The sequence below is a fragment of the Oncorhynchus gorbuscha genome, linkage group LG14, assembly GCF_021184085.1.
Source record: "Oncorhynchus gorbuscha isolate QuinsamMale2020 ecotype Even-year linkage group LG14, OgorEven_v1.0, whole genome shotgun sequence".
Taxonomy (NCBI): domain Eukaryota; kingdom Metazoa; phylum Chordata; class Actinopteri; order Salmoniformes; family Salmonidae; genus Oncorhynchus; species Oncorhynchus gorbuscha.
Window position 1 is genome coordinate 49,357,297 of NC_060186.1, and position 69,480 is coordinate 49,426,776.

Genomic DNA, 69,480 nt, shown 5'->3' on the forward strand with positions numbered 1-69,480 from the left:
TCCCAGGACGCGAAGGGGAGGAACTATGACTTTAATGGAGTGGGGTCCACGTCCCGAGCCGGAACCGCCACCATGGACAGACGCCCCCCCGGACCCTCCCTATGGTTGTGAGGTGCGTCCGGGAGTTCGCACCTTAGGGGGGGGGGTTCTGTCACGCCTTGGTCTTAGTATTTTGTGTTTTCCTTAATTATTTGTTCAGGCCAGGGTGTGACATGGGTTTATTGTGTTGTATTATTGAGGGGTGTGTCTCGTTTAGGCTTGGCTGCCTGAGGCGGTTCTCAATCAGAGTCAGGAGATTCTTGTTGTCTCTGATGGGGAACCGTATTTAGGTAGCCTGGGTTTCACTTTGTATTTCGTGGGTGATTGTTCCTGTCTCTGTGTAGTGTTCACCAGATAGGCTGTAATTAGGTTTCACGTTCCGTTTGTTGTTTTGTATTTGTATAAGTTATGTTCATGTATCGCGATTCATTTATTAAAGACATGAGTAACCACCACGCTGCATTTCTGTCCGACTCTCTTTCTACAAACGAAGAACGCTGTTACACAGCAAGCTGGAGAGGTCACAGTCAAACTTAGATGCATAATGTACCGGGCTGAAGTGAGCTCTACCGGGGCAGTCCCGTTAGTTCTCTTATATACTGCTTACACAGACAAGTTATATTTGCATGATTTAGCTTATTCATCATTCATAATGAATTCCTCATTGAATTCATGCATGTGACCACAACATTTTCCATCAAACGTATTTCTGTTTTTTATTTGTAATACATTTGCAAAAAAAATGTCTACTTGTTTTCACATTGTCATTATGGGGTATTGTGTATACATTGATGAGGATTTTTAAAATCCATTTAAAATAAGGCTATAACATAACAAAATGTGGGAAAAGGGAAGGGGTCTTAATATTTTCCGAATGCATTGTGTATATACAGTTGAAGTCGGAAGTTTACAAACACTTATGTTGGAGTCATTCAAACTTGTTTTTCAACCACTCCACAAATTTCTTGTTAACAAACTATAGTTTTGGTAAGTCGGTTAGGACATCTACTTCGTGCATGATACAAGTAATTTCTACAACAATTGTTTACAGACAGATTATTTCACTTATAATTCACTGTATCACAATTCCAGCGGGTCAGAAGTTTATATACACTTTGTTGACTGTGCCTTTAAACAGCTTGGAAAATTCCAGAAAATGATATCATGGCTTCTGATAGGCTAATTGACATCATTTCATTTGAGTCAATTGGAGGTGTACCTGTGGATGTATTTCAAGGCCTACCTTCAAACTCAGGGCCTCTTTCCTTGACATCATGTGCATATCAAAAGAAATCAACTAAGACCTCAGATTTTCTTTTTGTAGACCTCGATAAGTCTGGTTCATGCTTGGGAGCAATTTCCAAACGCCTGAAGGTACCACGTTCATCTGTACAAACAATAGTACGCAAGTATAAACACATTGGGACCACGCAGCATCATCCCGCTCAGGAAGGAGACACCTTCTGTCTCCTAGAAATGAACGTACTTTGATGCGAAAAGTGCAAATCAATCCCAGAACAACAGCAAAGGACCTTGCGAAGATGCTCGAGGAAACGGGTACAACAGTATTTATATCCAAAGTAAAATGAGTCCTATATCAACATAGCCTAAAAGGCCGCTCAGCAAGGAAGAAGCCACTGCTCCAAAACCGCCATAAAAAATCCAGACTACGGTTTGCAACTGCACATGGGGACAAAGATCATACATTTAGGAGAAATGTCCTCTGGTCTGACGAAACAGAAATAGAACTGTTTGGCCATAATGACCATCGTTATATATGGTGGAAAAAGGTGTAGGCTTGCAAGCCGAAGAACTCTATCCTAACCGTGAAGCACGGGGGTGGCAGCATCATGTTGTGGGGGTGCATTGCTGCAGGAGGGACTGGTGCACTTCACAAAATAGATGGTGTAGTATCTGGGATCTACATCTGTTTATATTAGTTACTGTGCTGTTACTAAGCAGTAATGCATTAGGCAGTGTTACGTTACTACACTTAATAGGAAATGCACATGCGCACTGGAATGCCGCGAATTGTAGAGCATGAGGGTTTTTTGACTAAACGACAACTAACTGTACTCCCGTCTCCTGCCTGGTCATTTCTCCACAACACAAATATTACAGTGGCGACGAGGTGATTAAACTACATAAACGGACATTGCTTGAAGGGAAGAATGTTGCGTGAGTAATGAAACTCAAAATAATTATGTAATTCGTCAGTTATTTTTTATTTTCCTTCGCCAGTAGAGAAGACTAAGCACTGCTAGCACTGCTAGTACAGTATTCAGGAGCTGCCAAGTAGCAAGACTATTGGAGTCCAGAATAGCGACACTGCTCTCTGGTGGTTAAATAAAAGAAACTGTCATTGAACCCATTGAAATTAGGCGATCTCAGTGGAGAGATATTGTCAAGGAAAAATAAAAGGAAGAAGGGACGTAACACGGCGTGTACATTAATACAAATGAGTGCAGTGAATGAAGTAATTGCAGAAACTTCTGAAGTGAAGAAGTAGATGAATATTCAGAAAATTAAGGAATATAAGGAAACTGAACAATTAACTGTGAAAATGGCAACCATTGGTCGAGTACCAGAGTTTGAGGCTACAAAAGAGGATTTTGATTCCTATTTGGAGCGTTTTGTGCGTTGGCTGGCTGCAAATGAAATCAAAGATGGAAATAAAGCAGACGTATTTCTCAGTGTTTTGGGTCCAACTGAGTATGGATTGCTGAAAGGTCTCCTTGAACCAATGAAAGCAGTGGAGTTGAACTATGCAGAACTGACTGAAACTCTTTCAAGGTATTTCAAGCCTAAGCCAATTCTCATTGCAGAACGTTTCAGATTTGACCAACGTCACCAGAGTCAAGGGGAAACCGTGGATGACTACATCCTTGCTTTGAAAAGGCTGGCAAGTACATGTGAGTTTGCACGATTTCTTGATGATGCTCTCTGAGACAAGTTTGTATGTGGTCTCACAGGTGAAGCATATCACAGAAGGCTCCTGTCAGAGAAGGACCTGACCTTTAAGAAAGCCGGTGATATAGCACTTGGACTTGAGCTTGCCCACAGGGATACTATTGAGCTATCGGGACATGCAGAACATCAGAAAGGTGTTCACAAGGTCAATGATGCACGTGGTGAAAAAAGCTCACAAAAGTCACACTTTTTTCAGTCCCGTCCTCAAGGTTACACAAAAACAAAGCAGCCCACATCTCAAAGGTCTAAGCCAAGTTGCTACAGATGTGGGGGAGATAATCATCAGCACAGTGAATGTCGATTCCAAAAGGAAAAGTGCCACAATTGTGGAAAGTTTGGACATTTACAGAGAGTGTGTAAAGCCTCAAAACGCATGGCAAGAGCGCACAAAGTGTCAGACGCAGCACAAGACGGGGAAGGTACAACTGAAACAGTATTGGAACTGTTCACAGTGTACACGGCTCAACAACTAAAAGATGGAATCTATCTCAACATGGAGTTAGTGGGAAAACCAATAAAAATGCAGCTGGACACCGGAGCGTCTGTATCTCTGGTTCCAGAGAGACTCTACAAAGACAAACTGAAAGAGTGCCCTCTTCAGCCCGCGTCCATCCGCCTTTCTTCACACACTGGTGACACTATTCCTGTGTTAGGGCAGATCCAGGTACCAGTCCGGTATGAGGGGAAGGAGTGGACGCTACCGCTTGTCATTGTTGAAGGAGACAATCAGCCTTGCTAGGCAGAAACTGGCTACAAAAGATCAAGTTGAACTGGGGAGAAATCTTCAGTCTGAGAAATGACAAACCAGTGAGTCAGGCTACACTCACTAACATGCTGGAGAAGCACAAAGAACATTTCAAAGATGGCTACGGTGAAATACAAGACTTCACAGCAAAAGTCAGAGTGCAAGGAACCAAGCCTATCTTTCACAAACCACGTCCAGTTCCCTATGCTCTTAAGGAAGCCGTAGAGAAAGAACTGGACCGCCTACAGAAGAATAACATAATAACGAAAGTAGCGAGGAGCGACTGGGCCGCTCCGATTGTTGTAGTCCCAAAGAAAGACAAGACCGTCAGAATGTGCGGTGACTACAAGGTCACAGTAAATCGCTGCATACTACCAGAGGAATATCCACTACCAAAAGCTGAAGATCTGTTTGCCACTCTAGCTGGTGGGTAGGTTTTCAGTAAGCTGGACCTGGCATTCGCTTATCATCAACTGAAGCTGGATCCGGAGTCAGAACAGTATCTGACCATCAATACACACAAGGGGCTATTCAGATTCAATCGCTTGGCCTATGGAATCTTGACAGTTCCAGCGATATTCCAACAAACAATGGATCAGATCTTGGACAGTATAGACCATGTTGTGTGCTTCATGGACGACATCCTCGTGTCAGCACCAACCATTGGAGAGCACCTTGTAGTGCTGGACAAAGTGATGTCAAGACTGGAGAAATACGGAGTGAGAATGAAATGCAGCAAGTGTGAGTTCCTCCATGACTCAGTGGAGTATCTCGGATACAAGATTGATGCACAAGGCCTGCACCTAACCAACAGCAAGGTGGAAGCAATCGTAAACGCACCAGCACCCACAAATATCTCAGAGCTGAGGTCATTTTTGGGGCTCCTGAACTATTACGGAAAGTTTGTGGCAAACTTGTCCACATTGTTGCATCCGCTTCACCAACTGCTGCAGGCCGATACAAAGTGGAATTGGTCCCCACAATGCGTAGAAGCATTCAAGACTTGCAAACAGCGTCTGCTAAAGAGCAAGTGGCTTGCCCACTATAACACAGAGATGAAGCTGAGACTCGCGTGTGATGCATCTCCATACGGAGTAGGAGCCGTCATCTCACATGTTCTACCGTCAGGTGAAGAACACCCTATTGCATTTGCATCAAGGACTCTCTCACCAAGTGAGAAAAATTATGCTCAAATTGAGAAGGAAGCCCTGAGCATAATATTCGGAGTGAAGAAGTTCACAAATACCTCTACGGAAGGAAGTTCCAACTACTGACAGATCACAAGCCTCTGTTGGCCATCCTTGGACCAAAATCAGCTATACCAATCCTTGCTGCACTTCGAATACAACGTTGGGCTCTGATATTGTTAGCCTACGACTACGAGATTGAGTACAGACGATCCAGTGATCACGCAAATGCTGATGCACTATCAAGACTACCATGCAATAGTGACTCCGACAGTGAAGATGATAGAGCAGTCTTCCAGATCTCTCTCATTGATGAACTGCCCATATCTGCTTCTGACATAGCAGAGGAAACAAGGAAAGACCCAGTGCTTTCCAAAGTCTTGGACTTAACATTAGGCGGTTGGCCAACCTTCATAAATGACAATAACCTTCGTCCATTCATCGACAAGAAAGACCTGTTGTCCACTGATCAAGGGTGTGTTCTGTGGGGATCAAGCGTGGTGGTACCTCACAAATTCCAGAGGAGACTGCTATCTGACCTGCATGAGGGACATCCAGGGATCACTCGAATGAAAGCACTCGCTCGCAGTTATCTGTGGTGGCCTGGACTGGATCAGGACATTCAACAGCATGTAGGCCACTGCTCACCTTGTGAAGCTGTTCGCAACAAGCCTGCTGCTGCACCTCTTCATCCATGGTCCTGGGCTGCTCACCTTGTGAAGCTGTTCGCAACAAGCCTGCTGCTGCGCCTCTTCATCCATGGTCCTGGGCTGCTCACCTTGTGAAGCTGTTCACAACAAGCCTGCTGCTGCGCCTCTTCATCCATGGTCCTGGGCTGCTCACCTTGTGAAGCTGTTCACAACAAGCCTGATGCTGCGCCTCTTCATCCATGGTCCTGGGCTGCTACACCTTGTGAAGCTGTACACAACAAGCCTGCTGCTGCACCTCTTCATCCATGGTCCTGGGCTGCTGCACCTCTTCAACCATGGTCCTGGGCTGCTGCACCTCTTCATCCATGGTCCTGGGCTGCTGCACCTCTTCATCCATGGTCCTGGGCTGCTGCACCTCCTCATCCATGGTCCTGGGCTGCTACACCTCTTCATCCATGGTCCTGGGCTGCTGCACCTCTTCATAGATGGTCCTGGGCTGCTGCACCTCTTCATCCATGGTCCTGGGCTGCTGCACCTCTTCATCCATGGTCCTGGGCTGCTGCACCTCCTCATCCATGGTCCTGGGCTGCTGCACCTCTTCATCCATGGTCCTGGGCTGCTGCACCTCTTCATCCATGGTCCTGGGCTGCTGCACCTCTTCATCCATGGTCCTGGGCTGCTGCACCTCTTCATCCATGGTCCTGGGCTGCTGCACCTCCTCATCCATGGTCCTGGGCTGCTGCACCTCTTCATCCATGGTCCTGGGCTGCTGTACCTCTTCATCCATGGTCCTGGGCTGCTGCACCTCTTCATCCATGGTCCTGGGCTGCTGCACCTCTTCATCCATGGTCCTGGGCTGCTGCACCTCTTCATCCATGGTCCTGGGCTGCTGCACCTCCTCATCCATGGTCCTGGGCTGCTGCACCTCTTCATCCATGGTCCTGGGCTGCTGTACCTCTTCATCCATGGTCCTGGGCTGCTGCACCTCTTCATCCATGGTCCTGGGCTGCTGCACCTCCTCATCCATGGTCCTGGGCTGCTGCACCTCTTCATCCATGGTCCTGGGCTGCTGTACCTCTTCATCCATGGTCCTGGGCTGCTGCACCTCTTCAACCATGGTCCTGGGCTGCTGCACCTCTTCATCCATGGTCCTGGGCTGCTGCACCTCTTCATCCATGGTCCTGGGCTGCTGCACCTCCTCATCCATGGTCCTGGGCTGCTGTACCTCTTCATCCATGGTCCTGGGCTGCTGCACCTCTTCATAGATGGTCCTGGGCTGCTGCACCTCTTCATCCATGGTCCTGGGCTGCTGCACTTCTTCATCCATGGTCCTGGGCTGCTGCACCTCCTCATCCATGGTCCTGGGCTGCTGCACCTCTTCATCCATGGTCCTGGGCTGCTGCACCTCTTCATCCATGGTCCTGGGCTGCTGCACCTCTTCATCCATGGTCCTGGGCTGCTGCACCTCTTCATCCATGGTCCTGGGCTGCTGCACCTCTTCATCCATGGTCCTGGGCTGCTGCACCTCCTCATCCATGGTCCTGGGCTGCTGCACCTCTTCATCCATGGTCCTGGGCTGCTGTACCTCTTCATCCATGGTCCTGGGCTGCTGCACCTCTCCATCCATGGTCCTGGGCTGCTGCACCTCTTCATCCATGGTCCTGGGCTGCTGCACCTCTTCATCCATGGTCCTGGGCTGCTGCACCTCCTCATCCATGGTCCTGGGCTGCTGCACCTCTTCATCCATGGTCCTGGGCTGCTGTACCTCTTCATCCATGGTCCTGGGCTGCTGCACTTCTTCATCCATGGTCCTGGGCTGCTGCACCTCTTCATCCATGGTCCTGGGCTGCTACACCTCTTCATCCATGGTCCTGGGCTGCTACACCTCTTCATCCATGGTCCTGGGCTGCTACACCTCTTCATCCATGGTCCTGGGCTGCTGCACCTCTTCATCCATGGTCCTGGGCTGCTACACCACTTCATCCATGGTCCTGGGCTGCTGCACCTCTTCATCCATGGTCCTGGGCTGCTGCACCTCTTCATCCATGGTCCTGGGCGGCTGCACCTCTTCATTCATGGTCCTGGGCTGCTGCACCTCTTCATCCATGGTCCTGGGCTGCTACACCTTGGGAACGCATCCATGTGGATTACGCCGAGATTGACAAGCAACATATCCTTGTTGTCGTCGATGTCCATTCCAAGTGGATAGAAGTGTTCCCTACTCAACTGACCACAGCTGAGAAGACCATCATTCTTCTCAGACACCTGTTTGCATCCTTTGGACTAGTCAAGAAGCTCGTATCGGACAATGCCCCCCCGTTCACATCAAACGATTTTGAAATGTTTCTCAAGAACAACGGAGTAAGGCACATCCTGTCACCACCTTACCATCCGGCATCAAATGGAGCAGCGGAGAGAGCCGTGCAAACCTTTAAGAAGGCCTGGACTAGACTCGAAGTTTAGTCTGTGCCCATCCACCAAAGGCTTCCCCGGTTCCTGTTTACTTACCGTAACACCGCACACACAGTAACGGAATGTACACCAGCTGAACTGTTTCTGAAACGCCAACCACGTACCCGCCTGACATTGTTGAAACCAGACTTGTCAAGCACTGTGGCAAAGCACCAGCTGCAGCAGAAGAAAGCTCATGACAGACACTCAAAGACTGTCAGAGAATTCAAAGAGGAAGAGAGGGTGATGGTACGTGATTTCAGACACCCCAAGCGCCTGTGGAACTCAGGTGTGATCTTGCAACGCAGAGGACCTTTGACTTACCAAGTCCAAATTGGTCATCGCCAGGTCAACATTCATGTGGATCATCTGCTACGGTCCAGAGACTTGCCGAGAGAACAAGAACAATAACGACCCCCAGGACTATTCTCCTGACTGTGGACGTACGGGAGAGACAGAGCCTGCACCTCAAAAGCTTGACCTGTGAGTTGAGCTGGTTAAGGAGGTAACGGACAGTAAAACAAACACTTTAATATGTCCTAGATAAAAGGAAAGAAAAAGGACATTACCTGGGTTAGTTATTAGGACACAAACTCCATCTTCGGGGCAGAATAATCCCCTGGATTTGTGCTGGGCTCTGAAAAGTCTGCTTCAACCCAGTAGTTGCAAAATGTTTAAGAATGCATTGTTCAGATATTGCATTAGTAGTTACCTAACATATTTACCTTGTTCTCTGGGAGTTAAACACTATGGGGGAGGAGTGTAGTATCTGGGATCTACATCTGTTTATATTAGTTACTTTGCTGTTACTAAGCAGTAATGCATTACGGCAGTGTTACGTTACTACACTTAATAGGAAATGCACATGCACACTGGAATGCCGCGAACTGTAGAGCACGAGGGGTTTTTGACTAAACGACAACTAACTGTACTCCCGTCTCCTGCCTGGTCATTTCTCCACAACACAAATATTACAGATGGCATCATGAGTCAGGAAAATTATGTGGATATATTGAAGCAACATCTCAAGACATCAGTCAGGAAGTTAAAGTTTGGTCGCAAATGAGTCTTCCAAATGGACAATGACCCCAAGCACACTTCCAAAAGTTGTGGCAAAATGGCTTAAGGACAACAAAGTCAAGGTATTGGAGTGGCCATCATAAACCCTGACCTCAATCCTATAGAACATTTGTGGGCAGAACTGAAAATGCATGTGAAAACAAGGAGGCCTACAAACCTGACTCAGTTACACCAGGTCTGTCAGGAGGAATGGAACAAAATTCACCCAACTTCTTGTGGGAAGCTTGTGGAAGGCTACACAAAATATTTGACCCAAGTTAAACAATTTAAAGGCAATGCTACCAAATACTAATTCACTGTAATTTAAACTTCTGACCCACTGCGAATATAATGAAATTGTCACGTTCTTACCTTAGTTATTTTATTATGTCTTTGTTTTAGTATGGTCAGGGCGTGAGTTGGGTGGGTTGTCTATGTTCCTTTTTCTATGTTTTGGGATTTCTGTGTTTGGCCTGGTATGGTTCTCAATCAGCGGCAGCTGTTTATCGTTGACCCTGATTGAGAACCATATTTAGGTAGCCTGGTTTCACTTTTGAGTTATGGGTGATTATTTTCCATGTTTGTGTTTGTGCCACACGGGACCGTTTTGTTTGTTATTTTGTATTTTTGTAGTGTTCAGTTTTGTCTTATTAAAATGGACACTTACCACGCTGCAAATTGGTCCGATCTCTCTTACTCCTCATCAGAGGAAGACGACGAACGTTACAGAAATAAATAAAAGCAGAAATAAATAATTCTCTCTACTATTATTCCGACATTTCACATTCTTAAAATGAAGTGGTGATCCTAACTGACCAAAGACAGTGAGTTTTTACCGCGATTAAATGTTAGGAATTGTGAAAAACTGAGTTTAAATGTATTTGGCTAAGGTGTAAGGGGCGGCAGCGTAGCCTGGTGGTTAGAGTGTTGGGCTAGTAACCGGAAGGTTGCGAGTTCAAACCCCCGAGCTGACAAGGTACAAATCTGTTGTTCTGCCCCTGAACAGGCAGTTAACACACTGTTCCCAGGCCGTAATTGAAAATAAGAATATGTTCTTAACTGACTTGCCTGGTTAAATAAAATTAAAATTAAAATGTAAATTTCTGACTTCCACTGTATACAAAAGTATGTGGACACCCCTTCAAATGAGTGGATTTGGCTATTTCAACCACACACGTTGCTGACAGGTATTAAATTGAGCACACCATCATTTAATCTCCATAGACAAACATTGGCAGTAGAATGGCCTTACTGAAAAACCCAGTGACTTTCAACGTGGCACTGTCATAGGATGCCACCTTTCCAATAATGATTGCTAGTTATAGCATCAATTCTTAGTTTCACAGTGTTCTCTGACTAAGGTATTAATGTGAGTTTCTGTGCCTCTGCCTCCACAACACAGACACCAGAGAAGAAGTAGATACTTCTCAAATAATGACATGCCTCCTTTGTGTAATACAGTCCATTTGGTGAGCCAGCAGCAGTGCCATTCGTTGATGTATAAGTGCTGTTAGTATTTCATGAGATATTGTCAAGATGGTCAACTAATGATGTTAAATCTACATCAAGATATAACAGAGAGAACATGCTGCCGACAAACAGGGCCCAGTAGATGACTATTTTGATGTTCCTCTTCATCCAGATGTAGGGTGCTCACTGGGCAGGGACGATCCGGGTGAAGTAGATCAAATTCAGACAAGTCGAGATTGACATGTTGGTGGGTGATGAGTTCACCATCATCAGAACACCAGCAAAGCAGAGCTCTGAATGTTCATTTGATGAATAATCAGCACAAGTATTCCTTTGCAATGAGTGAGACCAGAAAAACGGTGTTGTAGGAAACCAAGGCTCCTTGGAGTATATTCCAAGGCCATTTGAGAGGGATTCAAATGTCTCCTTCAGCACTATTGAGAACGGCTCAACTAAAACAAGAATTCTGAAAGGATCTTGTATAACTCTGAGTTTTTGTTTTTGTATATCTACTGTAGGTGGGACAGTATATAGGCCTTAATATTGGTATGTGAACCTCATCACGCTCTTATGAACATACTGCAGAGTTTTATATCGTATGTTCTGCACATGTTATTTTTGTGCTCTTGAATACAAATGAATGTGAACAAATGAAAACGTATCAGTACTGAATCACCTGGAATGAGTTATCCATCTCATTAATCTTTTTCTCTGCAAAACTGACAGGTGCTCAACTGAAGAAGATGGTTTGTCTGTCCGTATTTATTTGGACAGTGAAGCTACATTTTTTAAAACATTTCGCTCTATACTACATCATTTTGGATTTAAGATTGTTTCATCTGAGGTTACAGTACAGAATGTCACAATTTATTTGAGGGTATTTTTTTATACACATCTGTTTTACCATTTTGGTCCCATATTTTGGTCCCATATTCCTAGCATGCAATGACGACGACGAGATGGCCTACAGGGAGGAGGTGAGGGCCCTCGGAGTGTGGTGTCAGGAAAATAACCTCACACTGAACGTCAACAAAACTAAGGAGATGATTGTGGACTTCAGGAAACAGCAGAGGGAACACCCCCCTATCCACATTGATGGAACAGTAGTGGAGAGGGTACTAAGTTTTTAAGTTCCTCCAAACTGAATTGGTCCACCCACACAGACAGCATCGTGAAGAAGGCGCAGCAGCGCCTCTTCAACCTCAGGAGGCTGAAGAAATTCGGCTTGTCACCAAAAGCACTCACAAACTTCTACAGATGCACAATCGAGACCATCCTGTCAGGCTGTATCACCGCCTGGTACGGCAACTGCTCCGCCCACAAACGTAAGGCTCTCCAGAGGGTAGTGAGGTCTACACAACGCATCACCGGGGGCAAACTCCCTGCCCTCCAGGACACCTACACCTACCACCACCTACACCTACCTCCACCACCCGATGTCACAGGAAGGCCATAAAGATCATCAAGGACAACATCCACCCGAGCCACTGCCTGTTCACCCCGCTATCATCCAGAAGGCGAGGTCAGTACAGGTGCATCAAAGCTGGGACCGAGAGACTGAAAAACAGCTTCTATCTCAAGGCCATCAGACTGTTAAACAGCCACCACTAACATTGAGTGGCTGCTGCCAACACACTGACTCAACTCCAGCCACTTTAATAATGGGAAATGATGTGAAATATATCACTAGCCACTTTAAACAATGCTACCTAATATAATGTTTACATACCCTACATTATTCATCTCATATGTATATGTATATACTGTACTCTATCATCTACTGCATCTTTATGTAATACATGTATCACTAGCCACTTTAACTTTGCCACTTTGTTTACATACTCATCTCATATGTATATACTGCACTCAATACCATCTACTGTATCTTGCCTATGCCGCTCTGTACCATCACCCATTCATATATCTTTATGTACATATTCTTTATCCCCTTACACTTGTGTCTATAAGGTAGCAGTTTTGGAATTGTTAGCTAGATTATTTGTTGGTTATTACTGCATTGTCGGAACTAGAAGCACAAGCATTTCGCTACACTCGCATTAACATCTGCTAACCATGTGTATGTGACAAATAAAATTTGATTTGATACTTCAAGCTTGTGGCTCTAGAAACTTGTTGGCTGCATTTGCAGTTTGTTTTGGTTGTTTGATTGTGTTTTACTCCAATATGAACTGAATGATGAATATTGTATTGTGTCATTTTGGGAGTCACTTTTATTGTAAATAAGAAGCGATGTTTCTGAACACTTCTACATTGTGTATGCTACCATGATTATGGATAATCAGGAATGAATTTTGTATAACGATGAGTGAAAACATTAGAGTAACTAAGATCATAACCCCCCCAAAACATGCTAACCTCCCCTTTTTTTATTGGTAATTGTGAGAGGTAAGCGTGTTTTGGGGTTATGATCTTTGAGAATCTGTGACTTTCTCTCTCATCGTTATTCACGATTAATTCATTATTATCTGTAATCATGATAGCAACCACATTAATGTAGAAGTGTTCAGAAACAGGACTATTTCTAGCTTTTTTGGGCCCCTAAGCATTTCCTGGTTGCTAAAATTCTAATAGTTCACCTAATTTCAGTTTATGGGGCAAAACAAGCAGTGAAATATATTTTCCATAACCAAAAATATTGTATTTTCAGCTGTTTGAAGCAGGTGTACAAAACCAAAAGGAAAAGAAGCAAAAACAAAACTTAAAGGGAAGCAGCGAAGTAGCGCGCACAGAACAGATGTACTGCTTCGTAGACTTGCTTTCAATGCGAAAGACAGATCTATAAATCACATTTCTATGTGAATTTCGTAGGGTCGCCTCAAAAAGTTACATATTGTAGCTTTAAATTAGTGTATTTTTGTACAAAAATAATACAAGAAGATTTTAGTTGAAACATGGATAATTGGTGGAGTACTGTGGATACTACTAAACCTTGTAAACCTCCAAGGCCCATGTTGCCCAGGGTTAAGAACGTGCATTGTAGATTCATATTATTACATTGTATTGTACTATACCCTCTAAATATTATTATTCCAATCTGTTGTTTTTTAATATTCCTTTAAAAAAATTTTTTTTACGGGACCGCGTTGATAACGCCTGCCCCTAGAGATCTGGATTGCGTGACCGGTCAGTCATTTTGCCATGATTACTTCAATGTTTAGATAGCTGGGTAGACTACCTTACCTAAGGGGGGCCCCTAACCGACTGCTTGTCTCTTATTCCTAGAAACGGCACTGTTCAGAAACTATTCTATTGTTATTTACGATAAAAGTGACTCCAAAATGACACACAACATTATTTACCATTCATTTCTATCGGGCAACACATTTACATTTTGACCCATTCAATTACTGGGAATTTATACATATTGAGTGTGCGACTCTCTTTGTTTTTCTAGTTTATTTACCGTTAGTCAGCACCTCTACACTAAATCATTTTCTCTGGGTGTGCGCCAGCTCACGCTTTTTATTACACACCATTATCTGAAACACGACCAAAACAAACTGCAAAAGCACCAGACAAGTTTGTAGAGCCACAAGCTTGATGCAGTCATTGTGTGCTAGGAATATGGGACCAAATACTACATTTTTGACAAAATGTAACAGACTATAAATTAATTTGACCGAATACTTATGACACCTTCAAATTCAAGGGACCACAGATGTAGGATATTTTGCTACAGCAGGAAAAAGATTCAGCAGCAACAAGAAATGTGGATTATAATGAATGGACACTTTGTATGGGCTGATATTTTATTTGCCATAACAAAAAATCTAAGTGGAAATTAGAAACTTTAGAAGCCTTTTTAAAACTCGAATACACTACAATTTTGCATTTCCTTCTATGCAGGAACATTCTCAGAAAGAAAGTGTGATCAAATTAAAAACGTACTCATTAAATGCATTCACTTCTAAACAGTAAAACAGTAAAACAGATGTGTATAAAAAATACCGTAAAATAAAATGTGACAATCTGAACTGTCACTTCATATGAAATATTTGATCTGAAATGTTGGAGTATAGAGCTAAATTCAACTGGATTGTACTTTTTTAAACCTACACACCTGTGTCTGATATTGTTGAATAAAGGACTGAGAGCAAGGCACATATGTGTCACACTTCTTTGTCAGTATTAGATTTGGCCATATTTATTCTGAAAACAATTGCATTATTGAAGAGTCAGGTTGAAATATTTTACCAGAAATGATCATTCTAAACGCCCTCCTGAACCAACTGTAGAAGAATGCATACACCATGGGATTAATTGTTGAATTCAAATAGCCAATCCATACAAATGTTACAAACAAAACGGGTGGTGTAGAGTAACTAATAAAAGGATCAATGCAGTTGACGACAAAAAAGGGTGTCCAGAATGATAGAAATACCCCCATAATGACAGCAAGTGTTTTGGTGGCCTTCCTCTGTGATTTGCCTACTGAGTTCTGATTGGTTGTACCCTGAATTGAGCGTGCCTGTCTCTGTGCTATAAGGAAAATCTTTAGGTAGATGCTAAGCATCCCTACTCCTGGGATGTAGAATGAGAGAACCAAAGACGCAGTACTCGATGCTTTGTTTTGAAAGAAAATACATTCTCCCTCACAGGCAACATTATAGTTATGGTTATTATAGTAAAATTCCTCCATGCCCCAAGTACTGAGCTCCAAAAATATCATACCAAACACTACTATAGCAGAACCAGTCCAGATGACCAGCATCATAATCAGAACAACATGAACAGTTATTTTAGTTCTATAAAGGAGAGGGCGACACACTGCATAATACCTATCAATAGAAATAAAACACAAGTTAAGAATGGATGCAGTGCACAACATGACATCAGTGCTGGTGTAGATTTTACAGAATAAATCTCCAAAATACCAGCAGCTTTCCAGTGAATATACCATGCTGGGAGGCATCACTAAAACCCCCAAGAGAAGGTCTGACACAGCCAGAGAGAGGATGAGGTAGTTGGTTGGGGTGTGGAGCTGTTTGAAGTGAATGATGGGGATGATTACAAGAAGGTTGCCACACACTGTGAGAACAGACATTGAGCCAAGTAAGAGATAAAGTAATACTCGTATTGTTGGAGGAAAGATTGATCTTTTGCAAGACCCATTCACTGATTCAAAACATTGAAATATATTCTCAACAATATCAGCCTTGCTGAGACTGATTCCTGGTTCCATTGTCATTGTTGAAAGAATCTGGAAAAAATGTAATGAAATGATTGTCACATTAGTTAGTAATATACATTTTAAACAATTACATTTTGGAAATTACATTATGCATGGTTTAATACAAAAACATGAAATGCTGTATTCTTCACCACAGTATACTGTCACTTAGTAAAATCTATTAAATTACTGTTGCTTATTCATTGGAAATATTTTCACAAACACCCAAAGGGACATGCTTTTTCCATTTCTAAAGGTGTGACATTCAATGTAAATGTTTCCAATTCAGCAAGTATGATTTGTTTTCATGGTGCTTCATCATAACTTACCTCTCAGCCATGCAGATGATGCATCACATGTGAATCCCTTTTCTCTGGTCACAATGTGATACAAAAATCTGAACTTGAATCTCATGCTTTTGTACCTATAGTCTATTAACATAATGGTGATTACAATATCCTTTTGACCAATCAGACATTTCTACATTCAACTCTACAGGGCACTCAAACTGATGATGTCATATGGTTGTCATCACTCCCCTCAACACCATTGTGGATAATTGTAAAACCTTGACAAGTATCATGCCATTTTATAATGGACTCAATTTCAGAATTTTAAGTCAAACATTGTTACACAAAAAGAAAGGCAAATATAGAGAGCAGTAGAATATGCAAAATATATTTCTTAAATGCTTCTATTCAGTTTACTGGGGGAGGTCGGGTAATGTAATTATGTGCACAAGCACTTATCACCACATCTGTAATTTTAGTCCCGTCTTAATCTGTAATGCTAGAAATTTTTACTTGGCAGGAGAGTAAACATTTCAGACAGAATAACCTACTGTTTTTTGGGGGGAGAAACTCCAAGGTCCTCTGATAACACTAGTCCCTTGCAAATCGACATCCCTGTGTTTTGAGAGAAATGTTTGTGGTTTTAGCAAGAAAACATGAACTGATTCGATAAATTGAACGAAGTACTGCGCATAAGATATATGAAGGGCCTACATGTATCAACTTGCGCAGTGAATGCTTCTGTTCATGTTTTGTGCGTGTGAATTGACAAATGCATCAGTAAAACACATTTCCCCTATTTAATGTGACCCTTGCTGTTAATAGATTGCAAAGCAGCATACAACTGACCTAAACGTTTGGGGGGGAGGCATTTAAAATGTAAAATATGCTAACGATTATGATCACACTTCCTCAATTCAAATATTATGGCGACACTATACCAAAGATGGTTGCGAAACGTGGGAACCAAACTCAAGTTATCATTGTTGCCCTGTTGTCGCCTAGCCCTAAACTTGTTGAAATACATTATCTACACGCGTAAAAAGAAACCTGCAGGCTTCCGTCATAACTATCAGTTTGAAAAAAGGTAAGAATGACAGGGGGGTAGTTTGGAAAACACTAATCCGGTCCGAATCATTCTCTGGAAGAACAGAAATTCTGGTTAATAATTACATAACCAATGTTCTCTAGTAATACTAGTCCCGTGCAAATAGGGTTTAAAAACACACTATTCAGTGCGTGCATGTCATTGCTTAGGTAAAACAAATAAAAATACAGCCACTAAGCCACATACATTTATTGACATTAATCCAACAAAGACTATTTTCTGGGAAGTAAATTACCTGGCACATCAGTCTGCCCCTCCAAAAAGGTTCCTTGTGTTTTCAATGTGACAATAAGATGAAGACGTTTTTGGAACCAATAATAAAACACTGCATAGATGATTGGATTTGCAGTAGAATGAAAGTAACGCAGACAGATAAACACTTCAAATAGAATGGCAGGTGTGCTAATGTTTGTATGTATCAACTATGACAGTAACAAAGATAGGCAGCCAGCAAAAGATGAAAACACCCACCACAATGCCTAATATTTTAGCTGCTTTTCGCTCTGACCGTTGAGACACCATGCCTCTACCTCCCTCAAAGGATTTAAAAAAATCTTTCTTCAGTCTTTCTTACATGTTATTTTGCAACCAAACGTGTTCTGGTATACAAACTCCCCATAATAGAGCATGGGGAAAAATGTGTCTATGGAGCCCCACAGTGTATTAAAGAAAATATTCAGACTTCCCAGGCTGTATATGGGTGCAAGGAATGTATCCAGGTCACTTACATTTGTCTTTTAAGATAGTAGGCCATAGGAGTACAATGCAAAATGGCCCAACTGGCAAATACCATGAGCCATTCAATTGGTATAGTAATCTTGGTGGAATGGCGAAGTAGATTGTACACAGCCTCATATCGATCTATGGCTATAAACACCAGGTGAAACATTTCAACAGATGGTGCCAGAGACATTATAAACATGTGAGTTAGCATGTGGAGCTGATGTATGTGAGCAAAGGATGCATGGTGCAGGAGGCATTAGATTCTGGATAACATAACAGCTTGAGATCCCACTAAGCACGGACCAACAGCAAAGTCCTTTGTTTTGGTGCAGTAAGGACCGGCCTTGATTTCAATGTCCCAAGAAAGTTATGTTTGGTTCAGATTTGGTCCGGACCGGCCTATTGTTTTGTTCTGATGTTTTGTTCCAGTTTGGATCCCAGTAAGTGTAGCTGCTGCCTTTGCATACTTAAAGGCCGTGTTTCCACTTTAGCGGAGACTGCACTCACGGTAAACGCTGCATATGTCGGCTCAATCACCTTTACATATCAGCAATACTATTTGGCCCAAACATAGACGTCTATGATTGGTTCAGATTTTGGTCCGGTACAAATACGACCAAATCTAAACCGATCATAGGTCCTCTAAATTTGAATGAATTGGTGCCGATAGTGAAAGGCTGATTGAGGACATTTTTGCTGAAGAATGTGTTTATTTTCTATAATTGTATTTTGCTTTTAGTGTATTGATATTGATGTGTATGTTGATGTGTACAGTGCCTTCAGAAAGTATCCAGACCACTTGACTTGTTCCACAATTTGTTAAGTTACAGCCTTATTCTGAAACAATTATCCATCTACACAAAATACCCCATAATGACAAAGCGAAGACAGGTTTTCAGAATTTTTGAAAAAACTGAAAAAACGTATTTACATAAGCATTCAGACCCTTTGTTATGAGACTCGAAATTGAGCTCAAGAGCATCCTGTTTGCATTGATCACCCTTGTTTCTACAACTTGATTGGAGCCCATCTGTGGTCAATTCAACTGACTGGGCATTATTTGGAAAGCCACACAACAGTCTATATAAAGTCCCACAGTTGACAGTGCATGTCAGAGCAAAAACCAAGCCATGAGGTCGAAGGAATTGTCCGTAGTGCTCAGAGACAGGATTGTGTCGAGGGACAGATCTGGGGAAGGGAACCAAAAGAATTCTCCAGCATTGAAGTTCCCCAAGACCACAGTGGCCTCCATCATTCCTAAATTAAAGAAGTTTGGAGCAACCAAGACTCTTACTAGAGCTGGCCGCCCGGCCAAACTGAGCAATCGGAGGAGAAGGGCCTTGGTCAGGGAGTTGACCAAGATCTCAATGGTCACTCTGACAAAGCTCCAGAGTTCCTCTGTGAACATGGGAGAACCTCACCATCCCCAAGCGGTCGATCAGTTCGTCCGCCCGGGGCATGGGGTAGGCATCGAACTTACTGACCTCATTCAGCAGGGGAAATGTGAAGCCCCAAGAAGAAGAAAAAATGCTGCCATTAGGCGATGGCCGGTCCCCCGAACCAAGAGGCAGGTGAAGTCATTCCTGGGGTTAGCAGGATACTACAGTCAGTTTGTACCTAACTTTGCTGCAATAGCTTCTCCCCTCGCAGACTTAACGAAAGCATGACTACCCCAGATGGTGCGATGGACGGAGCACACAGAGGCGGCATCTCAGGCCCTGAAGGATGCTCTATGTTCGCACCCGGTACTCGTCACCCCGGACTTCTAAAAAATTCTCCTGGTCCAGACAGACGCATCTGACACAGTGTCCGTTTTGTGCAAGAGCAGGAAGGCGAGGAGCACCCAATCATGTTTGTCAGTAGGAAGCTCCTCCGGATGTAGAAGAAGTACTCAATTGTCGAGGAGTGCCTCGCCGTGCAGTGGGTACTGGACACCCTCAAGTATTACCTCCTCGGAAGTTCGCCCTGATCACTGACCATGCCCCTCTTGCGTGGATGGCAAGAGGTAAGGACACAAATGGCTGTGTTACCCGCTGGTTCCTGGCCTTACAACGATTCTCTCTCTCTCTGTCATCCACAGTTCGGGGGCCTAGCACGGCAATGCGGATGCCCTCTCCAGAATGGATGCAAACCTAGCCCTGAGCATGCCTCCCTACCAGTCAGGGCTAAGGGGGTATATCCCAGCAGGTCTACCCGAGGAGGTCTACCCCGGGGGATGGTAATAGAGGGAGGTACGTGATGTGACATTGGCTCCCTCTGCTGGGAGTACGTGAGCTGGGCACCCTGACACGGATAGCTCCAAGTGGAGGAAATATAAAAGGAGCACTGTGGCACACCGCGCGAGAGAACTGAGAGAGACATACACAGAGCAGAAGCGGAGAAGGACTGAGCCAAACCTATGTGATTTTCTTTATGTTTATTCTATGTCCTAGTAAAGTTGTTTTTGTTGACTAAAACCTCCCTGTCTCTGTTTTAAACTCTGCAGGCTCAACCCAACACCCCACGGTTGGGTGCCGTGGGGTCGAACATTCGGAGATTACCATGGAGGAGCTGGTGGCTCAGTTCATCCTAAGCCAGCAGAAGCAACAGGCTCTCCAGGAGCAAGAGCTGGAGGAGCAGCACCAACAAAACCGCAGACTGTTAGCAGAGGTAGCCCAGTTGAAGGTTGGGAGGGCTCGGGAGTCTGGCCCGAATCAGTTCCTGGTTCAGTTCAGGAAGGAAGATTTGTGCACCTTCGAGAGGATGGCACAGAGGAAAGGATGGCCCAAGTGGGCCAGCCTGTTGGCACCCAACTTATCTGGGAAGGCCCAGAAGGCCTAACTTGATTTGAACGCTGACCAGGCCGCGAATTATGGGGGACTCAAATGGGAGATTCTGAGCGGTTATGGATTCAGCCTCACACACCGTGCACAACTGGTCCACAACTGGGCCTTTGACCCCACCCTTTTTCCCCTTGCTCAGATGAGCGACCTGGTGCGCCTGACTAAGGGCTGGCTACTGACTGACGTACCATCCCTCCCGATGATTGACAAGCTCGTCCTGGATCAGTACCTTCGGGCGCTGCCATACGAGATGAAGAAGACGGTGATCATGCAGAACCAACAGAGCCTGGAGGAATTGCTGACCGCTGTGGCAATTCCCCAGAAGACCCAGGACCTGCTGAGAGGGGCCCGAGTGGAGAGAGGAGATGCGGTGAGGAGGAGGAACAACACAAAGAGAGGAGAGGGGCTGAAGGGGGCCTGGACAGAACCAGCCAAGGCTGTGTAGCAGGAGGGTGACCCAAACCGAGCTGTCCTGGGAGGAGGCCATGCCCTACACATCCCCCAGCTCTGGGGACTGAGTACTTATGTAAATGTGATATTTCCGTTTTTTATTTGTAATAAATTTGCAAAAATGTACTGCGCTGTTCAAAGTTGTGAAACATAGCCCAGACGCCTATGATTTGTTCAGATTTTCTCTCCTCCAAATTAGCACTTGTTTGGGGGCGGTACTCATTAGAATAATACCCAGCGTGCTTAGCATGTGTTTGTTTTTATATTTCGATTTTTCGTCATTCCGCAGACGCTGTTATCCAGAGTGACTTACTGTCAGTGCATTCAACAAAGGTAGATAAACAACAACATATCACCATTCATAGCAAGAAATAAATATTTCTTTAACTGTTATTGAGAAGGTTATTGTACACTAAACAAAAATATAAACGCAACAATTTCAAAGATGACAATTTTAAAGAGTTTCAGCTCATATAAGGAAACCTGTCTGGGACTACAGATATGCATCGGTCACAGGTACCTTTAAAAAAAGGTATGGAAAACAAGTCAGTATCTGATGTGTCCACAGCGTGACACATCTCCTGATCGGGCTGTTGATTGTGACCTGTGGAATGTTGTCCCACTCGTCTTCAATGGCTGTGTGAAGTTGCTGGATATTGGCGGGAACTGGAACATGTTGTTGTACACGTCGATTCAGAGTATCCCAAACATGCTCATTGGGTGACATGTCTGGTCAGTATGTAGGACATTGAAGAACTGGGACATTTTCAGTTTCCAGGAATTATGTACAGATCCTTGCGACATGGGGCTGTGAATTATCATGCTGAAACATGAGGTGAATGGAATGACAATGGGCCTCAGGATCTTGTCACGGTATCTCTGTGCATTACAATTTCCATCAATAAAATGCAGTTGTGTTCGTTGTACCATAACCCCACCCCACTCTGTTCACAACGTTGACATCAGCAAACCACTCACCCACACGAACCATACACTGCCATCAGCTCGATACAGTTGAAACTGGGATTCATCCGTGATGAAGTCGGTTAAGACACTGAACTGCAGTCAGGTCAAAACCCTCGGTGAGGACGACGAGCATGCAGATGAGCTTCCCTGAGGCGGTTTCTGACAGTTTGGCAGAAGTTCTTTGGTCGTGCATACCCAGAGTTTCACCAGCTGTCCGAGTGGCTGGTCTCAGACAATCCTGCAGGTGAAGAAGCCAGATGTGGAGGTCCTGGGCTGGCGTGGTTACACGTGGCCTGCGGTTGCGAGGCTGGTTGGATGTACTGCCAAATTCTCTAAAATGATGTTGGAGGCGGCTTATGGAGGAAAAATGTACATTCATTTCTCTGGCAACAGCTCTGGTGAACATTCCTGCAGCCAGCTTTCCAATTGCACATTCGCTCAAAACTTGAGACATCTGTGGCACTTTGTTGTGTGACAAAACTGCACATTTTAGAGTGGCCTTTTTTGTCCCCAGCCCAAGGTGCACCTGTGTAATGATCATGCTATTTAATCAGCCTCTTAATATGCCACACCTTTCTGCCAAGATAGTGAGCATTTCCCCTTAGGTGGATGGACTAACAGGGTAAACAAGTTTGTTTGCAAAATTTTAGCAACATAAGTGTTTTGTGTGCATGGAACATTTATGGGATCTTTTATTTCAGTTCTGACATCTGAAATAGCAATCAATTTCGGGAGCAATTCAATCCATAACACTGAAGATCTGCTCTGTAGAGCGATTTTAAATTGATTGAGCCGACATGCGCAGCATTGACCGTGTATGCAGTCTCCAACACCGCGGGAACATTGTCTTTACATTTCTATCGCACTGTACTGCAGCTCTTCAGCACTACGGATTGAATCAAGCCCTCAATTCTTCAACAATCAATGGGTATACTGTCTCCTTAATAGAAATAACAATTGAGCAATTGGACATCTACAGACTGTGTGCCTTTATGGAGAGTTTTGGAGTGCGATGTGAGTTGTACATCCGTGAGTCTACAGCACCTTAATCAGGTCCTCCTACAAACCCCTGCTTTACCGGTCCTGTGAAGTAATGGTCTGTAACTCTATCTGTTTGTACACTAACTACAATAATGTCTTGCCATGCTGCTTATGCATTCCCTACAGTAGCTGTCTGACAAATGCATTGACATTGTTTGAGATACTGACTTCTGGAAGTAATCAAATGAACCATGACAAACGTCTTTTAATGTTCAGACACAAACAATCTAAAACTGTAATACTTCCCTGTGTATTTTGAGAATGTAACTGTTAACTGTAATGATGACTATAAACATTGGTAAAATGACTGCAGTATGTCCTAATTAGATTACAATTACATTATTTCGTAGAGACCTGATTAAAAACCACACTAGTACAGAAGAGGTCGGTCACTTTGTGTAGTGAGTCTGTGACCTCAATGACCTGTGCTTTGAGGTGCCCATGGCAACCACTTCGTGGCATCAGATGAGCATGTTGAGAGGTCTCCATAGTAATGATTCTGTTAAAGGTGGACAAATGGAGGATCCACAGGGCTATGTTAACACCTTTTAATGATGATTCCATTCCCACAGGTGTCTCGCCACTCAGAAGGTGTTGATAAACAATAGGGGTGATGTCATGTTTGGCAGTTGGTTCTCATTTTGATCCCATTCCCAAAGGTGTCTCGCCACTCAGAAGGTGTTGATAAACAATAGGGGTGATGTCATGTTTGACAGTTTGTACTCATTTTGATTAGGCTCTCTGATCATGCAACTTTAGAGAGGTAATCTGGGATTCGAAAAACAACAGAGGCGACCCCGCCATTTGTTTTGGTCAACAGCTAAGGAATGTGGCTAGAGAAATGTAACCACTATTCAATTCATAGACAAGCTTTAAATGCAAGGACAGACCATAAATAAATAAAAATAAATGTGCCTCATTTGTAAAAGAGAAAGCATAATTATCACATTATAGTATCCCTTCTTTCTTTTCTCTCCAAAACTCTTGAACGTGCCGTCCTTGGCCAGCTCTCCCGCTATCTCTCTCTGAATGACCTTCTTGATCCAAATCAGTCAGGTTTCAAGACTAGTCATTCAACTGAGACTGCTCTCCTCTGTATCACGGAGGCGCTCCGCACTGCTAAAGCTAACTCTCTCTCCTCTGCTCTCATCCTTCTAGATCTATCGGCTGCCTTCGATACTGTGAACCATCAGATCCTCCTCTCCACCCTCTCCGAGTTGGGCATCTCCGGCGCGGCTCACGCTTAGATTGCGTCCTACCTGACAGGTCGCTCCTACCAGGTGGCGTGGCGAGAATCTGTCTCCTCACCACGCGCTCTCACCACTGGTGTCCCCCAGGGCTCTGTTCTAGGCCCTCTCCTATTCTCGCTATACACCAAGTCACTTGGCTCTGTCATAACCTCACATGGTCTCTCCTATCATTGCTATGCAGACGACACACAACTAATCTTCTCCTTTCCCCCTTCTGACGACCAGGTGGCGAATCGCATCTCTGCATGTCTGGCAGACATATCAGTGTGGATGACGGATCACCACCTCAAGCTGACAACTCCATTGTGTCCTCCTCCCAGAGCGCTAACAACCTTGGTGTGATCCTGGACAACACCCTGTCGTTCTCAACCAACATCAAGGCGGTGGCCCGTTCCTGTAGGTTCATGCTCTACAACATCCGCAGAGTACGACCCTGCCTCACACAGGAAGCGGCACAGGTCCTAATCCAGGCACTTGTCATCTCCCGTCTGGATTACTGCAACTCGCTGTTGGCTGGGCTCCCTGCCTGTGCCATTAAACCCCTTCAACTCATCCAGAACGCCGCAGCCCGTCTGGTGTTCAACCTTCCCAAGTTCTCTCACGTCACCCCGCTCCTCCGTTCTCTCCACTGGCTTCCAGTTGAAGCTCGCATCCGCTACAAGACCATGGTGCTTGCCTACGGAGCTGTAAGGGGAACGGCACCTCAGTACCTCCAGGCTCTGATCAGGCCCTACACCCAAACAAGGGCACTGCGTTCATCCACCTCTGGCCTGCTCGCCTTCCTACCACTGAGGAAGTACAGCTCCCGCTCAGCCCAGTCAAAACTGTTCGCTGCTCTGGCCCCCCAATGGTGGAACAAACTCCCTCACGACGCCAGGACAGCGGAGTCAATCACCACCTTCCGGAGACACCTGAAACCCCACCTCTTTAAGGAATACCTAGGATAGGATAAGTATTCCCCCCCCCCCCTTTAAGATTTAGATGCACTATTGTAAAGTGACTGTACCACTGGATGTCATAAGGTGAATGCACCAATTTGTAAGTCGCTCTGGATAAGAGCGTCTGCTAAATGACTTAAATGTAAATGTAAATGTACATTCTGGACAGTTTCACAGAGACAGATGAAATATATCCAGGAGTAGGTATAGTTCTGGTTTATAAAACAAGAACTAAAAAGGTGAAGGTGAAAGATTCCAGGTGTAGAAATCAGAGATCCACAGCACATAGCGGGATTCAGCGGGTGAGCAGAGCAGGATTCAAATGTCTCCTTACAGCACCACTGAGGACACCTCAACTAAAAAGAATATTTATTTTTTAATGTTTTTATTTCAACTTTATTTAACCAGGTAGGCTAGTTGAGAACAAGTTCTCATTTGCAACCCCGACCTGGCCAAGATAAAGCAAAGCAGTGTGACACAGACAACAACAGAGTTACACATGGGAGTAAACAATAAACAAGCCAATAACAAAATAAACAAGTCAATGACACAGTAGAGAAAAGAAAGTCTATATACATTGTGTGCAAAAGGCATGAGGAGGTAGGCAATAAATACGCCATAGGAGCGAATAATTACATTTTTTAGCAGATTATCACTGGAGTGATAAATGAGCAGATGATGATGTGCAAGTAGAGATACTAGTGTGCAAAAGAGCAGAAAAGTAAATCAAATAAAAACAGTAGGGGCCTCCCGGGTGGCGCAGTGGTCTAGGGCACTGTGCCACCAGAGACTCTGGGTTCGCGCCCATGCTCTGTCGCAGCCGGCCGCGACCGGGAGGTCGGTGGGGCGACGCACAATTGGCCTAGAGTCGTCCGGGTTAGGGAGGGTTTGACCGGTAGGGATATCCTTGTCTCATCGCGCACTAGCGACTCCTGTGGCAGGCTGGGCACAGTGCATGCTAACCAGGTCGCCAGGTGCACGGTGTTTCCTACGACACATTGGTGAGGCTGGCTTCCGGGTTGGATGCGCACTGTGTTAAGAAGCAGTGCGGCTTGGTTGGGTTGTGTTTCGGAGGACGCATGGCTTTCGACATTCGTCTCTCCTGAGCCCGCACGGGAGTTGTAGCGATGAGACAAGATAGTAACTACTAACAATTGGATACCACGAATTGGTAACAAAACGGATGGCACTGTGATAGACTGGATCCAGTTTGCTGAGTAGAGTGTTGGAAGCTATTTTGTAGATGACATCGCCGAAGTCGAGGATTGGTAGGATAGTCAGTTTTACGAGGGTAAGTTTGGCAGCGTGAGTGAAGGAGGCTTTGTTGCGAAATAGAAAGCTGATTCTAGATTTGATTTTGGATTGGAAATGTTTAATATGATTTTGGAAGGAGAGTTTACAGTCTAGCCAGACACCTAGGTATTTATAGTTGTCCACATATTCTAGGTCGGAACCGTCCAGAGTCTGCCGATAAGAATACAGTAATTGACAGAGTCGAAAGCTATGGCCAGGTCGAAGAAGACTGCTACTGTCTTTTATCGATGGCAGTTATGATATCGTTTAGTACCTGAGAGCGTGGCAGAGGTGCACCCATGACCGGCTCGGAAGCCGGATTTCACAACGAAGAAGGTACGGTGGGATTCGAAATGGTCAGTGATCTGTTTATTAACTTGGCTTTCGAAAGACTTTAAATAGTCAGGGCAGGATGGATATAGGTCTGTAACAGTTTGGGTCTAGGGTGTCACCCCCTTTGAAGAGGAGGATGACCGCGGCAGCTTTCCAATCTTTAGGGATCTCAGACGATACGAAAGAGAGGTTGAACAGACTGGTAATAGGGGTTGCAACAATGGTGGCAGATAGTTTTAGAAAGAGAGGGTCCAGATTGTCTAGCCCAGCTGATTTGTACGGGTCCAGGTTTTGCTGCTGTCTGGATTTGGGTGAAGGAGAAGCTGGGGAGGCTCGGGCGAGTAGCTGCGGGGGAGGCGGAGCTGTTGACCGAGGTTGGAGTAGCCAGGAGGAAGCCATGGCCAGCCGTTGAGAAATGCTTATTGAAATGTTCAATTATCATGGATTTATCAGTGGTGACCGTGTTACCTAGCCTCAGTGCAGTGGGCAGCTGGGAGGAGGTGCTCTTGTTCTCCATGGACGTTACAGTGTCCCATAACCTTTTGGAGTTAGAGCTGTACCTGGTGGGTTCCTTGATGATTTGTATGAGGTTGAGGGCATCTAGCTTAGATTATAGGACTGCCGGGGTGTTAAGCATATCCCAGTTTAGGTCACCTAACAGAACGAACTCCGAAGCTAGATGGGGGCGATCATTCTGAAAGGATCTTGTTACTCACAGATTGTTTTTGGTGGTTTACAGTATCTGGGTGCGACTGTCCCTTACAGAAAAACATATGATTTCACGTGGAAAATCACATGATTTCACATGACATTTCACATGCGAAATCATGTGAATATATATATTTTTTTTACATCTTCACATGTGATCACGTGTAGTTTCATGTTATCACATGTTGCTTTACATGTTGTCACATGTTATCACATTAAATAAGATCACATTAAAACATCGCACTTCTGACTCTGAAGCTAAGCAGGGTTGGTCTCTGGATGGGGAAACCAGATACTGCTGGAAATGAGTTGGAGGGCCAGTAGGATGTAGTCTTTCCTCTGGTCTAAAAAGAAATATCCCAATGTCCCGGGGCAGTGATTTGGGACTTTGCACTGTGTAGGGGGACATTAAATGGGTGTCTTGACTCTCTGTGGACACTAAAGATCCCGTGTGTAACCATTTTTGTTGGTGGAAGGAGAGGAGGACCAATGTGCAGCGTGGTACGTACCCATACTACTTTTAATTAAGGATGAATACACAAACCAAAACGATAAACAAACAGTTCTGACAGGTGCAACAAACACTAACCAGAAAATAACGCCCCCACAACCCATAGTGGGAAAATAGGCTACCTAAGTATGGTTCTCAATCAGAGACAATAATTGACAGCTGCCTCTGATTGGGAACCATAACAGGCCAAAACCAGAAATACAAAACATAGAAAAAAAACATAGAATGCCCACCCCAACTCACGCTCTGACCAAACTAAAATAAAGACATAAAAAAGGAACTAAGGTCAGGACGTGACACCGTGGCACATATCGTAATAGTACGGGTGTCAACCCCGATGCCCTGGCTAAATTCCCAATCTGGCCCTCATACCATCATGGCCACCTAATCATCCCCAGCTTCCAATTGGCTCATTCATCCCCTCACTCCCCTGTAACTATTCCCCAGGTCGTTGCTGTAAATGAGAATGTGTTTTACATGGTAAAATAAGCGTAAAATACATCAAAATAAAAAATGGCATGCAGCGTATAAAGCCTTCATAAACACCACATAAATATGTCACAAATCATCTATAACCGTATGTAATGTCTATAAAGGGTTCATAAATGTGGCGTAACTGTGTGACATAACCACCCATGTTAAATGTGATATAACCCACTATGTCAAATATGACAAACATGTGTTTTATAAAGGGTGGCATAAGCATCGCTTTATAAGTCATATTAAATTGTGTTCACAACAATGCTTAAACCACATCAGGGGACCAATTTTGAGGTCTGGGAAAAATCAAAGAAACTTTCATTTTGGAGTGTAGTTGCCCTTTATTGCCTCTTTATTTCACAGGGCAGGGCATGCCCTTGCAGTTTTTTTTTGGTTACTAGTGTTTTTGTGGCACAATAAGTGCACGTGATGAGTTCGCAAAACAAATGCCCACCTCTGGTGCCACTGGACAGCATAAAACGAGTAAGTTAAAGAAGTTAAAAATGTTTTTTTAAAGGATCCGCCCCCTTTCCCCCCCAAGGGATCCACCCCTTTTTCTCGACTATAATGACATACCAAAATCTAACTGGCTGTACCTCAGGCCCTGAAGCAAGGATATGCATATTCTTGGTACCATTTGAAAGGGAAATGTGAAAGGAATATAACACAATATAACACAAAACCGTTCTTTTGTATTTTCTTTTGTATCATCATCTTTGAAATGCAAGAAAAAGGCCACCATGTATTTTTCCATCCCTGGTGCAAATTAAAATTTTGTAACAGTGTATATGTGAATTCTCAGACTGATCCAATGAACCATTGCATCTCTGTTAAAATTTTTGTATCAAGACTGCCCAAATGTGCCTAATTTGTTTATTGATAACTTTTCATTTAAAAAATGGTGCACTCTTCTCAAACAATAGCATGGTATTCTTTCACCGTAATAGCTACTGTAAGTTGGACAGAGCAGTTAGATTAAGAAGAATTTAAGATTTCTGCCAATATCATATGTATATGTCCTGGGAAGTGTTCTTGTTACTTACAATCTCATGCTAATTGCATTAGCCTACGTTAGCCTAGCCGTCCCGTGGAAGGGACACCGATCCCGGAGAAGTTTTTAAATGTATTTATTGTAATTTAAATGAGTTTGTAGCAGTTAAGTGTTGAGTTAAAATACATAGCCGTTGTACCTAAATCGTTATTTCAAATAATTTCAGTGACTTCACAGCAGTTGCTTGCTACATTATCTAGCTAACAAAATGTATGTAGCTAGTAGGTTCAGCTAAATAAAAATCCCCCAAGATACACTGACCAAGGAATACAATAGTACGAATCAAATGGAGTTTCCAATCTCCCCTTTACAGAAATGCCCTTATCCAGATGGTGTGACAAAGGCATTTCCTGACAGACCTGCTCATTTTCTTTGTTGTTACTTTTAAGGTTGGAACCAACATATAGTACCTCCAGCAGGCAAAGAGTCAAGAACCATTCATCCGCCAGCTCAGAAACAAGCTACACTCTTCACATCCCTGTGTAATGTTTCAATGTAATTGCATTGCTGAACCTTTTTAAACTGAATGTATTTGTATTGTTTTAAAAATGTAAAAATAAAAGGACGTATGCTAGTCATTAGCTATAATTCCCTAAGTGTTAATAAGGGGTATATCAGCCTTCATATTGGTACGTGAACCTCATTACGATCTTACGGACAGACTGCAGAGTTCTGTACTTGTTCTTTATGTGCTCTTGAATAAAAATGTATGTTGAAAAGAATTATAAAAATACAATATGAAATCATACGGGAATGAGTTGTCCATTTTGATAATATTTTTCTCTGCAAAACTGGCAGGTGCTCTAGTGAAGAAGTAATAAAAATGGAATGTGGGAAAACAAATAGATACAGTAAAGGCCTTGTACATGCCTGGAGTATTTAAAATGCATTCAAATGTGCCATTTCACGTTGCCATCCTTCCTGAGATGACTGGGCTTCAGAGGCTAAATGTTCCATAACTTGTTTGCATCTCAGATACAGGTGGAAAACACAGGGCCAAGTAAACAAAAAAGGAAAGAATCAATGTATATAGCATACAGTATGACTTATTTGTTATCACATTACAACCTACATTATGTGCCAGATTCACAATTCCAGATTAATATGAATAGTACCAGTCAAAAGTTTGGACACACCTACTCATTCCAGGGTTTTTCTTTCTTTTTTCTTTCTTATCAAAACTATGAAATCACACAAGGAATAATTTAGTAACCAAAAAGTGTTCCAAATCAAAATATAGCCACATCAGGCAAAGGGTGGAATCTCAAATATGAAAAATATTTTGATTTGTCTAGCACTTTTTTGGTTATTATATGATTCCATATGTGGTATTTCATAGTTTTGATGTCTTCCTGTCACGCCTTGGTCATTGTATCTTGTGTTTTTGTTATATGTTTGGGTAGGCCAGGGGGTGACATGGGTTTATATGTTGTATTTCGTATTGGGGTTTGTATTAATTGGGAGTGTGTATTATTAGGGGTGTGTCTAGTTAGGTTTGGCTGCCTGAGGCGATTCCTAATTGGAGTCAGCTGATTCTAGTTGTCTCGGATTGGGAACCGTATTTAGGTAGCTTGAGTGAGCGTTGTATTTCGTGGGTGATTGTACCTGTCTTAGTGTTATAGTCACCAGATAGGCTGTATTAGTTTCACTCGTTTGTTGTTTTTTGTATTTTCAGTTATTTCATGTACCGCATTATTCTTCATTAAAAGTCATGAGTAACCTACACGCTGCATTTCGGTCTGACTCTCTACAAACAGCAGAAGAACAACATTACAGAATCACCCACCACCATTCTCAGACCGAGCAGCGTGTTAACTGGCAGGACCAGGTGGACGTTATGGACAACAGAAGCAAGGAGTATACTACGTGGGAAGAAATCGACAGGTGGGCGGCCGACCCAGAGCGAGTGCAGGAGCCCGCCTGGGATTCCCTACAGCAATGCGAAGAGGGCTACAGGCGAATCGAATCAACGAAAAAGACACGCCGTAAAAACGGAGAGGCGCTGGTTTAAACAGGCAGCGACAGCTGGAGCAGCAAAGGGAGGATGAATTATTTGGAGAATGGACATGGGAAGACGTGTTGGATGGTAAAGGTTGTTTCACTTGGGAGGAGATATTGGCCGGAAGAGATCGCCTCCCATGGGAACAGGTGGAGGCACTAAGGAGAGCAGAGGCAGCGGGAGATAGGAGCCGATGATACGAGGGAACACGGTTGGCAAGGAAACCGGAAAAACAGCCCCCCCAAATTTTTTTGGGGGGGAGCTAGAAGGGAGAATAGTTATGCCAGGTAGGAGACCTGCGCATACTCCTTGTGCTCACCGTTGGGCTAGAGAGACCGGGCAGGCACCGTGTTATGCTATGGAGCGCACAGTGTTTTCAGTGAGGGAGCATAGCCCGGTGAGGCACATACCAGCTCTTCCTATTGGCCGGGCTAGAGTGGGCATCGAGCCAGGTAAGCTTGGGCAGGCTCGGTGCTCAAGAGCTCCAGTGCGCCTGCACGGTCCGGTCTATCCAGAGCCACCTCTACACACCAGTCCTCCGGTAGCAGCTCCCCGCACCAGGCTTCCTGTGCGTGTCCTCGCACCAGTACCACCAGTTCCAGCACCACGCACCAGGCCTCCAGTGCGCCTCGCCTGTTCAGCGCAGCCAGTGCTTTTCTCCTCTCCTGCGCATTCGGAGTCTCCCACCTGTTTAGCGCAGCCAGAGCCTTTCTCCTCTCCTGCGCTGCCGGAGTCTCCTGTCTGTCCAGCGCCACCAGTGCTCCCAGTCGGTCCAGTGTGTCCAGTGCGCATCGCCTGTTCAGCACAGCCAGTGCTTTTCTCCCCTCCTGTGCTATCGGAGTCTCCAGCCTGTTTAGCGCAGCCAGAGCCTTTCTCCTCTCCTGCGCTGCCGGAGTCTCCTGTCTGTACAGCGCCACCAGTGCTACCAGTCGGCCCAGCGCGTCCAGTGCGCCTCGCCTGTTCAGCGCAGCCAGAGCTTTTCTCCTCTCCTGCACTGTTGGAGTCTCCCGCCTGTTCAGCGCAGCCACAGTCTTTCTCCTCTCCTGCGCTGCCGGAGTCTCCTGTCTGCCCAGCCCCGCCAGTCGGCCCAGCGTCACCAGTCTGCCAGGATCCGCCTGAAGTGCCAGTCTGCCAGGATCCGCCAGAAGTGCCAGTCTGCCAAGATCTTCTAGATCGGCCAGACAACCGGAATCATCCAGTTCTACCAGCCAGCCAGGATTTACCGGAGCCTACTACCTGCCTGAGCTTCCTCTCAGTACTGAGCTTCCTCTTAGTACTAGGCTTCCTCTTAGTACTAGGCTTCCTCTCTGTACTGGGCTGCCTCTCAGTACTAGGCTTCCTCTCTGTACTGGGCTGCCTCTCAGTACCGGGCTTCCCCTCAGTACCGGGCTGCTTCGGTCCCGGGCTGCTCCTCTGTCCCGGGCTGCCCCTCTGTCCTGAGCTGCCCTGCTGTCCTGAGTTGCCCCTCTGTCCTGAGTTGCCCCTCTGTCCCGAGTTGCCCCTCTGTCCCGAGTTGCCCCTCTGTCCCGAGTTGCCCCTCTGTCCCGAGTTGCCCCTCTGTCCCGAGTTGCCCCTCTGTCCCGAGCTGCCCCTCTGTCCCGAGTTGCCCCTCTGTCCCGAGTTGCCCCTCTGTCCTGAGTTGCCCCTCTGTCCCGAGTTGCCCCTCTGTCCTGAGTTGCCCCTCTGTCCCGAGTTGCCCCTCTGTCCCGAGCTGCCCCTCTGTCCCGAGCTGCCCCTCTGTCCCGAGCTGCCCCTCAGTTATGTGGGGATCAGGGTGAGGACTATTAGGCCATGGTCGGCGGAGAAGGTGGATTATCCTAGGACGCGAAGGGGAGGAACTAGGACATTTATGGAGTGGGGTCCACGTCCCGAGCCAGAACCGCCACCATGGACAGACGCCCAGCCGGACCCTCCCTATGCTCTTGAGGTGCGTCCCGGAGTCCGCACCTTAGGGGGGGGGGGGTTCTGTCACGCCTTGGTCATTGTATCTTGTGTTTTTGTTATATGTTTGGGTAGGCCAGGGGGTGACATGGGTTTATATGTTGTATTTCGTATTGGGGTTTGTATTAATTGGGAGTGTGTATTATTAGGGGTGTGTCTAGTTAGGTTTGGCTGCCTGAGGCGATTCCTAATTGGAGTCAGCTGATTCTAGTTGTCTCGGATTGGGAACCGTATTTAGGTAGCTTGAGTGCGCGTTGTATTTTGTGGGTGATTGTACCTGTCTTAGTGTTAGTCACCAGATAGGCTGTATTAGTTTCACTCGTTTGTTGTTTTTTGTATTTTCAGTTATTTCATGTACCGCATTATTCTTCATTAAAAGTCATGAGTAACCTACACGCTGCATTTCGGTCTGACTCTCTACAAACAGCAGACGAACAACATTACACTTCCCTATTCTACAATGTAGAAAATAGTAAAAATAAAGAAAAACTCTTGAATGAATAGGTGTGCCCAAACTTTTGACTGGTACTGTATATTGTGTGCATACTGTTGGTCAGTTGTTATGAGATTGTCACGCCCTGAACTTAGTTATCTTTGTTTTATTAATTATTTTGTTTAGGTCAGGGTGTGACGAGGGTGATATGTGTTTTTGGTCCTGTCTAGGGTTTTAGTATGTTTATGGGTTTTTCCAGTCTAGGTGTTTTTATGTCTATGGTTGCCTAGATTGGTTCTCAATCAGACGCAGCTGTTTATCGTTGTCTCTGATTGGGGACCATATTTAGGTAGCCATATGCCTGGGATAGTTTGTGGGTTATTGTGTACGTATTAGTTGCCTGTGTCAGCACCAGTGGTTTATAGCTGCGCGTTAGTTAGTTTGTTTGCGTGTGCTTCCTTTAATAAAGTGGAATGTATTCTCATCACGCTGCTCCTTGGTCTCCTTGTTACAACGAACGAGAGAGGAAAATTAAGGGATATACAGTATCATGTGAAGTATAAATTACGATCTTCAAAAAATAGTATCACAGAAAACATTACACATTATCAACAAAAATCATCTTTATTTCAATAATATCACCTAAGTGCAAACATATTTTCACCATGTCATTTAGACAACAACATTCAGCTGGAGTTACAAAACAATTCATACAAAACTGAAAGGATACGATATCCACAGAGATCCTATAACAATGTAGTGTGTGTGTATAAGATATGGGAGAGGAGAGACTACCTCCTACTAGATTACATGGATTGATTTCATGTTTTGGGGCCAACTGGATTATACTTGTTTTTTAAACCTACACACCTGTGTCTGATATGGTTTAATAAAGGACTGAGAACAAAGGCACATGTCACACTTCTTTATCAGTATTGATTTTAGACATACAATGAGCTCCAAAAGTATTGGGACAAATTCACTTATGTGTATTATAGTAGTTAACAGTTATGTTTTTGGTCTCATATTCATGGCACACAATGACTACATCCAGCTTGTGACTCTACAAAGTTGTTGGATGCATTTGCATTTTTTTTCTCGGTTTGTGTTTCACATTAGATTAGAATGGTACATAATGTATTGTCTCATTTTGGAGTCATGTTTTATTGTAAATAATAACATAATATGTTTCTCAACACTTATTTTGTGGTTATATTATATAATATGTTTCTAAACACTTATTTTGTGGTTATAGTTTACTCCCTTTTCTCCCCAATTACGATCTTGTCTCATCGCTGCAACTCCCCAATGGGCTCGGGAGGCGAAGGTTGACATGACCTGCCAAACCGTGCTTCTTAACACCCGTCCACTTAACCTAGAAGCCAGCTGCACCAGTGTGTTGCAGAAAACACCCTTCAACTGATGACCAGAGTCAGTCACTAGAGCTTGATAAGCCAAGTAAAGTTCCCCCCTGGGCAAACCCTCCCCTAACCCGGGGGGAGGTGTGTGCCGTCCTATGGGTCCCCCGGTTGTAACAGCCTGGGATCGAACCCGGGTCTGCAGTGACGCCTCAAACACTGTGATGCCTCAAGCACTGTGATGCAGTGCCTTAGACCGCTGTGCCACTCAGGAGGCCCGTTTCGAAACACTTCTACATTAATGCTATCATGATTACGGATAATCCTGAATGAATTGTGAATAATGATGAGTGAGAAAGTTAAACGCACAAATATCATACCCTCAAGACATACTAACCTCGCACCATTACAATAACGGGAGGTTAGCATGTGTTGGGTGTATGATAGTTGTGTGGGATCCCTCTGTAACTTTCTCACTCATAATTTAAAGTAAAAGTGACACCAATATTACACAATACATTATTTACCATTAATTTCTATTAATATAATTTGTAGAGTCCCAAGCTGGATGTAGTCATTGTTGCGTGCAATGAATATGGGAACAAAAACCTACCTTTTTACTACTCTAATCCACACAAAGGTGAATTCGCTCAAATACTTTTGTTTTAGTAAAATGGGGGATTATGTACAAAAGAGCTGTAATTTCTAAACAATTCACCCAATATGGATCAAAATATCCTCAAATGAAATCACAATTCAAATCCAAAGTGCTGGATTACAGAGCCAAAACAACAAAACTGTCTCAATACTTTTGGAGCTCACTGTACTTATTCTAAAAACAATTGTATTTCTGAAGAGTCAGGTTGAAATATTTGACCAGAAATTATAATTCTAAATGCCCTCCTGAACCAACTGTAAAAGAATGCATACACCATGGGATTAATAGCTGAATTAAAATAGCCAATCCATACAAGTGTTTCAAACAAAACTGGTGGGGTAGAGTAATTAATAAAAGGATCAATGCTGTTGATGACAAAAAAGGGTGTCCAGAATGATAGAAATACACCCATAATGATAGCAAGTGTTTTGGTGGCCTTCCTCTGTGATTTGCCTACTGAGTTCTGATTGGTTGTACCCTGAATTGAGCGTGCCTGTCTCTGTGCTACTAGGAAAATCTTTAGGTAGATGCTAAGCATCCCTACTCCTGGGATGTAGAATGAGAGAACCAAAGACGCAGTACTCGATGCTTTGTTTTGAAAGAAAATACATTCTCCCTCACAGGCAACATTATTATAGTAAACATCCTCCATGCCCCAGATACTGAGCTCCAAAAATACTATACCAAACACTACTATAGCAGAACCAGTCCAGACGACCAGCATCATAATCAGAACAAGTTTCAGAAGTTTCGCATTGTAGCCCAATTTACCTTTAAAGGCCAGTTCCATTCAGGGCATTATCAGGATTTACCTTTACATTTTAAGAGTGTGTGTGTGTGTGTGTGTGTGTGTGTGTGTGTGTGTGTGTGTGTGTGTGTGTGTGTGTGTGTGTGTGTGTGTGTGTGTGTGTGTGTGTGTGTGTGTGTGTGTGTGTGTGTGTGTGTGTGTGTGTGTGTGTACAGTTGAAGTCAGAAGTTTACATACACCTTAGACAAATACATTTAATCTCAGGTTTTCACAATTCCTGACATTTAATCCTAGTAAAAATTCCCTGTTTTTGGTTAGTTAGGATCACCACTTCATTTTAAGAATGTGAAATGTCAGAAAAATAGTAGAGAATTATTTATTTCAGCTTTTATTTCTTTCATCACATTCTCTGTGGGTCAGAAGTTTACATACACTCAATTAGTATTTGGTAGCATTGCCTTTAATAGGAACCCATTTTCAGATCCTACCGCTTCCACACGATGTCGCCAGTCTTTGGAATATGGTTGAGGTTATTCCTTTGTGCATTGAATAAGTAGGCCAACTCGGGAACTGGGGACACATTTGTGAGTTGCGCAAGACGTGAACAGCAATGCTGGTTTGGTTTCGTTCCTGTAGTGAATACAGATTGCCCCATCTACAATTTGATCGATTATTAACGTTTTAAAATACCTAACGTTGTATTACAAAAGTAGGTTGAAATATTTTGGCAAAGTTTATAGACAACTTTTGGAAATGTTTGTAGTGACGTTGTGTTTTGGTAAGCTGTTTTTTTCTGGATCAAACGCGCTTTATAAATGGACATTTTCGATATATATGGACAGAATTAATCGAACAAAAGAACCAATTGTGATGTTTATGGGACATATTGGAGTGCCAACAAAAGAAGCTCGTCAAAGTTAATGCATATTTTATATTTTATTTCAGCGTTTTGTGCAGCGCCTGCTACGCTAGCTCCTTTGTTTACTGCTGGTGCATATGGGTGCATGCTATCAGATAATAGCTTCTTATGCTTTCACCAAAAAGCAATTTAAAAATCTGATGTTGGCTGGATTCATAACGAGTGTAGCTTTAACTGAGTATCTTACATGGGTGATTTAATGAAAGTTTGAATTTTATAGCATTTTATTTGAATCTGGCGCTCTGCATTTCCCCTGGCAACTGGCCAGTTGAGACGCTAGCATCACCCATATCCATAAGAGGTTTTTAAGTTGGAGTCATTAAAACTCGTTTTTCAACCACTCCACAAATTTCTTGTTAACAAACTATAGTTTTGGCAAGTCAGTTAGGACATTTTTCCAACAATTGTTTACAGACCGATACCTGTGGATGTATTTCAAGGCCTACCTTCAAACTCAGTGACGATTTGCTTGACATCATGGGAAAATCAAAAGAAATCAGCCAAGACCCCAGAAAAAAAATTGTAGACCTCCACAAGTCTCCTTCATCTTTGGGAGTAATTTCCAAACACCTGAAGGTACCACGTTCATCTGTACAAACAATAGTACGCAAGTATAAACACCATGGGGTCACGCAGCCATCATACCGCTCAGGAAGGAGACGCGTTCTGTCTCCTGGAGATGAACGTACTTTAGTGTGAAAAGTGCAAATAAATCCCAGAACAACAGCAAAGGACCTTGTGAAGATGCTGGAGGAAACTGGTACAGAAGTATCTATATCCAGAGTAAAACAAGTCCTATATCGACATAACCTGAAAGGCATCTCAGCAAGGAAGAAGCCACTGTTCCAAAACCGCCATTAAAAAGCCAGCCTATGGATTGTAACTGCAGATGGGGACAAAGATCGTACTTTTTGGAAAAATGTCCTCTGGTCCGATGACACAAAAATTGAACCTTTTGGCCATAATGACCATCGTTATGTTTGAAGGAAGAATGGGGAGGCTCATAAGCCGAAGAACACCATCTGAACTGTGAAGCACGGGGGTGGCAGTATCACGTTGTGGGTGTGCTTTGTTGCAGGAGGGACTGGTGCACTTCACAAAAGAGTTGGCATCATGTGTCAGGAAAATTATGTGGATATATTGGATCTTCCAAATGGACAAAACACCAAGCATACTTCCAAAGTTGTGGCAAAATGGCTTAAGGACAACAAAGTCAAGGTATTGGAGTGGCCATCACAAAGCTCTGACCCCAATCCCATGGAACATTTGTGGGCAGAACTGAAAAAGCACGTGCGAGCAAGGAGGCATACAAATCTGACTCAGTTTCACCAGCTCTGTCAGGAGGAATGGGACAAAATTCACCCAACTTATTGTGGGAAGCTTGTGGAAGGCTACCCGAAACGTTTGACCAAAGTTAAACAGTTTAAATAGCCAATGACAAAGACAATGTTGTCAATACAGAATGAAAAAAATAAAATAATAATCTGAACAGTTAGTCCTTGGGGTTTTGCCTGCTACATAAGTTATGTTATACTCACCGACATGATTCAAACAGTTTTAGAAACTTCAGAGTGTTGTCCATCCAAATCTATGAATAATATGCATATCTTATATTCTTGGCAGGAGTAGCAGGAAGTTGAAATTGGGCACGCTATTTATCCAAAAGTGAAAATTCTGCCCCTATCCTCAAGAGGTTTTAAGTATATGTAAACTTCCGACTTCAACTGTATGTATGTATGTATGTATGTAGGTACAGTATGTATAAGATATGGGAGAGGAGAGGCTAACTCCTACTTGTGGACATAGGTTGATTTAATGTTTTGGGGCCAACTGGATTACAAACCTGTGTCTGATATTGTTTAATATAGAACTGAGAGCAAGGCAAATGTCACACTTCTTTGTGTCACACCCTGATCTGTTTCACCTGTCCTTGTGATTGTCTCCACCCCCTCCAGGTGTCACCCATATTCCCCATTATCCCCTATGTATTTATTCCTGTGTTCTCTGTTTGTCCGTTGCCAGTTCATCTTGTTTGTCAAGTCAACCAGAGTTTTTCTGAGCTCCTGCTTTTCCCCAGTCTCTCTTTTTCTCGCCTCCCTGCTTTTGACCCTTGTCTGTCCTGTCTATAATATAATAATATATGCCATTTAGCAGACGCTTTTATCCAAAGCGACTTACAGTCATGTGTGCATACATTCTACATATGGGTGGTCCCGGGGATTGAACCCACTATCCTGGCGTTACAAGCGCCATGCTCTACCAACTGAGCTACAGAGGACCACTCTGAGCCCGCCTGCCCGATTACTCTGCCCGTCGTGACCCTGAGCCCACCTGCCATCCTGTACCTTTGCCCCTATACCCTATACCTTTGCCCCTACTGGATTCTCAACCCCTGCCTGCCTTGACCTGTCGTTGCCTGCCCCTGTTGCTATAATACACATTGTTATTTCGACAGTCTGCATATGGGTCTTACCTTTATTCCCGATACTTTGTCAATATTGATTTTAGACATACAGCGAGCTCCAAAAGTTTTGGGACAAATTCACTTATGTGTCTTAAAGTAGTTAGAAGTTAGGTTTTTGATCTCATATTCACAGCACGCAATGACTACATTGCTTGTGACTATAATTTGTTGGATGCATTTGCTGTTTTTTTACGGTTGTGTTCCACGTTATTTTGTGCCCAATAGAAATGAATGGTAAATAATGTATTGTGTCATTTTGGAGTCACTTTTATTGTAAATAGGAATAGAATATGTTTCTAAACACTTTTTATTTGACCCCCTTTTTTCCAATTACGATCTTGTCTCATCGCTGCAACTCCCCAATTGGCTTGGGAGAGGCAAAGGTCGAGTCACGAGTCCTCCGAAACATGAGGCCCTGGATGGCAGGAAGCTTGGCCCTAGTGATGTACTGGGCCGTACGCATTACCCTCTGTAGTGCCTTACGGTCAGATACCGAGCAGTTGCCATACCAGGTGGTGATGCAACCGGTCAGGATGCTCTCGATAGTGCAACTGTAGAACTTTTTTGTTTTAAGTCTCCGGAGGGGGAAAAGGTGTTGTAGTGCCCTCTTCAACACTGTCTTGGTGTGTTTGGACCATGATAGTTTGTTGGTGATGTTGACACCAAGGAACTTGAAATTCTCGACCCGCTCCACTTCTGCCCCGTTGATGTAAATGTAAATTACCTTTCTCCTTTATCTTGCTCACATTGAGGGAGAGGTTGTTTGCCTGGCACTACACTGACAGGTCTTTGACCTCCTCCCTATAGGCTGTCTCATCGTTGTCGGTGATCAGGACTACCACTGTTGTGTCATCAGCAAACTAAATGATAGTGTTGGAGTTGTGCTTGGCCACATAGTCGTGGGTGAACAGGGAATACAGGAGGGGACTGAGCACGCACTCCTGAGGCCAACCGATGGTGAGGATCAGCATGGCAGATGTGTTGTTACCTCCCCTTACCACCTGGGAGCGGCACCTCAGGATGTCCAAGATCCAGTTACAGGGGGAGTTGTTCAGTCCCAGGATCCTTAGCTTAGTGATGAGATTTGTGGGCACTATGGTGTTGAACGCTGAGCTGTAGTCAATGAACAGCATTCTCACATAGGTGTTCCTTTTGTCCAGGTGGGAAAGGGCAGTATGGAGTGCGATTGAGATTCTATCATCTGTGGATCTGTTGGGGCGGTATGTGAATTGGAGTGGGTCTAGGGTTTCCGGGATGATGGGAAAAAAAAACAGGAAAGGGGGAAATAAGTTTGTTACAGGTTACTCACATCAACATGTGAGCCATGACCAGCCTTTCAAAGCACTTCATGGCTACCTACTGAGTGCTACGGGGCACAGGGACTATGGTCTGCTTGGAACATGTGGGTATTACAGACTCGGTCAGGGAGAGGTTGAAAATGTCAGTGAAGACACTTGCCAGTTGGTCTGCACATGCTCTGAGTACACACCCTGGTAATCAGTCTGGCCTGCGGCCTTGTGAATGGTGACCCTTTTAAAGGTCTAGCTCACATTGGTTATGGAGAGCGTGATCACACAATCATCCGGAACAGCTGGTACTCTTATGCATGCTTCAGTGTTGCTTACCTCGAAGCAAGCATAAAAGGCATTTACCTCGTCTGGTAGGCTCGCGTTTCTGGGCAGCTCACAGCTGGGTTTCCTTTTGTAGTCCGTAATAGTTGGCATGCCCTGCTCCATACGACAAACATCATAACCGGTGTAGTTTGATTCAATCTTAGTTCTATATTGACGCTTTGCCTGTTGGATCGTTCGTCTGAGGGCATAGCGGGATTTCTTATAAGCGTCTGAATCATGCAACATATTCCAGTCTGTGCTAGCAAAACAGTCCTGTAGCGTAGCATCCTTGTCATCGGACCACTCCCGTATGGAACGAGTCACTGGTACTTCCTGCGTTCATTTATGCTTGTAATCAGGAATCAGGAGGTTAGAGTTATGGTCAGATTTGCCAAATGGAAGGTGAGGGAAAGCTTTGTATGCTTGTCTGTGTGTGGAGTAAAGGTGGTCTCAAAAATGTTTTCCTCCGGTTGCACATGTGACATGCTGGTAGAGATGAGGTAAAAAGCACTGTTTCTTGATGAGAATTAAATTATTTGCTTATGGCCTTATACAGCTCGTTGAGTGCGGTCTTTGTGCCAGCATCGTTTTGTGGTAGTATGTACACGGCTACGATTAATATAGATGAGAACTCACTTGTTAGATAGTGTACTCTACAGCTTATCATGAGATACTCTACTTCTGGTGAGCAGTACCTCATGACTTCTACCAGACGTAGCTACTCTTTCCTGGCGATACACAGAAAAAAACGATGGTAATAGAACCGATGGTAATGGCGATTTACTCACTCGTGTACGAATCTTAACAAGGTGTCCTAACCTTCTCCCTCATTCTCTCTGCCTTTTCTTCACATTAATTATGTGGATTTGGACCTGTTCTCCGGAAAGCAGTATATTCTTCACATTGGACTCATTAAAGAAAAAGGATTTGTCCAGTTCGAGGTGAGTAATCGCTACTCTGATGTCCAGAAGTTATTTTCGGTCATAAGAGATGGTAGCAGCAACTTTAAGTACATAATAAGTTACAAACAATGCGAAAAAACAAACAAACTAGCACAGTTGGTTTGGAGCCCATAAAACAGCAGCCCTCCCTTCCAGAACCATTAATGAAAACGATGGAAAGAACGCTGGGTTAGGACGTATCATAAACTTGGATTAGTCGGTGGGCAAACTAAGTACATGAAGGATGAACTGAGAGTGCATTAAGGTCACTAAGACGGTTGGCCTTGGCAACAACTGTCTCCAGGAGTTCAAAGCAGGTTATTATAGTTTTGTGATTTAATACAAATGTTTATTTCTATTCAGGTTTTCTTTTCAGCACAACCTTCTCAAAAAAGGGAATGCAAGAATCAAAATGTGATTTGTCACCAGTACTTGAAAACATGTGAATTAAACAGTAAATACATTATGCTCCATATATACATGCGGTATGCTACAGTAGAAACGACAACACAATATACAGAAAATAAGGCACTTACTTTGATAGGAACACACACATGTCCAAAGTTATTATTTGTAAGGAAAACAACAATGAAGGCAATGCGGGCGCCAGCCAGAAAATGTGCCAGTGGGAAAACGTTTATGTAAGGCCTGTTCTGACAAAAGATCCGGAAATGTCTTCAAACTTGATCTGGGGAAACACTGGAGAAGTGCTTAGGCTCTCTGTCACATGAGTTGACGCTGGAGAGACGAAGCAGGTACGGGGAGTAAAACATTGAATAAATAACAGACATGGAACGAGACAGGAACAGAGTCAGCAAACCAATACAAAAACAATACAATGCAGCAGCGGGGAACAGAGCGAGGGAACTAACAAATATAAGGTTAGGAAATAAACAGATGATAAGTGAGACCAGGGCAAGCAGGTTGGGGCATTTCTCTGGCAACAGCTCTGGTGGACATTCCTGCAGCCAGCATACCAATTGCACACTCACTCAAAACTTGAGACATCTTTGGCACTTTGTTGTGTGACCACTTCACATTTTTGAGTGGCCTTGTCCTCAGAACAAGGTGCACCTGTGTAATGACCATGCTGTTTAATCAACTTCTTGATATGCCACACCTGTCTGCCAAGATAATCCATCCACCTAAGCAGAAATGCTCACTAATGGGGATGTAAGAGAGAATACAGTAGACGGCACGGGTCAAAGTGATTGATTGATGACCGTACGTCATGATGACGTGTACATGTCTGAATATGGGCCTCCGGCCCGTCCCCCCTGTTCATGTGGTCACGTGTTAGAAGGTGTGTGTTATTTTATATCTCTATGGTATGCTTTGAAGTAGTCATGGTGCATGATGTCTAGGGGGGCTTGTTGAACTGGGGAGGGTGGGGGTTGAGTGTTTGAACTTTTGGGACCGTGTATGTCCCCCACCCCCCAGCTTTATCTCCCTTATGGTTGTTATCTATGAAGCAGGAATGTCCTGGGTTATGGATTTGGGGCATAGGCATTATAAATGTCCAGAACAAGCCATTTTTAAGACCTGAATATTAAACATCTAAAATATGTCTACAAGGGGAATTCTCGGAGTGCTCTGCAGCTCATGTCATGAATCCAACGCCAAAGGCCTGGAGGATGTTTTGCTTGAGGCTCCAGAATGTTTTAAAGGATTTTTGTGTACAAGCGAGGGACATATTTCGTACATATTCAACCCGGAGGAATCTACGGTTAAGATATTCACAGACAGCGTGTCCCAACCCTTTTATTGGGCAGAACCCGAGCCTTTTTCTCCAGCGCTAAGGATGCGAGAATGGCTTAAAATAAGGCTAGCTTTGTGTCAAATGGAACGCGCCCTGAGTGCTTCAAGGCTGCCCGGATATGCGTTGGAAGAACAAGTCTGTGGACGAAATGATCTGATGGCCCTAAGAGTCACTTCAATGGCGTATACCCCGGACTCCAGAGTGACAATTTTAGCATGTGAACAATTTGATAGTGCAAATGCTACGAAAACGGACAGTTCATATGTATCCTCCAAAGCATGCAAGGATGTACATTTTTTTCAAATAATGTTCAGTTTTAAATGCCGCGATTACCACATTTCCCGAACCCTGATGAATAAGCTGGACAGTCTTTTCAAAAATCGTGAACAATTACGGCGATGGCCGAGGACCAACGAGGTCGAAGGCGGATCTTTCCCTGGATGGAAAGTGGACAGAGCTTCGACGGAGTGGGGAAAAGACTTTGCGATGGGGAATTGGAAACGGATAATGTTCAGCAGACAACTGTAAGATCTGAAAAAACATGTATTATTTTATAGTCTATTCCTACAAGGGTATGTTATGAACATTACGTTTTATTAAAGTTTGTAATAATGTACAAAGACCGGCCTCCAAGGTTTTTTACATAAAACACGTGTGATGCATGTTTAAATATTATTCAAATGTGTTACTTAATTCAAACATGTCTTAAAGGTTGTACGAAATATTTTGGAATTCAATAAAAGGAATTTAAAAAATGGTATCTCACCCTTTAACTATGGGAAAGCCTATTTAACAACATCTTCCAGCTCTGTTGCAAAGTAAAAGCCCTAGAGAATCCGGGGGTGTGCGTGAGTGGGCTTGTGACGTAGCAACAGGAGTGGGTGTGTGTGTGTGTTTCAAAAACCCTAAGGTGTGGGTTCAACACGGGGTCCCAGAGCTCTATCTGTAGAGAATCGTTTGAAACCAAGGTTTGCATTATCCGTCATATGGCCTGTCAAGATATTGGCCGACCGCCCGGGGTTAAACACTGATATCTAATCAACGCACAGGGATCCTAGCAAACCCAATGCAGACAGAATGGTTCTTTGAATTCAAAGCCTTTTGGGTCTCTAAAACAGACATCTCCCGTGGTGCTGCATACATCTCCCGAAACTCATTCCGTACTTTTAGATAGTTAGGGACAGAACTTTTAACGCTGTTAGCATTGCTTTAGCGCAAACATACAGGCCCGAATATTGAGCTGCACGGACAGATTAAAAAATATATATATTCTGAATAAGTGAATCTCTCATAATGGATATTTCTGGAGGTGAGTAAATGAAAAACATATTTTAAAATTTGTTTGAATATTTTTGTAATATTAACCCCTATTTATTTGCGTATTTCAGGCCAAAAGGCCAATATAGGTTTAAAAAAGTGTAGATATAGCGTATAACTGTTAATATTGTCTAACGTTGTTTAGGATCCCCGACATTTACGCAGCTTTTACGCGATTTACCAGATCTGGAACAACATGAGGGGGGTTCACAGGAGCAAAAGTCAGGCAGGCAATCACCAGCGGCATTTTTTCGTTGTAAGTCCTTATAATTAAACACATACCCAATAATATTTATATATAAAAATAAAAAAAATAGGGTGTACTATTTTAAAAACTATTTTATGTATTTACAGCCGACATACAGCCAGGAATGATAAAGGATGCGTTATGGACATCTGACACGCCGGACTTTGATGCAATTCTACTGTTCTGTACGAGCGATTTTTCAAACTCACCGCGAATCCAGGGAACATCGACCCCCTCCCAAAATATTTCAGACCCCAACAGGCAACGAGCAGCGGTGGCCCAAGTACATTGCTCTGAATCAAGCCCACCCGAAAACTACTGTTGGGCAGGGAACTTGCTGCTTCACGAGCCGGCGCTCCAGGGACACGGTATGAGACCATTATACAGTTGTGTTATTAGTTATACGCCTTTTTATTAGTTATAGCTCTTTTGATAGCCTATGTTAAAAGAAGGACAAATAATGTTTTTTCAGACTGCCCGGAGACAGGCCCAGCAGAATCTGGAATGCTAGAGGGAAAAAGTCTAGAGCCCTCAGGATCATCAGGAGCTTCAATTTGTCAGAACAAGCGCCAAAAAATCAGAGGTATTTTAACTATGTATTGTTAATATATATATATATTTTTTTTAATATATATTATTATACCGGAAAGGTATTTGACATTTGTATGTAGCTAACAAATATTTTTTTATATCTAATAACGTAATTTTGTATGTATTATTTTCATTCAGACTCCGCCCCGGCGAAAAACGGCACAGACGGCCACATACATCTAGAGCTGGGGGATTCCGGCGCCCCGAGCATGAAACACCCGAGAGACCTGTTTTTAATGACATGTCAGATGTTGACGACCAGCTATTCTGTGATGCGGCCAACCTTATCGACCCAGTCAATTCTACGGCCTCAGTACCTGCAGCCGAACAAGAAAGGTTTTTCACATTATATTCCAGGGCTTTGAAATCGAGGAATGTTTTGCTATACAAATGACTGGGGGATTTAATTGAGAGACAGTACAGAGACGATATGTTATTCTGGCATAGAACAATTCCACGCATGTTAAACAGCAACCCCATTAAAAAACGCAAATACAGACGCTAAAATCATACATGTAACACCAACCATTACAGAAAGACCCCAAAAACGAACACCCTTAATTATCCAAAAATGGCAGAACTACCGCAACAAGGGGAGACAGTTGAAAGCCTCTTATCCCAGATTCCAGCTGAACTCCTAGAAGTTATTAAACGTATGAACGAGTCAGGAACGTTAGATGAAAGCATATTAACACAGATTCCCGCCGAACTCTTAGAAATGATTAATCGCATGAACGAGTCAGGGGCGCCTGAGGAAAACATGTTATCCCAGATTCCCGAAGCCCTCATAACCTTAATTAATCGGATGAACGAGAGTCAAACAATTTCGGCCCCGGCCACCCCAACCTCGATAGAACAACCAGTAACGCCCAGGACCGCAGCGTCTGAAAGGACACAAGATGTTTTTGGGGAATTGGAAAATTGTCTAATAAATCTGGAGGCAGATGGTCTTGATAGACGTGTCAGGGTTGTGTACAGAAATAAATTCAACAATACAGAGATTCGACAGTTTTTCAATTTCCTATGGTTGAATCAGAATCTTGACTATGTGGTATTTTACATGATGATAATGGACACTCTAAACGATCTGTTAGAGACGGCAAGAGATTATGGCGAACCACGTGATGTCTTACAGTTGGAAATTTGTGGAGATAGCCTGCATAACACAGTATCTCTTATTTTACCCAATGGCGAAGCAGATCTTGAACAATTTACCGCGCTGCTAGAACGCCTTGTTCAGTCAAATTTAGCCATCATAGCCGATCGGACACTCAAACTTGTAGTGCAAATAATACGTCAACCCCTGGGGGGCGGGGGGCAGAGAAGGAAGTTTGAGAGCCTAATGCAGTCAGAAATCATCAGCAATAAAAGGGCCTACCTCATAAACGTTCACAATCCCGATAATAAGCTATGTTTTGCAATAGGCCTAGCGCATTTACTTAACCCAGGATGTACTGATCTGACGGCATTGCAAAAGGCTAGAGAGATTCAAACGGCGGTGGGTCTCGGGATACAGGAAGGGGTGGCATTCTCAGACATTGTCAAATTTGAAAACTTTCTGAATATAAAGATTGTGGTTTTGTACCACAGTAGAGCTAATGCATCTCTCTTGAAGTTCCAAAACAACCCCCAACCGCACCCTCAGATTCTGTACTTTTATGTGCAAAACGAACATTACTATGCCGTTACCAACATCACTGCCTTTTTAGGCGCAGCATATGTGTGTCCATCATGCCATACCGGCTACACCTGAAAGGCGAAAGGGGGGCACTCGTGCCGTTATAAATGTTCGGTATGTCAGGATGCAGAGTGCCCTATGCAAACCCTAAACTTGACACCCTGTGAGGCTTGCCATCGCACGTTGTTCGACCTACTGTTACGATAAACACAAAATTGAAACATGGCACCCTAAGGCCTGTAAATCTGTAAGCATTTGTGCCATTAACAAGAAATGCCCAAAATGTCATTGCAATTACAGCCTTAAAATAGATAGCCCTAAACCACATGTTTGTGGAATCATACATTGTCCAATCTGTAAAGGGCCTCTGAAAAGCAGAAACGCTGAAGTGGTTCAAGAAGTGCCACACGAGTGTTATATTCAGCCCTTGGCTGAAGATGAACATTCAGAGAAATATGTGTTCTATGATTTTGAGACAAATCAGCAATCGGGGGATCATTTGCCTATTTTTGTATCTACCATGACATTCAAGGGGGAAAAGTGGTCTGAAGAAGGATCCAATTGTGCACTACTCTTTCTAAAACATTTTAGAAAACCACAGTACCGAAACTTTACGTTTATAGCGCACAATGCTAGAGCCTACGACTCTTACCTTCTTCTGAACCCCTTGATACAGCAAGGCGTGGCACCCAGTGTCATAGCTCAAGGTAGTAAAATCTTGTGTTTTGTAGACCCAGCCTTCAACCAGAGATACATTGACAGTTTGACAGTTTAAGCTTCTTACCCATGAGATTGGCTCAAATGCCAGAGGCCTTGGGTTTTGAAAACTCTGTGAAAGGCTGGTTCCCCCACTTCTTCACATCTGAGGAGAATCTACATTATATCGGATCATATCCCAGCCCAGAAATGTACGGGTGTGATCAAATGTCTCCCAAAGAGCGTGAGAGATTCATGATGTGGTACGAGACAGTAAGACATGGCCCCTTTGATTTCCATAAAGAGATGGAATCATACTGTGACAATGATGTGGTTATACTTCGTGAAGGATGCCTCAGATTCAGAGAAGAGGTCATCAAAGATGCAGGCATTGACCCCTGGAGTTGTACAACTATTGCATCGGCATGCATGAAAACATACCGTACACACTATCTGCCTACAGCCTCTATAGCTATCCCTTCGCCTGACAACTACCGACGCCAATTCAAGTCATACTCTAGTGGGTCCATTCAATGGTTAGAGTATATGGCCCAGGATAAAGACATTTTTATTCAACATGCTTTGAATCGTGGGGAGAAGGCATTTGGCTCTTACCATGTAGATGGCTACACCCAGATTGACGGGGTTGAGACCGTGTATGAGTACAACGGTTGTTTCTTCCATGGTTGCAAATCTTGCTTTGTGCCCCAGAACATGTGTGTCCTAACCCAAAAGACTTTTGGGGAAATGTACCAAGTTTCAAGACAAAGTTGATTCTTTACAGGCTACTTACGGTCTAAAAGTGGTTGTTTTGTGGGAGCACGAATGGACAGCCCTCAAAAAGTCTGATCCTCATGTTCAAGCCTTCCTTTCCAGCTTTGACACCCCAGAACCTCTGGAACCAAGACAGGCCTTGTATGGCGGCCGTACAAATGCTTTGACATTGAGGTATGTAGCGCAACCCGACGAGACAATAGGCTATGTAGATTTTACATCCCTTTATCCGCATGTAATGAGTTCCTCATGCTATCCTATAGGTCATTCGGAAATTATTCATTGTGATTTTGAATTACCTCAAAACTATTTTGGTCTGATCAAAGCAACAGTCTACCCTCCAAGGGGTTTGTTTATACCTGTGTTGCCTTACAGGGGCCCTCAAGGAAAACTTTTCTTTCCCCTTCGTCGCACCTGCAGTGAAAACATACAACACAACCCATGTGATCACACCGATCAAGAAAGAGCACTGACAGGTGTATGGGTCACAGCTGAATTCTCTAAGGCTTTAGAGATGGGGTATCGTGTGGCCAAAATCTTTGAAGTATGGAACTTTTCAAAGAAATCAGACACTCTTTTTAAAGAGTACATCAAGACCTTCTTGAGATGTAAGCAAATGGCTTCAGGCTATCCTGCATCGGTCACAGATCAAGAGAGTAAAGACAGGTACATTCAAGACTATCATGACAGAGAAGGCATCCTTCTTGACCCTGACAGAATAGAGGTCAACAAAACCAAACGAAATGTGTCGAAATTGTACTTAAATTCGCTTTGGGGCAAATTAGCGCAGAGGTGTAATATGCTAACAACGTCGATTATTAAAGACCCTGAAGAATTTTTGGAATTCGTTTTTTTCGGACCAATACGAAATTTCACATTTTTCATTCTTGAGTGAAGACATTGCCTTGGTGCAATGGCAACGTAACAAGAAGTGGGTTCTACCCCCGGGTAATGTAAATGTGTTTCTTGCAGCATTTACCACGGCCTATGGCCGACTTGAACTGTACAAGCTCATGGAGCAGCTTCAGAGGCGGGTACTTTACCACGACACAGACTCTGTGGTCTATGTAAGCAAACTGGGGGATTGGAGTCCCCCACTAACGAGTGAACTCGCAGAGGTTGACCATATCACAGAATGGTCATCCTGTGGTCCCAAAAGCTATGCTTTTAGGACTCAAAAGAATCACGTGGTATTGAAAGCCAAAGGCGTGACTCAAAACTATGAAAATGCCCAGCGGGTAAACTTGGAATCAATCACACGCTTGGTCGAGGGGTTCCTAAATGACAGGAATAGTGACTTGGAGATTTTGAGCTCATACAAAATGATTCATAGGGATAAAAAGGGCTTCCATCTGAGGAATGCCCCACTCACTAAAAGATTCAGGGTTGTCTGTGACAAGAGAGTGCTTTTGCCTGACGGGACCACATTGCCCTATGGCTACTGACTTATGCTACAAGCTACAGGGTGTCTTAAAGCTTAAGATATAATGACTGCTGTAGAAGGTTTTGACCCCCGGTTGCAACTACCATTTTCGGCCTTAATCGCAGGGCCTTCAAATAGTTTGTAAAAAGTATTTTAGAGAATTCTGAACATGTGTTATCTCAAAAGCCTGATAATGTTGTGTGGTGTTATTCTTGTTATCAACCTCTGTATGATGAATTGTTGAAGACAATAAAAATCAAGTTTGTTGAAGGAATACCTGATTCCCTGTCTGATGATGAACTTTTACCTCCTCATAAAAACATTCTGTTGGTTTTGGACGATATGCTATTTGCAGGTAGCGAACATCCCGAAATTGCCCGAGCGTTTACCCAATATACTCATCATAGAAACCTGTCCATGCTTTACTTGGTGCAGAATGTGTTTCACCAAGGTAAAAATTGCCGCACCATCAGTTTGAACGCCAATTACATGGTTTTGTTCAAAAATCCTAGAGACAAACTACAAATTCACACTCTAGCTCAGCAGATGTACCCGGGAAGGAAATCCTACTTTATGGAGAGCTATGAGGATGCTACCAAATCGCCATTTTCTTATTTAATCGTGGATTTAAAAGCAAATACTCCAGAACACCTGAGGCTACGAACCGGTCTGTTCCCGTGGGAGTACATTCCTAAAAAGTAGCCGCTATGTCTCTGCGTTTAAAAAGAAACTTGCCCCTCTTGAGAAGCCTAGTTGGGGCTACATCTAATGAACGGAAGGCCATCTTGGGTCACTGTTCTTCAGATCTCATATTATCCCTATGTGAGATTGCTTTGAATATTCTCAAAGGACGCATTCCACTCACCCTGACACAATTGAACAAATTAAAGAGACAAAAGACCACGATCAAGCTCTTTGCCAATAAAAGGGTCAGTCTTCAAAAGAAACGACATAGCATACAACAGTCTGGCGGTTTTATTCTACCTTTACTAAGTGCCCTTCATCACCAGCCTTATTGCAGCCCGACGTGGTGGTTGAACACATATAGGGTGATGGCCAATAAAATGTATCTGGTGCCAAAACAAGAGTTGGATAGACTTAAAAAAACAAGTGCAGGGGCTCCCGAAAATATCAGACAAACACCGGAAAATGATTTGGATAAGGCCATGAAGGATATTTTGAATCAAAAAGGATTGAACCCCTATGATAAGGTCCAAAAATACACAAACCTCTTGCAAAGGTATTTGTCCTTGGTGAAACAAGGGGAGAGAGAGACAGGCCATTTAACTATTTCCCTACAGGACTCTTTAAAAGATGACGAGCCTAGTGAGAGCCACGCCCCTGTAATGCCTGTACCTGCGAGCTTACCGTCTGAAGATCAAATGCCTGTTGAAGATAAAGTTATGCATGACTTGTTAACCCATGTTCCGGCACATAACAGGAAGAATGTTAGCTACACTATGAACAAGCTAAAAGACTCAAATGGGGCAGCTACTTGGAACGACAAAGGAGAGTGTATCCTTCAGGGTGCTGTTGTCAAGGGTTCACATATACTTGACTTGCTTAAAAATACCACATCTGCCCACGGTTGCTGATGACCGAAGACCTCCAGGGTGGCTTCAGTTTCTTAAGGCCCTGGCCCTCCTCAACATACCCCTCTCGGGTGTACCCAACTATAAGATTCGGCAACAGATTCACTCTTTAAAACACAAACCTTCAACGAGATACAGCACCCCAAAAGATGCCCCAAAACCCTCGCATCCTTATGAAATGAATGACGATAACCCATTTACCCCCCTGAACGCCTCCGGACCTTTCCCTAATCCCGATCTCTCTGGGTGGTTAGACTTTTGAATGACTTTTGAATAACTATGATTAAATTCAATAAATTTTATTTGAAAAAATAAGCAATTTAACATTTGTGGCATTCTTGAAACATTTGGCGTGAGCATACGCCTTGATTACACATTCTTAAAGGATACACATTTGAACACTTTTGATATTTTCTAACAAAACAAGCTACAACTTTATCATTACTTCTTAAATCATCCTTATAAAGAGACATAACATCTTCAAAAGAAACTCCCCGGGCTCTTTGGCATAGGTAGAATACACAGTGTTGACCGCATGTAGTTGAAAGGTTATCTTGCACCTGTTTGATGTTGCAGTATATCTTTGAGCCGTTTTTGGTCAGAAATTCTTTAATAGATTTGGGGAAATGTGAAAAACTGGGGGGAAAGCCATAGGAATCAAAAAAAGTTGAGATTTTTCTTCCTCCTTCCTCTTCTAATGTCACAGCTAGCCAATGTTCACCCGGCATGTTTTTAGGATGGGTATTGACAATAAACATTGCAGGCCGCCTCTTCCATTTCTCCATAGGTAATTCATCACAAGCCAACACTCCGCAAAATTGTTTTCCAATCAGTCGGCTCATGAGCCCTTCCAACTCTTGGGTATTCATGTCTTTGCTCAACGATCCTTAATAATAATCTACTAAAACCTGTCTTCGGCTATTCACCTCCAAGATTGAATCAGAGCAGGCATAAACAATCATGCTAACGGTACAGGCTAAAGGTGTACGGGAACGCATTTCCAGCCTGAGGTTACCTTGGGACACCACAGAAAGATTTCCTGAGGTGTCATCATCAGGTGATAAATTGAAAGCATACATTGTGTAACCCTCTGCAAAATCATTTCTCTCAATAGGTAAAGAGAGATCTTTTAGATGCCTCCCGGTAGCCAGGAATAGATTGTAAAATTCTCGCACAGATATGTTATTATTAAATTGTGGTTGGAAAGCCTTAGCAGGGACCTGACACAGAGCGTCCGTCCTGACACAGAGCGACATACTCTGCATTGAAGTGTTGAAAATTAAATGGGTTTTTATTTAAGCTGCCCGTATTGGAGGCGTGATCAACCAAACCTATAACCACGTATCGCGGTAAAGGGCCTAGAAATAGGTTTTCTTGACTGCAGATTCTGCTGCCCACAGGTATGCTAAAGGTTTTCATGGTAATTCTTTGGAGAGGGTAAAGGGCATTTCCTTTCAGCAAAGCCTGTGAGTGACCCAGACGAACTGCCGGAGATACCGATACTTTTTAAATAAAAAGCGTGGCCCCCAACACTTTTAAGCTAAAGTCCCCATCCGTTGCAGACATTAGGTAAAACTCATCCTTGGCCCTGGTTAATTTTAGTCTTAAATCAACCGCATTTAAGAGTAAACGTTCTTGAAAGAAAATGTCAGAGTGTATAGGGCCTAGCAGATGAAACTCTTGAGATTCTGCACAGTAGCGAGCCCGTGCCGCCAGTCCTTTATTTGCACCGGTGGATGTGTCTGTCGATTCCATAGAGCCTCCTGCAGTATCCTTGCTAAAAAGCCCTGCGCTGAATTGGGTCTTGAGAGTGTCTTCAGAGTAGTTGAGTAAGCATTCCATGACGGCCCTGTATGGGTATGTGGCACTGCTTTGACTGATTAGACGTTCCCCCAAAGTCACATCCACTTGGGAGAAGATGGTGGCCACTGGGTAATTAATGAGACTCACTTTGGCATCGTTTGCAATATCAGTACCATCTCTTTTGGTCAGTTTTAGACGCAAATGCACCAAGGTGTTGTTGAGGTCCAGATAGTTGTCACCGTGGCCTGGTATGAAAAACTCTATGGGGCCGTTGTCTGTAATGGCAGAGAGTGGGGCTATGTCCACATAACTGGACCTCTCTACTGAATGTTGGGTTAAGGGGGCCGGGAAAAGATCGAGCTCTGTTTTTATAGCTTCAGAGGACATGCGGTGTAAAAGAGCCATGGTGCTTGTTCTTTTAGAAAATACTTCCGAGTATTCTTTTTACCGTTTTTGGTCCAGACCTCCTCTCTTTACCCCGTCTTTGACTGAGTTTCTTTTAACCGTTAACCTCCGTTTTTTAGGCGCAAGCCTTCGCCTTATACCCGGAGGTCTCTATTTCGGTCTTCGAGACAACATCATCAACCCCGAGCCTTCTTGACTCTCGACATCTGGTGACGCCCTTCTGGTCATAGCATTGGCGACAACCTCACTTACTATATTTTTTGCTGCTGATTTTAAATGCGGTTTGGCTATGCTGAAGCCTCTCTTCATAAACGGTAAAACCATCCTAAAGAGGTTACGAAATATCCCTCCGATCCCCGAACCATACATGGTGGGGGACCCATAATAGCCGGGTAACCCATTACCCACTTGATCCACATAGTATGTGACATACCGGTTAGGGTCGAGATGTTGGTGTTCCATAATTTTAATTTAGATGTATTATATATATAAAATATATAATACTAATATTATATATGTAGAGAGGTTTTGGTGGGTCTAAAGTGGAGTTTTACAATCATTTTACCATAAGTAAATTCAATGTTTTCGTTCTGATCCGTTTTAAGCTCAACAAGAATGTTTTCAATATATTTCTTGCTTACAGGTACGTAGTGTGGCTGGGTCGTAGGTGACAGTGACTATGTCGCCATCCTTTCCATCTATATGAACCGTTCTCAGGAGTGGCACACAGCTGTCTCCGACCCTTTTATAGGATATGATGTCGGTATACACAAATATGTTGTAAAATCCTGCATGTATATCCGCGGGGAATGGGAATAATTTATCTCTCACATACGTCCATTTATTGGGCCCCATCCCTAACATGTATGCTAAATTACCTCCGGTCTGTATCCCCCCGGAAGCATCTCCTGAGATTTGTACCCTTTTATGTATAGGGTTGTACATCAGGAATATTTCCATACTGTTCTGCGATAGACGTTCATTCAACTCGGAGACGAGCCTGTCGACGGTTCTATAGAACCCTTTTTTAACCTTAATAAATTTTGCAGGTTCCGATTACTTTTTGAAATAAGTTTCCCGGTCCTTATCTTTGATATTATACCAGCTATGGGGGTATGTAATCTCGCTGAGACCTACTTCCCAGGCCTCTGATAACTCTATAGGCTTTGGAAAATTGGTTGTATAATTAGAACTCTGATTATTACGAAATATATGTGCGGATGCATTACTGGGGAGAGTCAAGTAGAAGCCGCTGTGTTCCATTATGCCCTCTGGTGTACACCCGAATGAGGATGTATTTTATCATGCATGAGGGTTTAAATTAACCCCAGATGCCTCCACTACATCCTTCTCTAATACCCAGTTTTTCCAGCGGACCAGCACCCATTTTTGACCTTTCTCTCTCTTTTGACCTAGAATGTCATCTACGTGAAACACCTTGTCTTTACCCACCTTTACCTTCTGTAATTCATGCTCATAAAAAGATCCCTCTATAAGTTCCCCGTCATAATCTTTTAATATGTAGACCGGGGGTATGCGCGGCAGACATTCTGTAACCGTGAAAAGCTCGTCACTGTATCCTTGCACGTATTTTTTATCGAAAACACCCCTCAACTTTGATATACGCACCAAGTCCCCCACAATGAATTTAAAATGTATTTTTGTCTTACGGCGAAGGGGGAGCAAACCATACAGATTTTTAAAGACTTGAAAAGAGTTTTCCGAAGAGACCTCGGAGGGTTTCATCCTTATACTTTTATGATAACTATTGTTATACCCAATTACTAAATCTTGAACTATATCGATATATCTATGCGTGTTGTGAGCTGTAAAATAGCGTCACATCCGCTCCTTCAGAGTTCTGTTAAAGCGTTCAACAACTGAAGCTTTCAAATTCGAGCCTGTAGCAAAATGTACTAAATTGTGCTTTTTCACGAGTTTCTGAAAAGTCTTATTAAAAAATTATTTTCCGCCATCGGTCTGCACTTTCTTGGGGCGCCTCCTTCCTTCAAGATAGAGGCAAATGCCCGGGTCACCTCAGCGCCGCTCTTATTTTTTAAGACCCGGACAAAAGCTATTTTAGAGAAAATATCTATGACCGTTAGCATGTAGCGATTTCCTTCATTTTTATCTGCAAGGGCCTGCATGTCACATAGATCAGCCTGAAATTGGGACAATGGGTGGGTAGAAAAAACTCTATTTCAAGGAAAATGTTTTCTTACGGGCTTATGCAGAGTGTGCGCATCCTGCTCTGATAGCCACTCATTCACTTTAGCCTCGCTTAACCTGTGACCTGTTTCTTCGGCTAAAGCTCGCTGTAAACGTTCCTTACCCCCATAAGACCCCGGGTTAGAGGGATTATAATAAATGTTTTTCAAAATCTGCTCTGCCATCCTTCTTGCCTCTCTGAGGAACAATAACGTTAATGAGCCACTTTCAAATAACAACAACATTTCATTTTTTGGGTTTTTTATTTTCAAGAAAACATTATGTTTTACGTATACAGACAATTCAGAATTCGTTGCAGGATACATGCCCCCCCCCCCCCTTTCTCTATGATCGAATCATGCAAAACCTTGTATATTTGGTTTAGATTAACAGGTTTGTTTCGCAGAATTTTTACAACACACACATCCGCTATAAAAGTATATAAACAACAAATATGATACATGTTACAATTAAAGGGTGTTTCAAACATATAAAGTAAAATCTTAGACAAGGTTGTTTCTAGTTCTTCAGAATCACCACCAAGCTGGGTTACCATTTGTGTCCATTGTACACACCCGCCCGCATGTCGTACATGATTCATGATTTGGTACATTTTCAAAACACGCTCTACATTAGCCCCGGAATTGTGGGTTGTGTAGAACGAGACATTGTTCACTTTATTTTCAATAATTTGATGCATAACACTTGTAAGTTCTCTCAAAAGAAAAAATTTATTTATTCTCTCTAACATCGTATACACATAGTTACCCATTGCTCTACATCTAAATAACAAAAATGTCACTCGGTCTCTTGGGGTTTATTGAGCCAGAAAGTCATCACATCAGCCACCACAGCCTCCCGGTATTTGTTATCGTCCACCAGGGTGTGTCGGATTTCTTTGAGTTTCTCGTGTATGTGAATCGCCTCCTTCAGTTCATGTAGGAATGCCTCGGTTACCCCGTAAACTCTGGGGATAGACGGCACAAGGCCCATAGCCTCCAGGGCTCTGACCAGCGATGGTATAAACCGGCAGGACCAAAGTCTTTTCACCAGCGCCTCAAAATTGTTGAAGAAGTAGTATCTTGGGGGGTCGTATAGGCATGGATGCCTGTGCTGGCTGGGGTGATTAATCTCACAACCGATGCATTTTTCTCGTATATATTCTCCAATCACCACATCTAAAAGCGTGGCTACTGAGGCCTTGATTGTGTCCACAAAAATAGTACTGACCACCCCATCAAACACGTCCTCAGGTTGTGTACATGTAGGGGGTGTCGAGGGTCTTGCCAGGGGGGAGTAGAATGTAGGGCTGCGAGGCATACAATCCTTAGTGTCGGGAGCCCAGGCAGTTTCGGAGTTCGGGTATGCGTTAGGAATATCCATGGTTAATGCGTAGGTTAAGAACTGTAGGTTTTAAGGACCCTCCTTTTATTGTTGAACCAGCCCTCGGGGTATCTGGGCGGGGTTAACAACGCCGCTTACCTCGGTTTCTTTGGGGGCTGCCTCTCCTGATGTTGTACCTTCTTGGGGCTGCTTTGAGTCGTAATCCTCCGGATTCGTATATATTATGCACTTCTTTAGCCGAACAATGCTCTGGCGCTTTTGGCTCTGTACAAACAGAGCGTCCAACATCTCCAACATTTTCAATTCCATTAAAGGCCAGCTTTTAAAGGGGATAAGTATTCGAAGCCCGAAATCCCCGTCCGAACCGCCATCCCGGATGTTTTGGTTTCGGATTTCCGCTGTGCTGATATAGAACTCCACGCAGCCACAGGGAAGTCCATTCTTTCTCTGTATTTTCACCCGGTGAAATACTCTTCCTGAGGTGTCCGGGGTACCTTCCCAACGGGTCTCGTGGCCTGTGAACAAGCTGCAACCCTTGGTGATACGGCTCAGTTCGGGGACACAAAACCTGGCGAAAAACCGTCCAGTCTTCATCCCCATAGGCCACTCCTAATTTCCGGTCGGTATATTATTCTCCTTTGGCTAACGTATAGAGTTTCACGCTACAGACCAAGTAATCAAACAGATACCCCCACTGCTGTCCGTTAGACATCAGCACTTCATCTTTCAGCGCAGTTGCGGGAGGTATCTGGGTTCTATACACATTTAGAAACCGGTTTTTTGGTGCATCGTATATTGCGGCTGTATACTTTGCCCTTTCTCGATGTTTCAGACGCGGTCCTGCCTCCGTTGCTACAGTCATCACAGCTTTGCCACTGATCGCAAAATCCATGTTTAAAAATAGGGTTTACGGTTCTGGGTTCGCAAGCCTTGTTCTGGACATTTATAATGCTGATGCCACAGCTCTATAGCCCCAGACATTCCTGCTTCATCAGATAACAAACATAAGGGAGATAAAGCTGGGGGTGGGGGACATACATGGTCCCAAAAGTTCAAACACTCAACCCCCACCCTCCCCAGTTCAACCAGCCCCCCTAGACATCAAGCACCATGACTACTTCAAAGCATACCATAGAGATATAAAATAACACACACCCTCTAACACGTGACCACATGAACAGGGGGGACGGGCCGGAGGCCCATATTCAGACATGTACACGTCATCATGACGTACGGTCATCAATCATTTTGACCCGTGCCGTCTACTGTATTCTCTCTGATGTAAACAAGTTTGTGTGCCAAATTTGAGCAAAATAAGTGTTTTGTGCAAATGGCAAATTTCTGGGATCTTATATTTCAGTTCATGAAACATGGGACCAGAAATGTACATGTTGCATTTATATTTTTGATCAGTGTAGGTGAAGTGGTCTATTGGTTTATTCTGTAGGTTGGAATACTTTGAACATCAACGCTGCCAGTTTTGAAGCTTTTGAAAAAGCTAACATAGGTACTGTGACAGATGGGAGCAATAATAAATATTATATGTTGAAATCTTTCAGTTCAGCTCCTCTCCTATTTTAAATAGATGTAAAAGTAATTGTGATATAATGCTTACTTCATTGAGAATGGTTGAGCAGTTGAAATGTTTGTTTTCCATGCCTGTAAACGTCTTTTCAACTTTAATTCAGAACTGCAAATGAAACTGATTTCAACATCCAGAAAATATATTCGGTATTTTTAATGTCCAGAATATTTTATTTTCAATAATTGGAAAATATGTTTTTTCAACTTTTATTCAGAACCAAAAATCAACTCGATTTCAACTCCTGGAAAATAAGCATTTGAATGAAGCTAACTTTAACATCTGGAAAGTATGTCTTTTAGACGTCTTTTCAATGTAATTTGTCTTACTTGGATTAGATATACATCGGCCAAAACAAAAACACATTCAAGATAGTGCTGATCCCTAGCGGATATTTTTCAATTTGAGCCGGGTTCAGCAGTAAGTACATCTCACTTCAAGTTGAAACAATCTTTAAGACACAGGGTTGGGGAGTAACAGATTACATGTAATCGGTTAGATGTAATCTGATTACAAAAAATAACTATAATAAGTTACCTTACCAGCTAAAATACTGTAATCAAACTACAAATACTTTTGAAAAAGTAGATGATTAAGTCTTGGAATACTTTTAAATTCAGAAAGGAAGTTTGTGAAACAATAAATCATGACACCTTTGTGTCATTTAAATGACTTAAAATTCAGCATTGAAAAAGGCACACATGTCAATTTATTCCACCTAAGTGAGTGACCACAAGTCAGACACCACTATGATAACACACCAAATGCATTTCTTCTAATGCCTCTTGAGGGGAAAGTAATCTAAAAGTAACTGAAATTAATCAAATCAAATGTTATTCGTCACATGCTCTGAATACAACATAAAATAGACCTTACAGTGAAATGCTTACTTACGAGCCCCTACCATTGCTCTCAATGGTGCAGCTGTAGAACCTTTTGAGAATCTGAGGACCCATGCCAAATTCTTTCAGTCTCCTGCGGGAGAATATGATTTATCGTGCCCTCTTCATGACAGTCTTAGTGTGCTTGGAAATACTCCAGATATAACAGACTCACCCTAGCCCCCCAACACATAAACTACTGCTGCATAAATACTGGAGGCTGAGACAGGAGGGGTCAGGAGACACTGTGGCCCCATCCGATCATTCCCCCGGACAGGGCCAAACAGGTAGGATATAACCCCACCCACTTTGCCAAAGCACAGCCCCCACACCACTAAAGGGATATCTTCAACCACCAACTTACCATCCTGAGACAAAGCCGAGTATAGCCCACAAAGATCTACGCCACGGCACAACCCAAGGGGGGGCGCCAACACAGACAGGAAGACCACGTTAGCGACTCATCCCCCTCAAGTGACGCACCCCTCCTAGGGACGGCATGGAAGAGCACCAGTAGCCAGTGACTCAGCCCCTGTAATAGGGTTAGAGGCAGAGAATCCCAGTGGAGAGAGGGGAACCGGCCAGGCATAGACAGCAAGGGCGGTTAGTTGCTCCAGAGCCTTTCCGTTCACCTTCACACTCCTGGGCCAGACTACACTCAATCATTTGACCTACTGAAGAGATGAGTCTTCAGTAAAGACTTAAAGGTTGAGACCGAGTCTGCGTCTCTGACATGGGTAGGCAGACCATTCCATAAAAATGGACCTCTATAGGAGAAAGCCCTGCCTCCAGCTGTTTGCTTAGAAATTCTAGGGACAATTAGGAGGCCTGCGCACTTGTGACCGTAGAGTACGTGTAGGTATGTACAGCAGGACCATATCGGAAAGATAGGTAGGAGCAAGCCCATGTAATGCTTTGTAGGTTAGCAGTAAAACCTTGAAATCAGCCCTGGCCTTAACAGGAAGCCAGTGTAGGGAGGCTAGCACTGGAGTAATATGATCACATTTTTTTGTTCTAGTCAGGATTCTAGCAGCCATATTTAGCACTAACTGAAGTTTATTTAGTGCTTTATCTGGGTAGCTGGAAGGTAGAGCATTGCAGTAGTCTAACCTAGAAGTAACAAAAGCATGGATACATTTTTCTGCATAATGTTTGGACAGAAAGTTTCTGATTTTGGCAATGTTACGTAGATGGACAAAAGCTGTCCTTGAAACAGTCTTGATATGTTTGTCAAATGAGAGATCAGGGTCCAGAGTAACGCCGAGGTCCTTCAGTTTTATTTGAGACGACTGTACAACCATCAAGATGAATTGTCAGATTCAACAGAAGATCTCTTTGTTTCTTTGGACCTAGAACAAGCATCTCTGTTTTGTCTGAGTTTAAAAGTAGAACGTTTGCAGCCATCCACTTCCTTATGTCTGAAACACAGGCTTCGAGCGAGGGCTTCACCATGTTTCATTGAAATGTACAGCTGTGTGTCATCCGCATAGCAGTGAAAGTTAACATTATGTTTTTGAATGATATCCCCAAGAGGTAAAATATATAGTGAAAACAATAGTGGTCCTAAAACGGAACCTTGAAGAACACCGAAATGCACAGTTGATTTGTCAGAGGACAAACCCTTCACAGAGACAAATTGATATGTTTGACAGATAAGATCTAAACCAGGCCAGAACTTGTCCATGTAGACCAATTTGGGTTTCCAATCCCTCCAAAAGAATGTGGTGATCGATGGTATCAAAAGCAGGACTAAGGTCTAGGAGCAATAGGACAGATGGAGAGCCTTGGTTTGACGCCATTAAAAGGTAATTTACCACCTTCACAAGTGCAGTCTCAGTGCTATGATGGGGTCTAAAACCAGACTGAAGCATTTTGTATACATTGTCTGTCTTCAGGAATGCAGTGAGTTGTTGCGTAACAGCTTTTTCTAAAAGTTTAGAGAGCAATGGAAGATTCGATATAGGCTAATCGTTTTTTTATATTTTCTGGGACAAGGTTTGGCTTTTTCAAGAGGGCTTTATTACTCCCACTTTTAGTGAGTTTGGTACACATCCGGTGGATAGAGAGACGTTTATTATGTTCAACATAGGAGGGCCAAGCACATGAAGCAGCTGTTTCAGTAGTTTAGTTGGAATAGGGTCCAGTATGCAGCTTGAAGGCCATGATTATTTTCATCATTGTGTCAAGAGATATAGTACTATAAAACACTTGAGTGTCTCCCTTGATCCTAGGTCCTGGCAGAGTTGTGCAGACTCAGGACAACTTAGCTTTGGAGGAATACGCAGATTTTTAAAAATTTGATTTCTAATGATCATGATCTTTTCCTCAAAGAAGTTCATGTTCTCAGCCAACCTTTTGAGTATCTGATTACTGACTGTTGGTCCTCTGCCTGTTCATTGTGATGTGTCCGACCACTAGGTTTCCTGCTGCCCATCCTCTAAGTCTGTGCTAAAAGCTTTGACCCAGTTACTCACTGTTTGGAATCTCTAAGATCATTCAGAGTGATAAAGGATCTAATTTCATACGGTAAAGGCCTTGTACAAGCCTGGAGTTTTTCAAATGCATACCATTTCACATAGCCATCCTTCCTGAGAGCCTAAGCTTCAGAGGCTAGACGTACCATAACATGTTTGCATCTCAAATACAGATGGAAAACAATGCCAACTAAACATTAAAGGAAAGAACAAATGTATAAAGCATATGACTTAGTTATCACATTACAACCTGCATTATGGGCCAGTTTCACAGATCCAGATTAATATGTACAGCATGTCATGAACTGGCTCGAAGTCCGTAACAAAAAAGGGAAACAACGTGGAAACAAGGAATTACTGAAGTAACCTAAATACAATTAACAATGGTGTGTGTGTAGTCAGTAATCAGCAGTGTAAGTGAGTGGTTGCGTGCATATATGTGATAATGAGGGGTGGTGAAAGGTGTCAAAGTAAACAAAATCGGCCATAAAACTGCCACAAACAAACTCTAACAGTGTGTCTGCATAGAGGGAGTCTCCTCAATGAATGGGGAAGAGGATCTACAAGGACCCCGGAACACCCTACCCGTCACAAACAAAATATTGCCCTGGGTCCTAATAAAAGACCCAGCCTGCGTCCCAAATCCATTAGGGGGTACGTGTTCACACTTCCACTTTCCCCAGCCAACCTTGTCCTCCACAGACCTCAGCAACAATTGCGCACAGGAAGCAACCTTTTAGAGGAAAGAAAACGAGACCAGAAGAGTACAGACAGGAGCGATAGAACAGGACAATACCAAACATAAAGTAACAGTGGTCAGTCATGTGGACATTCAGGGACAGGGCGCACGAGAGAGCGCGTCAGCAATGACATTATCAGTCCCACTGATGTGCCGCACATCGAGATGGAATGCTTGTAAAAATAAACACCATCTCATTATCCTCTGGTTAGGACGCATCATGGACCTCAAGAAGGTGAGAGGATTATGGTCGGTGTAAACCATAGTAGGTACTGCTCCCAACCCGACATACACCTCAAAGTGTTGTAGCGCTCATATGAGTCCTAGCACTTCTTTTTCCATGACCGAGTAGTTCAACTGATAATGATTAAACTTTTTGGAAAAGAAACTAACTGGCCTCTCAACACCAGACACATCTGCTTGCAGCAAAACTGCACCTGCCCCCACATGACTAGCATCCACCTGCAAGGTAAATTACAAATCCACACGAGGAGCAGCCAGCACCAGAGTTGAGGTAAGCAACCTCTTTGCATCTTCAAAAGCCTGTTGACAGCAAGACCATACGTAAAGAGCCTTAGCTTTCAGCAAATCTGTCAAGGGAGCGACCACAGTAGAGAAGGTCTTACAAAAACTATGGTAATAACCAATCATTCCCAAGAAACGCATCAGTTTCTTTTTAGTAGTTGGTGGTGGAAAAGCATCCATAGCTACCAACTTAGCCCGAACAGGACGCACTTCACCCTGCCCAACTACCTTTCCAAGGTATGTAACGGTCACCTTAGCAAACTCACATTTAGCCAGATTGAGCGTGAGGCGACCTGCAGCTAGACGGTTGAACAAGGCTTGAATACGGGACAGATGTTCCTCCCAAGTATCTGCATGTATCTCTACATTGTCCAGATAAACAGCGCACCCGGCCAGACCGGAAACAACCCTGTTCATAAGTTGCTGAAAAGTGGCAGGTGCATTACACAGGCCGAAACTCATAACTGAATACGAGTACAGACGTAATACAGGCGTAATAAAGTTAGAGATTTCACGTGCCCTACTCGACAGTGGCACCTGCCAATAGCCCTTTAACCTCTTCAGTCGACCCTCTTTTTCGAACATTCTGTTAAAAATCGCGCAACATTTCAGCGCCCTGCTACTCAGGCCAGGAATATAGTATATGCATATGATTAGTATGTGTGGATAGAAAACACTCAGACGTTTATAAAACTGGTTAAATCACGGCTGTGACTATAACAGAACGTGCGTTTCATCGAAAAGTGCAAGAAAATCTGATCACTGAAAATGGAAATAAATATCCTTGCGCCACTTCCAGGAATTGTTCAAAGTGAACCGAATTACATGAGGCCGAGGTTTCAGTGCCTACAGCTTCCACACAATGTCTAGAGTCTTGTCATTTGATTCAGCTTTGATTCTTGGTCAAACCGAATCAAGGGAATCGATTCCCTCCGGTCTCCGACCGGATATTTTGGTTGAGAGTTACACGGACATTTTTTCCAGACGGACAGCTAAAGAGTATACTTCGCCTCGTGATCAATTTGATCGCTTATTAACGTTTAATAATACCTAAAGTTTCATTACAAAAGTATTTCGAAGTGTTTTGTGAAAGTTTATCGTCGACTTTTTGAATTTTAAAAAATGACGTTACGTTATGAAACGCTATTTTTTTCCGTTTATCACACAGTCTTCATAGATCGATATCTAGGCTATATACGGACCGATTTAATCGGAAAAAAGACCCAATAGTGATTATGGGACATCTAGGAGTGCCAACAAAGAAGATGGTCAAAGGTAATGAATGTTTTATATTTTATTTGTGCGGTTTGTGTAGCGACGACTATGCTAATTATTTTGTTTACGTCCCCTGCGGGTCTTTTGGGGTGTTACATGCTATCAGATAATAGCTTCTCATGCTTTCGCGGAAAAGCATTTTAAAAATCTGACTTGTTGCCTGGATTAACAACGAGCGTAGCTTTAATTCAATACCCTGCATGTGTATTTTAATGAACGTTTGAGTTTTAACTAATACTATTAGCATTTAGCGTAGCGCATTTGCATTTCCAGAGCTCTAGATGGGACGCCTGCGTGCCAGGTAGGAGCAAGAGGTTAACAGGTCACATTTACTTACAAACTTAGCTGCTCCAACTTGATCAACACAGTCAGTGCACTGGCTCACAACCGTATATGGACCTTGAAACTTGGCTTGAAAAGGAGAACCAACAATTGCAGCAGAGCAAGAACCTGGTCACCTGGACTAAAGTGACGAGGCTCAGTTCGCCGATCAAATATGCCCTTCATCCTCTCCTGTGAAGATGAAAACATCTCTTTAGCCATTTCACCAGTGGCGTACAGGTGTCTCCAGAAATCACACACACAAGATAACAGGGACTGAGGGGGCTCGGAAGACTTCCAGTCATCCTGGAGAACAGATAAAATCCACGCACCCCATGTCCAAACACAAGATCAATTGGACTGAAACCGGTGCTCTCCTGTGAAACTTCTCTAGCGGCTAACAGTCACCAAGGCAACCCCTCCACCTAATCCTTAGCCATCTCAGTACAATAAGCTGTCATGAATATCACCGAAGGTGGCTCCCCTTCCTGTTCGGGTGACTCTCGGTGGTCGTCGTCGCCGGTCACTAGCTGCCACCGATCCCATTTCCTTTTCGTCTGGTTTTGTCTAATTTCACCTGTTCCTTGTTGGGGTTTTTGGGTTGGTATTATCTAAGTTCGATTTGCCCGCTTGTGTTTGTGCGGGCTTGTTTCTATGCACGTAAGAGGTGTATTGTTTATTGTTGGGTTTTTGCTTTCCGGGTTATTACCAGTGGTCCTTGGGTTGTGTTTCCTCCTCTGTTTTGACTGTTTTGACCCAATTGTACGTGTTCCTGGATTTTGAACATCAAAGCGTTTCTCTCGAATCTTCTGCTCTCTGCGACCGACTCCACACCCATCACTCTTCAAGAGTTAAGAAGCCCGCACCCGAAAATATGGAGTCAGCAGAAGCAGCGACTTCCCCTCTCCCCACGATGTAGGAGCGAGTCCTTCATCACACGTCCATCCTCCATCGCATCGGATCAGCGATGGATCAGAAGATGGAGAGGATGGACCGTTGGGAGAGGAGTGGTCTCCCTACTACCCCTCCAACCCTCCCAACGGCAACACTACCATCTCCTCCAGCGGGATCCGGTGCCAGCGCTCTGCGTATTATGCCTCCAAGGGAGTACGATGGAGGGGCAGCGGGGTGCCAGCGATTCCTGCTTCAACTAGAGCTCTACCTGGCCACCATTCGGCTGGCTCCCTCGGACGAGGAGAGCGTGAGTGTCCTCGTCTCTTGCCTGACGGGTAAAGCCCTGGAGTGGGCCAATGCCATCTGGAACGGGCCCGACTCGGCGAGGGGTCACTACCCGGAGTTCACCCGCCGTTTCCGGGCCGTGTTTGATCACCCTCTGGAGGGCCGAGCGGCGGGTGAGAGGTTGTTCCATCTCAGGCAGGGGACGAGGAGCGGGCAGGACTTTGCGCTGGAATTCCAGACCTTGGCCGCTGGAGCGGAACGACAGGGCCCTGATAGACCATAACAGGTGTATCCTGAGAGAGGACGTCCGCAGGGAGCTGGCATGTCGGGACACTACGCTCAGCCTAGACGAGCTTATAGACATGTCGATCCGGCTAGACCATCTTCTGGCTGCTCGTGGACTGCATCTAGGGAGACCGGAGGAGGAGGCTCCTCCTGTACCAGCTGTGGCTGGAGGAGTCCATCTGGGAGTCGAGAGGGCAGGCAGAACACTCCTCGGTCACCCCAGGTGAGTCAGCACCACACTCTCCCAAAGCTTCCTGTTGGTCACATGTTTTTATTAATTTGTTTACTTTTCTCCCTCTCTCCAGCATAAGGCGTTAGTCGATTCAGGCGCAGCGGGGAACTTTATAGATCACGGACTCGCCCAGAGGTTGAGGATTCCGTTAGTCAAGGTTTTATTTTATTTATTTTTATTTCACATTTATTTAACCAGGTAGGCTAGTTGAGAACAAGTTCACATTTGCAACTGCGACCTGGCCAAGATAAAGCATAGCAGTGTGAACAGACAACACAGAGTTACACGTGGAGTAAACAATTAACAAGTCAATAACACAGTAGAAAAAAGGGGAGTCTATATACAATGTGTGCAAAAGGCATGAGGAGGTAGGCGAATAATTACAATTTTGCAGATTAACACTGGAGTGATAAATGATCAGATGGACATGTACAGGTAGAGATATTGGTGTGCAAAAGAGCAGAAAAGTAAATAAATAAAAACAGTGTGGGGATGAGGTAGATGAAAATGGGTGGGCTATTTACCAATAGACTACGAACAGCTGCAGCGATCGGTTAGCTGCTCAGATAGCTGATGTTTGACGTTAGTGAGGGAGATAAAAGTCTCCAACTTCAGCAATTTTTGGAATTCGTTCCAGTCACAGGCAGCAGAGTACTGGAACGAAAGGCGGCCAAATGAGGTGTTGGCTTTAGGGATGATCAGTGAGATACACCTGCTGGAGCGCATGCTACGGATGGGTGTTGCGATCGTGACCAGTGAACTGAGATAAGGCGGAGCTTTACCTAGCATGGACTTGTAGATGACCTGGAGCCAGTGGGTCTGGCGACAAATATGTAGCGAGGGCCAGCCGACTAGAGCATACAAGTCGCAGTGGTGGGTGGTATAAGGTGCTTTAGTGCCAAACGGATGGCACTGTGATAAACTGCATCCAGTTTGCTGAGTAGAGTGTTGGAAGAAATTTTGTAGATGACATCGCCGAAGTCGAGGATCGGTAGGATAGTCAGTTTTACTAGGGTAAGCTTGGCGACGTGAGTGAAGGAGGCTTTGTTGCGGAATAGAAAGCCGACTCTTGATTTGATTTTCGATTGGAGATGTTTGATATGAGTCTGGAAGGAGAGTTTGCAATCTAGCCAGACATCTAGGTACTTATAGATGTCCACATATTCAAGGTCGGAACCATCCAGGGTGGTGATGCTAGTCGGGCATGCGGGTGCAGGCAGCGATCGGTTGAAAAGCATGCATTTGGTTTTACTAGCGTTTAAGAGCTGTTGGAGGCCATGGAAGGAGTGTTGTATGGCATTGAAGCTCGTTTGGAGGTTAGATAGCACAGTGTCCAATGACGGGCCGAAA

The 69,480-nt window shown here is 43.8% G+C and overlaps 2 protein-coding genes and 1 pseudogene across 2 annotated transcripts; 1 reads left to right on the forward strand and 2 right to left on the reverse strand.

The window, feature by feature from the left end:
• The first annotated feature begins 3,840 nt into the window (after positions 1 to 3,840).
• Positions 3,841 to 8,529, forward strand: LOC123995529 (annotated as a pseudogene).
• Positions 8,530 to 14,335: 5,806 nt separating this feature from the next.
• Positions 14,336 to 15,780, reverse strand: LOC123995934 (trace amine-associated receptor 1-like). Its single transcript, XM_046299594.1, has one exon. It carries the CDS (start codon positions 15,778 to 15,780, stop codon positions 14,737 to 14,739), a length of 1,044 nt encoding a protein of 347 aa, XP_046155550.1. The 3' UTR covers positions 14,336 to 14,736.
• Positions 15,781 to 36,071: 20,291 nt separating this feature from the next.
• Positions 36,072 to 36,905, reverse strand: LOC123995530 (trace amine-associated receptor 1-like). The gene has a single exon (XM_046299168.1). The coding sequence runs from the start codon at positions 36,903 to 36,905 to the stop codon at positions 36,285 to 36,287; it is 621 nt and encodes a 206-aa protein (XP_046155124.1). The 3' UTR covers positions 36,072 to 36,284.
• Between the last annotated feature and the right edge of the window lie 32,575 nt (positions 36,906 to 69,480).

What these genes read in the sequence shown, in the direction of transcription:
- LOC123995934 (XM_046299594.1), bottom strand. Translation starts at nt 15,780, where the DNA reads ATGACAATGGAACCAGGAATCAGTCTCAGCAAGGCTGATATTGTTGAG.
- LOC123995530 (XM_046299168.1), bottom strand. Translation starts at nt 36,905, where the DNA reads ATGGAACTGGCCTTTAAAGGTAAATTGGGCTACAATGCGAAACTTCTG.